This window comes from Carettochelys insculpta, chromosome 9 (genome assembly GCF_033958435.1).
Source record: "Carettochelys insculpta isolate YL-2023 chromosome 9, ASM3395843v1, whole genome shotgun sequence".
Taxonomy (NCBI): domain Eukaryota; kingdom Metazoa; phylum Chordata; order Testudines; family Carettochelyidae; genus Carettochelys; species Carettochelys insculpta.
This window is the reverse complement of record NC_134145.1, coordinates 21,284,549-21,356,637: the sequence shown is the minus strand read 5'-3', so window position 1 is coordinate 21,356,637 and position 72,089 is coordinate 21,284,549. Positions and strand designations below refer to the sequence as shown.

The following is a 72,089-nucleotide window of genomic DNA, read 5'->3' as shown; positions in this document are numbered from 1 at the left end:
ACCATTAAGACACCTTTCTTTAATTATGTTTCCTTTCCTCCATCATGTGAGCATTTGTTACAGAGTACTTGACTATGAAGTGGCATCCATGATAAATTGTCTGTGCAGTTAGGCTATATATAGGCAAGGTGAATGTAAGCTCTTAGCACATGAAACGTTAGGGTTGCCATCCTACCAGGATTGTCCTGGAGTCTCCAGAACTTAAAGCTTAAGATAATGTCACGTGAAAATATCTTCAGGAATATATCCCACCAAAACTGACAACTCTATAAGAAAATGAGACTAAGGAATTCTCTCTCTCCACTGGAAATCACCTCGCACATTTTGGACAGTTTAAAAAAATCATTTGCAAGTGCTGCACTTATTTTTAAAGAACTTTTACCATAATGCATGTGGGGGCACACATTGTTTGTATTTTGACTAGACAGTCTAAAAGTCTGTCCTTCAAATAAGTTACAAATGTTTTCGCATGTAGGTAGTTCTCCAAGAGAGTGAAAATATTCCCTTGTTAAATGCTGTACAATTTTTTAAAAACCCTCTGAAGACCCCCCAAAGTGTGTTAGAGAAAGTCCAATGAACACCTTTACAAGCAGCGGTCATGTCTAGTGTTGTGGAAGATGATGGCATCGTTCCTAATATGCCATTTGGCACCAAAAGTGAACTTCTGCTTACCCACTTAATAATATAGATTAATGTGTCAGGGAGACAGAGCTAGATGAAAATGTAATCATTCTGCTATTTAGTCACTTGAAAAATTGTAAGTCATTTAGATTTTCTCTTCAGACTAGCACTATTGTCTTAGTCTTGAAATCTATTAGTAAACTGCATCTTTACATTGTTACTACAGATGGATTATTATATTTGTTATCCCTCCCCAGTCATAACTTCTAATAAAGTAATCATTTACTCTCTGTTCTTTAGGACCCTGAGACTGATCAGATTTGATAGCCAAGCCCCTGCAGCCAAATGAAATCCTCTTACAGGACTTCAAATAGGCATAAGGTCCTGTGCTAATGGATCAGAGTGCACAATCATAGCTTAATGTATCAACTTCTCTTTACTCAACGAAATGCCAGAAAGGCATGTTGTATGCAATCATTGTGGCTGTACTGGTACCAAGATATTTGAGAGACAATGTGGGTGAGGTAATATCCTTCTATTGGACCTACTTCTGTTGATAAGGAAGACAAGAGCTCTGTATCAGCTCAAAAGATGGCCTCTCACAAGCAGAAAGTGGTCCAATAAATTACTACTCACCTTGTATCTCTTCTACTACGTGGAATGCAGAGTATGTCTGCACTACATTTAGACATCTATGGCTGGGATATGCTAGCTGACTGGCACTCATGTGATTCATGGGACGTTTAACAGGGTCTTAAATACCCAGTCCAAATGGCTACATATAATTAAACAGTCCCTTAGCTCTAGAAGCCCCAGTCAGCTGCACATGCCAGCTATAAGTTTTTAATTGAACACTAAACATACCCACAATGTTCCAACTAATTTTACTCATGCCTCTGTGGAATGAATTTTGTTAAGTGCATCAATATGGAGGTGATGCAACTCACAGCAAAATTAATGCATCAGTGATGGGGCCAAGGGGTTCAGAATGTGGGCAGGTACTTGGAGACTCAGGGCTAGGGCAAAGGGGTGGAGTACGAGGATAGAGAAGGATGAGGGCTTTGACTGGGGGAGAGGTGCCTCTTCCCAAAACAGCCGTGAGTGCCTGCCTGGCCCTTAATAGACTGCTGTGTGGCTTCAAGGCAACTTAGACCCATATATTATATTTGGCATTTGTCACCTCAAAATCAGAGCCTCTCTATCTTATGAGCAAACAAAGAAAAGCAGCTGGGAAGAGGAACAAACCATCAGCTCCAGTGCTCCTACTGTTGTCAGTAAGAAAAAGGAGAACAAGCAAGCGGCATCTGTGCAGTCAAAGAAAAAACAGAGAGAGTGTGCAGACAGATAGGAAGCCCAGACAGACAGACAGATGTGCTAACTCAACTGAAGATAGTAAGCTAAAAATAAGAGCAATTATTCATGCTACTGTGGTAAAGAAAAATTGGGTAAGAAGTCTGCTAGATGGTTAAGAAATCTGACATCTTCCCCTCCCTGAACAAAGAAGGAGCTAATATACACCAAAGAGAATATGCAAGATAATATTCTAGTCCTGTGTATGTCTTGCTTTCTCTCCTTGAAGTACTCCCCCCACTTCAGTTTAAGTGAGCCATCACAGCTCGAAGAAGAAATTCGGAATATCCAAAGGAGTATTTCCTACAAGCAAGTTTACAAAAATCATATAGATCCAAATACATGTTTATAGAAGCCACTGATCAAGTGTTCGACTGTGGCCAGATGTTCTGCAGGGAGGGCATAAAAAGCTAAACATATATCTTATACTCCCAACGTAGTAACTGCAAGACTGCTTTCCCCATGTATTACCATCCTCCTTCAGCACAAGATATCCAACAGGCGAGGGAGGGCAGTGCACAAGGTTGAGGGTATTCTATTCCATTGAAGAAACAGGGAGACTGATCTACTCCCTCTTCATGCCAGCAGCCTTTGTGAAGTATTAGAAGTCTTCACATGGCATGATTGAGCCCACAAATCTGCAATAAAAACTACTGTATCTGAGACTGCCACATATAATTCCACATGACATTTAAAAAACCTCAGACCTCCACCACAACATTCACTCCCTCTTATGGAGACGGCATGTACGGTGGTGTACTGAAGTACTACAATAATGTGAGTTTTATTCTTGCATTCTGCTTCCTCTTTGCAATACTACCACAAGGAAGCTTTTCCTTGAAGTCCTCCGGTGCGTCCCAGATTCCAGGAGCCCAGACTTCAGATGATAATGCTCGTCGTCTTTACAAAGAGATTACCAGCTTTATTGAATATATACATCTGCATGGGAGATCTACATTGCAATAACTAAACCTCTCAAAAGCCTCTGCCAGAATGTACTAGGAAACTTATAAACCTCAAAAGAGAGCCCATGGTTTTTCAAGAACTGTTGCAGAACGTGGCACCTTTCAGAGCTGGCATACTCAAAGATACGGGCAGGCAAATGATTCTAATAATATTCGTCATTTACTTGACCTGTGTCACGAAATAGAGCAATTTGTTTAGGGAATATTTTCTAACCAGCCTTGCAGACGTATATGCACTCCTCTGTTTGGTAGATCTGAACTGTGGCCCTGCGCAAGATCAGAGTCTGGGGGATTCTACAAGGGCTGATCTCATTTCAGGACTAAAGCCTAACAATATTCATGTTTGTAAACATCTCTTATTCCATACTACCCCATGCTCTGGCCGTCCCTATGCTTCTTACTGCCATATGCTTGGAGATGGAGAGGGATCCCTTGAAATCGCCCTGCTCTAGTCATTCCCTTTGAAGCATCTGGCACAGGCACTATCAGACAACAAGATACTGGGCTAGATCAGTCATCAGCCAGATCATTCTTCTGTTGTTATACAGCAAAAAAGATAAACCTTTTATTTTCCCCCATCAAAAGAGAGGAAAGGTGCTGTCAGGCTGCATGCATTATTTATGATTGATATATTTGATGAACTGAGTATTTAAAAAAAAGGCTCCATGATATAGGAGCACATTGTGTCAACCATGCTGAACTGAAACATATGAAGAACACTACAAGCTCATTTTACTTTTAGTCCTTATATACACTAGGATTTGGAAGTGCTAGCTAATATATGTTACCAGCCTCATGCAAGGCATTGTGCCTTTAACACGTGCTGCAGTGTTGCCTTATGGGGAGCCTGGGTTTGAATTTAACCAGTTTAATGTGTGCTACAGACACCCTGCTACCACCTGCCAAATTCTGGTCTAGACAAGGCCATGACGCTTCAATATATAGAAGACCACAGTACCCCAGGGAGAAAATACAATTCAGTTGTTGCCAACCAGCTTTTAATTCACAGAACCGGTTATTCAATGAATGAGGGGAAGAGGCACTGGGGATGGGAGAGAGGCACCAAGGCTCATGTCTTACCCCCATTAATTCTTCTGGGGGACTGGGACTAGTAGGCTCTTAGGTTGGGCCAAATCATGGCGGGGGCTGCCAGGCTAAGGTTTGGGATCTGGGCAGGAGGTAGCATGTGGGAATGCGGAGCAGGTGTGGGGTCTAGGCAGGAGGGAGGGTGCATGAGCAGGGCAGGAGATTGGGGCATCTACCTGGCACAGCTCCCGGGGCATTGCAGCTCCACATGGCTCTGCGCACGGCTGAGAAGTGCTCCCTGAAGCAGCTTCTCCCTGACACTCCCACTGGCCAGGAAATGGGGCTGGTGCCTGCAGGAAGCATTTCCCTGCAGCACTGAGCTGATTTCCCCTCCTGGCCAGGCCCAGGAGGCTCAGGACTCCCCTGTCCCACAGAAGGGAGCCACTGCTCATGTACCACCCACAGTGCCCCCTCCCCACCCTACGTGGCTGGAGCAGCAGTGCCGGCTCACTCCTCTGCAGGGGGCAGAGCATGGAGCCTCCTGGTCCCAATCAAGGCATGCCTCAAGAGCTTGGTCCAAATCTAGACATCCACAGACTCTCAAGCTATTTGAACTCAGAGCCCTCCCTAACTGGAATGATACATAGAAAGAAGATTGGTTGTGTGTGTTTGTTGAGAAACGATCATTCTTTCCAAATGTATTTAAAAAAAACCACCTTAACAATATACTCTGGACACTGTCCGAATCCCCTTATGCTGGCAGAAAGTGCAGTATTTAGTCTGGTTGCTTGTCTCCATTTTTTGCACATAGTGAGGCTCCGCAGTAACAATCCATCAGAAGCAATGACAACATCTGGTTCATTTAACAGTGATTTCTGTATGCATGAAAAAGAGGAACCAACGGCACTGCCTTAAACAAGACTTGATATATCAGAGTCATGCAAATGTTCAGCGGAGCTCAACACTGGCACTATCTTGGCCTGTGGTTTCAACACCTCTGCTGTGCTAGTTTTGGACAGACGTTCAAGATGTAATTTATACTGCACTGTGCAGTGGGTTTATAACGTACATAAACAGAGGACTAGCGCCCAGTCTTTCAAGGTCCCAAGCTTCCTCACCACCGAGTTCAGTCCAGCTCAGAATAAAACTGAAGGCTGGTCAGTGGAAGCTTTCCTAAGTGAAGGCTAAAGGCCTGGATCTGCATGAGAGAGTTATACCCGTTATGGAAGAAGGTTCCTCGTGATTTGTGGCTTATGTCCATTTCATATTAGGTGTGTGTTTGTGTCTGCCATATGCACTGGTGGCAGAACATTTTCCCTCAGCTGTGTCTGTAGAGGACATGTTTTGGTGCTCTTGGGAGTGGTACAAGGTGAGCCACTGGCTCCCCCTACCCTCAGTTCCTTCTTTCCTGAAACTCTGACAGTAGGGAAGGCGTGCAGGTCATGGAACGGACATGAGCAGGTGAGTTGAGAGCCTTGCTAGGCCCCTGGGAAAGGTGGGGAGAGGCCAAACTCCACACACACACACACCCGGGACCTTGGCAGCAATTTAAAGGGCCTGTGGCACCAGTCGCTGCAGAACCAGCAGCACTATCTGGGAAACTCAGGCCCCTTTAAGTCGCCAAACCCCAGGAAAGTTGTCTACTACAGTCAGGAGGCCTGGACATTAGCAAACATCTCAGAGAGCACCAATTATACAAAAAAGTAACTTCTTCACATTCTTTCCCATCTCCATTCCATATTAGGGACTTCAAAGCAGTACCAATAGAGGCAGGTAGGAACTCATGGACATATAGATTGCAACACAGCTCTGCCAAATCGAGTGTCATCTCTGGCTTGCTGAGTGATGATACAACATGCCATGAACATGTGGACAGAGGACCACAACACAGTCCTCTTGGTCATGTCTTTCAGAGTCAGGTCAAGTAAAGCTAGGGTGAATTTTATTCTTTGAACTCAAACTAATGTTGACTTTTGGTCTGCTGGTGAATGACACAGAGCAGCACACAGCTTGCAGCATCGTTTTAGATATGAGACTTGGAGCTGACATTGACCAACCAGTCATCCAGGTATGGCTAGATCTGGCATTGGAGAAAAGCTGCCACCATCAAACTGCACTTAGGAAAACACCCTCAGAGGTGTTGCTGAGCCAAGATGGAGAGATGCAAGTCGGTAGCAGTCAGGTCCCACCATGAATCAGAGAAAAAGTCTGCCTGTAGAAAAATCGCTATGTGGAGATGTGTCTTTTAGGTCAAGGGCAGCATACCAGCTTCCTGCACACAGGGAGGGGATGAGAAGGGTGAGGAAGACCATATGGAATTTTAGCTTTTTTAGATACTTGTTGAGGTCTTGCAGCACCAGAGTGGACTATGGACCAACCTCAGCCTTGGGATTAAAAAGTATGAGGAATAAAACCCACTGTTCCTGTACTGAACAGGAACCTCCTCCATTGCTCCCATTTGCAGTAGCCCTGGAATTTCCCTCATGAGAAGATGCATGAGGAGTGTCCCTGGAGAGAAAGAGGGGTCAGAAAAAACTGAGCCAACCTGTTTAGGGCCCAGCAAGCTTAGGTTATAGCAGTCCATGCAGAGAGAAAAAAGGAAAAACTGTTGGAAACACCTGGGAAAGATGGATCCAGGATATAGTCTGGTAGATTGTGCTCAGGTGCAGCCTCAGAACGATTGGGTGGCCCCTGTTTATTTCAGCTGGAGCCCAACTGAAAAGAGGATGGAGAGGGGTGCCTTGGGTGGTGATTTTAGGCCTTAGCTTTCTTGCGAGGTGAGTCCTGCTGAGGCAGGCTCCCTTTCTGTTCAGGAGGGGGATACAGTGAAAATGTATGTAAGTGCCAAGAATAATCTGTCCCCTTGCGGCGCAAAAATGGCATATGGCAAGATAACGTTGCCCTAGACAGGAAATGCCAGCCTCACTCAAAAATCTGAGACAGCCTCGCTCACAGTAAGGAAATAAACACTGATGTACCAGTCAGTCCAAACACCCTAGGCAAACATGTAATATTCAGAAGTAAGAGCTGCTTGATGTAACACTACAGTGGGGTTTGCATACCTGGATCAGTTCCAGGGCTCCCGGTATGGAGTAGTAATAGTCTTACAGCACAATAGGAACCTTCTAAAATCTGCAAGTTTAGAAGAGGTTTAAACTCTTAACCAGCTTTTTCCAGCTCCAGGTCAAGTAACATTAAGTTCTTATGTAGTGTGAACTTGCCAAAGCAAGTTCTAATCCAAGCCAATCACCCTGGAACTCAGTGCTCTCCTGAAGCTACAGTCAGCATTTCTAGGGATCAAAACAGGGCACAGGGAGTCTGAGTCCTAGTGCCAACTCACCCACTGCCTGCAAGACCTTGAGCTTCTTAGCTCTGTACCTTAGTTTCTTCACCTCATACATCTCCAGCTTTGATCTCTTTGGATGAAATGTGCTATTTCAGTGCCTGGTATTGATTTATTTATTATCTTACTGGACAGAAGCCAAGAAAGGAAACCCTAACTATACATTTTACTCTGTTCTTGTCATTAATTGTGGACATTAATGGAGATTTATGTTCTACATTAGACTTCCAAAAAGAGCTTGTCTGCACATGGCATGCTGGACAATTTACAGTAAATTCCCATTGACCAATCCAATTAAATAGCAGCAGGAAATGGTCTTGGATCATTTATAATGGCTGGAAGACTGTGGACATCTATATTCATTAAATCTGGTTCTCCCTCTAAACCACGTACTTATCTAGCAGAAAATGAACTTTGATTGTTCTGCAGATCGGTTCTTTTGATGAATAAGAGCTGCTAATTCTTTGAAGAAAAATAAATCCAGTTTATACAGCACCTTTAGTTTTGCAGCATACAAACTGTTTGCAAATATGAGATTTGGCTACTTATGCATGAATGGAGGAAGAGTTTTTTGTGGACTACAGACAGAGTATAACCCAACCAAAATGACACCAAGACACACTTGCTAATAGTACTCAAGTTCTTTAAAACACTGTCTCATACATAACACATGACATGAAAAGTATTTCACTTAAAGGTGCCTGGTTTGTGGGTTTAAAAGGCCTGTGATGCACCAGCCATCTTCCTGTGCAGGACTTTTGCAGTTCATACACAGACAGGGAGCAGCCAAAATCTTGAGGCACTCATGTTTAAGTAAGATTAATTCAAACTTGAATACGTGCAGAAAAGGGGTACTAGCATGATCTGAAAAACAGGGAGAAAATTCAAGCTTGTGAGAGGAGACCCCAAGAACTTGGCTTGTTAAAACTAGCCACAATAAATCTTAGGGGAGATATGATTGCTCTTCCTAAATACATCAAAGGCATAAATACCATGGAGAGAGAGAGTTATTTAAGGTAAGCACCAATGTGGACACAAGATAAAAGGGAAAAACTGGCCATCAACAAGTTTAGACTCAAAATTAGGCAAAGGTTTCTAATCCTCTGAGGAATCATCTGCCTTTTTAAGGAACCATGGGGGCACAAAACCCAACTGGATTCAAGATTGAGCTTGCTAAGTTTATGGAAGGGATTGTATGATGGGACTGCCTACAGTGACATGTGGCCCACTGGTGACTGCCAGGAAAAAAAATTCTCAACACTCCGAGAGGGGACACTGGATAGAACATCCAGACCTGCTCGTGGGGGCTTAGAGCTGGGGGCTAAGGTGGGCAACTGCCCCTGACTCCAGCATTTCAAAGGGGCCCAGAGCTCTGGCTGCTGCCATGGCCAAAGCTCTGGGCCCCTTTGTTCACTGCTCTGTGGGTGGCTCAGAGGAAGAGTGGGGGAACCGGGGCTGATTGCCACATACCCTGTCCCTTCCACTCTGAGCCCCACCTCTTCTGGAGCAAGAGCTGGGCCCCCTCCTACCTCGTCCCCCAGGTCTGCAATCCTTGTCATTACCCCTGGGAACAGCCCTGGGTTACTATAGAGAATTCTTTCCCAGATCTCTGTCCAGTGGTCCTGGCCCCGGCCCCATGCTCCAGGTGTAAATAATCACAATACCTGGGGAGAAATCCCTTCTCAACCCCAAACCAGATTGGCAGAGACATTGGAAGGTCTTTTGTCTTCCTCGGCAGCACGGGACACAGGTCGCTTGTAGGCATAAGCTAGTGCAAGTGGCAGATTCTCCAGAACTTGAAGTCTTCAAAACAATGATTTGACATCATCAGTAACTCAGCCAGAAATTGGGGATCTATTACAGGAATGGATGGGTGAGGGTCTGTGGCCTGCAACATGCAAGAGGTCAGACTAGATGATAATAATGGCCCATCCCAACTTTCAAGTCCATGAATCTTGGTGGAGGGGAACCCATGTCCCTCTAACCAGGGATCATCAATGTTTTTGGGCTTTGCCCTACGTCCCTATCCCCCCTTCAAAAAAAACCACTTCTGCTTTGTCCTCTCACTACCTGAAGGAAGTACCTACCAACCAACCAACCAGCAAGTCAGTGCTCTAGATAGAGCTGCTGAGACTAGTGAACCTCCCACCGTGTTCAAGCAGCTACTGATCCAGTCAAAACATTTTATGTACAAGGGCACTGGAAAGGATGGAAAGGAAAAGGACTAAAGCAAGCAAAGGGGGGAATGGAGAAAAGGAAGAAAAAGCAGGATTCACAGCAGCAGATTTTAAATGCATCTAAGCCTGCAGATATAAATGGGATGGAACTGGAAAGCAGCATATGAAAGAGTAGATACAGTGGTCTTCCACTGTGTCCTTCACAGTAATGACATTGCCCCATTCTGCTTGAAAAAGAAAGGGTACTTGAATGAGGAGGAAAAGTAGGGTGAGCTGTGACTATTGTTTCCTTCAGACCCCAGTGCCTAATCTTGTCCCTACACACCCCTGTGAACTCCACCAAAACTACATAAATTATTTTAAGGTCCTACAAAATCCAGGGCTCATTTTGGTCAATTTCAGGGTCATGGGATTTTTAAAGTGGTAAATTTCATCATTTCAGCTATTTAAATCTGAAATGTCATGGTCTTGCAATTATCGGTGTCCTGACCCTAACAGGCGTTGTTGGGGGCGGGGGACCTTGGGTACCGCTACTTTTACTTCTTCATAGCTGCTGGTAGTGCTGCCTTCAGAGCTGGGCAAGTGAAGATTGAACCACCACCAGCAGCAGCACAGAAGGAAGGAGGGCATGCAGTGTATTGCCACTTTTACATCTGTGTTGCTGCCTGCAGAGCTGGACCCTCAACGAGCAGCTGCTGTTCTCTGACTGCCCAGCTCTAAAGGCTAGAACAAGGGCAGCAATACCACACCCCGATAAATCATACGCTGAACTTATAACAGAAACAGGAATCTCAGCCAGCCCTCCAGCCTGTGTTTTTTGGGGGGTCAACGCATGAAGATAGGAAATGTTAGGGAAAAGATTTTATAACAGAAATATCAAAGCAGCAGGTGTTTGCAGTGGACTGAGAACTCCCAAAAATATCTGAGTGTTGTGAGCTGTGGTCTGCAGCTGCAGAGATGATTGGAATGTTGAAGTAGCTGAAGCAGTCCCCTCGAATATCTTTGCTGATGAGAGAGACTTCCCTCTAGCAACAGCAAACCTCACTGGTCTCTTGCTAGGGGCATGGGGAGTTCAAAGGGGCCCAGTTCAAGTGGTCCCCCACCCCCCAACTATCTTAGCCACTGGGGGTGACTTCCCCCCAGCAGCTGCAAATCCCCAAAATTCTTTCCCACCCTCAGAGCCCTAAACATGCACAAACTGAGACACGGTGCTGCCTGGCAGCATGGTCAGCACCGAATGGCAGGCACATCCTTTTATTGGGTATGGGGCTACCCACATGATGTGGCTGAGCACAGGAAAGACCCTGACTGCGTGGTGCCTGTAAGGAAGGGAAGGGAAGAGGAGTTCGCACACAAATGTAAACAGTTGCGGAGAGGTTTCTCAGCATCTTATGCGAGCACGACCCCAACCACAGCCTTGTTGCCATGTGGTGCAGTAGGTCAGTGGCTGGTGCCAGGCAGTGCAGAACAAAATAAGTGTAGAGAGAGAACCATGAACTCCCTGCAGGGGCTATTTGTAATGGGTAGATGCACTCACAGCGCTAACAGCAAGAGACAGACAGACAGACAGACAGACATTTCTTAGGCTCTCATACAAATAGGAAGCCACAGCCACAGGCTTCCTGGTCCCGCTTTGTAATTCAGTGTTCCTGTTACCTAATTCCAGCACACCTAGGCTGTGTCTACACGTGCCCCAAACTTCGAAATGGCCATGCAAATGGCCATTTCGAAGTTTACTAATGAAGCGCTGAAATGCATATTCAGCGCTTCATTAGCATGCGGGCGGCAGCCGCGCTTCGAAATTGACGCTCCTTGCCGCCGCGCGGCGCGTCCAGACGGAGCTCCTTTTCGAAAGGACGCCGCCTACTTCGAAGTCCCCTTATTCCCATGAGCTCATGGGAATAAGGGGACTTCGAAGTAGGCGGCGTCCTTTCGAAAAGGAGCTCCGTCTGGACGCGCCGCGCGGCGGCAAGGAGCGTCAATTTCGAAGCGCGGCTGCCGCCCGCATGCTAATGAAGCGCTGAATATGCATTTCAGCGCTTCATTAGTAAACTTCGAAATGGCCATTTGCATGGCCATTTCGAAGTTTGGGGCACGTGTAGACACAGCCCTAGAGAGCAGCGGCCAGAGTGGACAACTGTGGGGCATTGTGGGTTACAGATGAGACCCCTCTGCAGACTCAGATTAGATTTTAAGATGTGGTGCTTCCACACTGGCCTTTAATTAAACTTTTGAATTCGAGCTTGACACTATAACCGTCAGGTATCGACCATACCGTAATCTTGATAATAGTGCTCCTTAAATAGAGCTAATGCTATTTAAAGTGAAGAGTGTCACATGGTAATACCAAGTTAACTGCCTTAAATTAAAATTTACCTCATAGCATAGACATAGCCATAGCTTTTCGATGTCTCAGTTCACCCATCTGTACACTACTTCCCTCATGATCATGGTGGTGACTGATACCACTGCTCTGAGCTTCTTGAATGAAAGAAAAATACTGAAAGTATGACAACTGCCTAAAATAGATTTTTAAGCTGAATGGTTGCATTATTGGCAGCGTTCAGTACATTTTTGGTAGCTTATTCAAGTAAAACTGACAAATTAAGAGGCATAGCTGGATTATTATTTTATTACATACATTTGCACTTTCCAGAGTCATGGGGACGATGAGTTTTCTAATAGAGGATACCAGGAAAGAATGAAAACAGCTTGTTAAACAGGATGTTGCAGACAAAGGGAAAGGTACAGCACTGAGTAAGTCAAGTCTGTGAAACACAAATTTCTTGGTCATAACTCTAGTAGTGATCATACTGCACAACAATGGACTGGCGTCTGCTGAATCAGAGCTAATATTTTTATGTCAAGATATTTAGAATGATAGATATGCTGGATACCTGAACAGCCATTTCCAAAATGGCACACTGATGAAGACTTTAATAGGGGAGTAAAGTATCTGTTTTCTTTTTTTAACTTCAGATTACTGAAAGATTTAGGCAAAGATTTCCATGGAGAGGAACATTTCTATTGCAATGCCCAGTGGCGATAGAAGTTGTAGGTTGGCCATTGACTAAGTAGCGGATGTTTCTGTTGCAATGGAAATTCTGTACTGTAGCATTTGCCAGCACTGATGTAAACAACTTCTGCTCAATTATGACAAATTGTCTTTGTATTTCTAGAATAGAAACTTTCCTGTGAGTAAAGCTGGAAGTGTCAAAGAACTATCTGCCTAATATAGTAGAATACTTGGCTGCAGGAAGGCTTAAAAATTAAAGCATACTTTTTAAAAGGTTACTATTGTGACACCAGCTGGTAAAAGCCAAAATGTTAAAGAGAAGCTGAGGAGGAGGTAAGAAGGGGGTGAGGGGAGAGTACTGACTTGCTGCCTCTTAACCCACTTCTCATGTGGTCATCCCGGAGTAGGTTTTGTATTTGTTTGAAAGTGGGGAAACAAACTAAGCCACTACTTCCCTTCTTTGTGCCATACAATGTCGCTCTGAGCTCGCAGTTTTGTGACCAGTCCTTGTGGAGCCTCACCTTCCCCTCCACGTACCCTGCAAAAGGGCTGGTTTCTACCTTCAGGCAAACAGAGAAACTAGAGGATGTGGATCACCCCCAAGGGCTGGGCCTACACTTTTTGCAGAGGGAAAAAAGTATGGCGCATTCCTTCCCCAAATCCCTTCTGGGAGGCTACTGTCCTGAATTGAACTGTCCTCTGCTCTGGTATCTGTCTGTAAAACACACTGATTAATGAGGTGAATGGCACCAGTAAGCATGTAAAAAAGAGCCAGCCAAACTGAGCAAATGTGCTCAAGCAAAGTGAAACCAGCATTTCTGGGTGGGGAAGATTCTTTCCCCTTTGCCCACAGACTGGTAGATGTTTCTTTCTTAAGCCAAAGACCTTCAGCCTAAAGCAGTCAGTTTCGGGCAACAGCGGATGTCGATTCTTCTACTTTGAGAAGAGACAGCAGTTTGAAAGTGACTTGATTAGGTCTTACTCAGCTATGATTGTAAATTTTTGTCTTTAATCTCACTCCATTGCCAGTTATATAAAAGGCAGTCTACTTGGCATGCAATCTAACTTTTATAGTTCAGTTATGTTTCTACATTTTGTGTCTCACATTGTAACCTTGCTATTACTTCTGTCTGAGGAACCAAGAAACCTATCCTTTATAGGCTATCAACCTTAACCTGAAATTTCAGGGGCTTGATTCTTTCTACTTTGGGCATTACATTTCTGGCTCAAGCTTTTTGTAATGGGATGGCAAACATTGATCATAGTTTGAACAAGGCTACCTGAGTCCCAGCTGGTGTGGAGTTGAGCAATTTCCCCTTGCAGTGGTTCTTTGTAGAGTTGCTACAAGGGGAAATCCCAATTCTGTAGGAGACCATTCACGCCATCAAGTAGTTGAACTGCTGCTTCCTGGCCTGAAAGGGGTGGCAAGGAAGGAGGGAGGGCAGGAGACTGCTGAAGCTGGGACACAGTTTAAATGCTACATCCAGCTCCAATGGGTTAGCGCCCTGCTCTCTAGAGCTGACCCCTTACCCCCCATGAGTAATCAAGTAACTGCTAAAATTATCATCAGTTACTCAACAGCTGTAGTGTGGCCCACCTTTTCTCTTTTTCCAACTGGTTGAAGATGGTGTTTTCTGTGGTGGATTTGAAATGTTAACACATTTGATCCTTGTTTAGCTTGTTGAATGCACCACTGTATTGCAAACCTCTCTAGTAAGACTGTAACTATTAGTAAATGTCAGCAACTGATTGAGCTGAAAAAAGTGAGTGTGCTGCGCATTTGTTTGACTCATTGAAGTGTGCTGCGTTACTGAAAAGGTTGGGAACCACTGGTTTAAGCAACAGTACCCACCCTCCTCAAGCTTCCCCCATCTCACAGAAAGCACAAGAAAGGCCTGTAAGGCCCTCAGGACATTCCCCACTTGGCAGGGTTCCACCAACACTGAGGAAGAACGCATTAGTGCTGTGTGAACAAAAACATTAACACCCATATTAAGAGCATTTCCTTTTTTTGTTGTTGTTGCCTGATTAGAAGCTCCTTGGGTCTCACGACTGAAGAGTTAGACACTTATTGTTCCTTCCTTGGTGTCAGCTGGAGCAGAGAGAGACTCAGATTTCAGGGAGAGGCATGGGGGGAAAACCAAGAACTACTTGTATTAAATTTGTCACCAAGGAACCCCACATTGGGAGCAAAACCCCACTGGGCAATGTAGGCTACCTACCAGCCACTAGGCTTTCAAGGCCACCTAGATAGAAATAAGCATCTGAATATGCACGTACATTTTTCTTAGCTAGACAACACTGTGTGCTTGGAAATGAATCTGAATGCATTCATGAACCACAAGGCAGCTTTCTGGAGGAACACAGCTAGAGAACCAAGTTTTACCAGCTGCACCACAGCAGGTTTATTTATACCAATGGAGACAGGCAAGTTTAATTAAGAGCGTGCATGGCCCATCCAAAAAAGTGACCATACATTTCCCAGAAAGAAATCAGAATGCAACAGCTAATGCATATTTCAGCCAGTGGGGCTATGTCTACACTAGCCCAAAACTTCAAAATGGCCATGCAAATGGCCATTTTGAAGTTTACTAATGAAGCGCTGAAATACATATTCAGCGCCTCATTAGGATGCTGGCAGCCGCAGCACTTCAAAATTGATGTGGCTTGCCGCCTCGCGGTTCGTCCAGATGGGGCTCCTTTTCGAAAGGACCCCACCAACTTCAAAATCCCTTTAGTGCTATCTGCTGTTAGGAATAAGGGGATTTCGAAGTAGCTGGGGTCCTTTCAAAAAGGAGCCCTGTCTGGACGAGCCGCATCAATTTCGAAGTGCTGTGGCTGCTGGCATTCTAATGAGGCTCTGAATATGTATTTCAGTGCTTCATTAGTAAACTCCAAAATGGACATTTACATGACCATTTCAAAGTTTTGGGCTTGTGTAGACACAGCCTGGTGCTGAATAACTAGCTAAGACCTTTTGCAGGAATAGTCAAATTTTGTCAATACCACTCTACCTCCAGTGTTGTTAGGATATTGTTTAATGTTTGTTTCCTTAAAGTAAAATGACTTTAAGTTAGTTTTTTTGCAAGATCAGCCATACACGACTATTTTCATGGGACTAAATGTAGTCCTTATTTAATTCAGTCATTATCAGGGACTCCTCATACCAGAAAACTGCTCCATTAAGTGTGGCAGCCTGTGAATCTAGATGTGAAAGATGCTCTTAAAAAATAAAATTTAACAGAGTTCTGAAGTTGAAGCAAATGTTAAATTCACATTTTATCTACTGAACCACCTCCGGAAGGAATTTAGCACAGATGATTTAAAGGAAAAAAAAAACAACCTCCTCCTTATGCTTCCTGCTTCACTGTTGCTATCACAGAATACATCATTATGAACGTAATATCACACATGACAACTCATTGCAAGCAGCACTGTGCGCCAATATTTTGGGATAAGTTCATCAAACCAGGAAATAGCAAAGGGATTTTTCTAAAAGTGGGGGAGAGGCAGGAGGGGAGGAGTTATGTTGAATTCAGATTAAGTTCTCTGCTTAATATCCCCTACAGGCCAAGTGTCATTTTAGCTTTGCAGTTCACATTAGAGGAAAAGTTTCCATTTCATGTACCTTGGACCATTGAAAATCTGTGTCAGTCTTCAGGGGACAATGAGATTATTTCTAACTAATTCAGCTGAAATACTGTACTTTAAAGGTTCCACCGCTAAATGGGAAACCGTGGCATTTGAAATAGCTATGTCTGCACTTGCTATGGATGGCATTAGTGGAATATAACTGATGGAGCAATACCAGTGAGCTCTCCCAGAGCAGATCAAGATTTCTCCCACTATTTTAAGCTATACAGAGTTTCAAGAAATTTTGATGAGAGAAGTTTCATTACCACTTTTCTTGTGTTAGTTGCCTGGCAAATTAGGCCATTAAAATCTGTTTAAATTCTACTATAAAAATAATTTCTTTCAATGGCTCTGTACACAGCTTCTGCAAAATATTTCCTTATTTATTAAAACAATTAAAATTCCCAGTAATTTTTTCCATAAAGATGAACTCTGGTCCCACTGAAACCAATGGAGTTTACTTTTCATTGCAACGGAAACGGGCTCAGGTCCAACAGTAGACAAGTATTTCATGTGTTGTTAATTATTGACCAGCTCGAGAACACAGATAGTAGGTGCTACTTTTTCCCCCAATATAAGCAGTGCATAAAGAAAGCCACAACTGGGGGGACGAGGGCGGGGGAGATAGCTGCCAAAGTTCTGAGAAACACACTGTCCATTTCATAACACAGATCCTGTTGGTAAAAACAGAAATTCATTCCAAACTCAACCAGTTTGTCTTTGTCAAATATACGTAGATGGAGAGGAGGAAGTTCCAAGAATCTTCATTCTTTCATAATAAAGGAAGAGAACATCGCCTACTAGTAAATCAACAGAATGTTGACTCTAGGTTAGCGCTACAACTCCTGTGGATTAACTCAGAATTCACACAGGTCCTTGTTTTGCTGGCAGGGGGCTAGGAAACAGACAGTGGTCACTATCACTCACTTAGAAACCAGCAGTGCATTTTTTGTTTTGTTTTGTTTTTGTTTTTAAAAAAAAAAAAAAAAAAAAAGAGAGGTGCCAGTACTCAGCACTCAGCCAGCTCCCTGCCCCACCCACCAGCCAGTCCCAAGTCTGGGGCTGCCAAGGTGCACCGAAAAAAAAAAAAAAAAAAGCAGCACTGGAAACCATTAATGAATTTCAACACTTCAGCTACGTCTAGATTTTTGCTGAGAGCTGTCAGCAAAAGATACTCAAATTGAGCAATGCATTTGCATATCTTTTGCCAACAATTCTGTCGGGAGAGGCTTTTCCAACATTTGGCCTGTCTACATGGGGTCAAATGTTAGAAAAAAAACCTCTGCTGTGACATCCCTTCTTCCTCATGGAACAAGGTGTACAAGGATACTCACAGAAGGCTCCTAACCAACAGATCTCTCCCAAAAGATCTGCAGTCTGGACGCGTAAACAAAACTTGCATCAACAGAAGCCTGCAGTCCAGATACATCCTTTACTGCTAAGCAATAATTCCCAATTGCTCCCTAATAATTCTATGTAACCAAAACTCTAGGCAGAAGTGTAAGAGTGCCCATGAGCAGGGCTATGTGGAGGTAAGAAATCATAATACCTAGATAGGGGTATATTTTGTATTTGGTTTTCACCTTTATAACGTAGCATGGAACCAAAGCAATCTATAAGGTTATTCACAGGCTTAGAGTGGAGCCCAGGCTTTGCTGGATCACAGCTCATATGCTTACCTATTTGACAATCTTCAAGTGAAAAGAAAGTGAAAGCATATTTTGATCTATACAAGATTAGGTCTGAGTTTGTAGCTGACAGATTTTTTCCACTGCCACCACATTAGTTATCTGCAATATTCTGGCCATTTTCCTGCCACCTGTGTTTATAAAAGGCTTGAAATCTAAGTCTTAGGTACTATATACAACTAATGCAAGCACTCACTCATTGTCAGACCAGTGAGTCTGTAGCACCCCACCCCCACCAGCAAACTTCCCTCCATAGCTACAGGCCTTGTCTTCAGATTTGTCATAATATTTTGCAATATGGTCACTAATTGCTGGGAGTTATTTGTATACATGTGTAACATAAATAATAGCCTGTTAAAAAAAGAGAGAGAAATTGATGAGGTTCATTGGTGACCACATCTCAAGTTTAGTAGTGAGCCACGGGGCAGCTCACTCATGGAGGTGGGGGATGAAAACAATATCGTAACATCTGCCAATTTCATAATCTCAGAAACCTTTACAGCAATGATAGATAAAGCTTCAGATCCATGCAAAGAATGTACATTTTTTATTCAAAATTCATTTTCAGCAAACAGTGAATTTCAGTTAGCTTTGGTAGTTACAAAAATAGTAAGAAAAGAGGTGAATAAAGGCAAAATCATCTCAAAAGGAACCTTAAAGCACAGAGCTGTACTCTGTAGTCTGCATTCATTGATTTATTTTCACATTAGCTTGGGCTTTCATTGGCACCTAATAACCCAAACCCTTCAACTCTCCAAAGCTTCTTTAGAAACCGCAGACTTATAGACCTGTGCCAAAAGCAGCACTAGAGACGTACTATAGTGCCATTAACTCCTGCAACATCCCCATAGTGCTAATGCGCCAGCTAATACCATGGACCATCTTGGGCCCTAGGCTTGCTTCACCCCTTTGATAACAGCAGTGAGCCCTAGCAGCAGTAGGGAGAGGGTCTCAGATGGGGGCAGCAGCCTTCCAACCCTGAACTCAGGAGTCCATATTACAAGCTGGAAAACTCAAAAGGTTTTTAACCCCCAAAGAGTTAGGGCTGCCCCAGTGCAAGAGATTTCCGAGAAGTTGGTAGACTAGGTCAGGCATTGAGGGCTAGACAACAGGGTGCACAGCACATGAACAAAACCATGTGATACAATCCATTCTCCATAACTATTGCGCTGTAGTTCTGTATTCTCAGAGACTTCACAGGAAGATGCCTACTCTGTAGCCCCCCCTGCTAGCCTGAGGTCACTTCACAAGCACCCCACCACCATTTTCCTTCTCCCAGGGCTCCCCAGTTAACTCCATATATCATTATCTTTCTGTGCAAACACTGCTTTGGGCCAGGGTTTAGCCAAAACTGCAAGAGAATTCCAATCCAACAAAGTCCAACTCGGTTCTCTGTTTTTAACATGTAATTTTAGCCCTACCTGGCTCACATCTTGTTTCACTGCTGTTGCAGCATCTTCTACAATAATATGTTAAGGCTCCCAAACTGGGCTATCAAAACTCCCTGTAACACCACTTTGCCACCTGTTCCAGGTGGCTTTCCTTAAGTCTAATGAGGCAGCAGGAAATGAGTCACAGGTGCCCTGCCTTTTAAGGGAAGCCACTTTTAAGGGAAGTCACTGTGCTGATAGCCAAACAGCAGTTTATAGTTCCCATATCAGGAGCGCACTCACCTTGTGCTTATATGGCCCCTTGAGTCGAGTTAAGCTCCTGCATAAGTGCTTCTGTGAGTAGGAATAATTCACTAAACTAGTTCAAGGTTTCCTGCAGCCCCTGTGGGTATATCAATGCTGTCAATAAACGCCCAGGGTTGGCCTGCATCTGCTGCCTTGCAGGCTGTGGCTACACTATGCCTTTTGAAAGGGGTATGCTAATAAGCCACTTTGGCAGATGCTAATGAGGTACCTCCATGAATATGCAGTGCCTCATTAGCATAATGACAGCCACACACTTTTTGTAAGTGCCACTTTCAAAATGCACGCTGCTTGTGTAGACAAGAGCCTTCCAAAAGGACCCCCCGGGACTCTGGAAGCCCCTTCTGCCCATTTGGTTTTGGGAAGGTCCTTTCAAGAGGCCTCCGTCTACCTGAGCGTGTTTCAAAAGCAGCACTTTCAAAACTCACAGCCACCATTATACTAACGAGGTGCTGCATATCACTGTTGAAAAGCAGGGGCTCGTGTAGCCATGACCATAGGGTTTGGACTCGAGGGTATAAAACTTGTGTGTAGCTACCCAGACTTGTGCTGGAACCTTGGCTGTAGGGTTCCCCCGAGAGGGAATGATCCCAGAGTGGACAGCTGCTCTGTAATTCATAGTCCTGTGGCCCAGTCAGGGAACACAGGCCAGTTATGTGAGTTTAACTGCAGTGTAGACATACCTCTGAGACTATGTCTGAATTCCCCCATCCTGCCTGGAGGCTTAGCTCTCACGCCTGTGAGAAGCCTCAGCAAGTGACTAGCCATTAGAAGGCAAAGCTAGAGCCATTTGATATTGTAACTGCCCCTTCTTTTCTGCACTGTTTTTTCCTTGCCACTTCTGCCTTTGCCACTGTGGTGGAGGCTGTTCAACCTCTCAGACCCTGCTGAGATGACCCTCTTACAGTGCATGCTGCCAGCACTGACCTTACCCTCCGGCACCCTCCTTCGCCCATTTCACCACCACAGGTGAGTGTGTTTGTTTTGGGTCTGTCCTTCTAATGCAGAGATTAAACTGGTCTTTTTTCAACTCCAGCAAGGTATACGACCCACAAGACCAGCAACTACGAAATAACCCAGCGTAGTTCCTGATATATACCCACAATAAACCCTGGATATAACGGATTAATGTGGGGAAGGGGTGTCTGTTAATGCCAAAAGTCCATTATAGCCGAATGGCTGTACTGTATGATGATGCACTGACCTGCGCAGTCCATCGCTCACTCCTGTCCTCTGCCCCTCCCTTCTCTTTCCTGCTCCTGCCCTGTTCTTCTCCTCACACCCCATCTCCCTCTCCCCATTACCAGGACAGGAGCTGAATGCCAGCCTGGCTCCTTCCACCTCCTGCAGCTCACAGTGCTGTGGCTCCTCCAGCCCCCAGCTCTGAGCCGCCCACGCAAAGGTAGAGTGCAGCCGCCCCCAGCCTGCCAGTGGGCAGCAGCCTCTGACACCGTGGCTGCTGTTCAGCGCCATTGCAGGCAGTGGCAGCCAGGTGCTGACATGCTCCATGCACATGGGACTGTGGGAGGAGAGCACCTGTGCCCTGCCACAGCCCCACCCCTGCTCCTCTGGCCCCAGCTGCTGCAGTGGCCCCTACAACTCCATGGCCCCAGCCACTCTGGCAGCTCCTCCAGCCGCGGCGTCAGCTCTGGTGAGTCTCTGGCATTTAGTGGGGGCGGGGGGAGGCTGGCAGACAATGTTATTTCTGATGTCCATTATAATGGGGTCTGTTAAGTCAAGGGTTTACTGTACTTTGCAGTGTATATTTTAACTGAGTAGATACTATTTCACTAGTGCACTCTACTCACTCCAGGCACACCTGGTTATAGCTGAGTGTGGTATAGTAATGCTCCTCCTCCTTTGGGTCTATCCACTGCCACCTTGGTTGTGCAGCAACCAAGGTGGCAGTGGATAGACCCAAAGGAGGAGTATTATTTTTCCTTTGATTTGGACCTCTTGCCAGCTCACTTTTAGTCCAGCACCTTCCAGAAGAACCTGAGTCCAGCACGTCATGGGTCTGCTAACTTCACATCAGACACATTCAGGCCAACCTGAAGCTTCTGGGGCCTAGCAGGGTACCTTGGGTCCAGGCTCTCCACACCTCAGATTTTAGGCAGAGGAACCTAGGCCTGAATGCCATCCTGGGAAATGAACCAGAGAATGTGACTATGTCTAGATTACAGTGATTTGTCGACAGAAGGTTTTGTCAGAAGATAGCTAGGGACATGTGAAATTGACCTCTTAGGGGTCCCAGTCATGTGGAATAAGGCAGGTCAATGGGAGCAATTCTCCCATCAACCTTATTCAGTAGGGACAGCCCAGTAAGCTGAGTGCAGATAGGTTGATTCTAGCTATGCAATTACCATAGCTAGAATTGCGTATCTGTGGTCAGCTTACCTCGCTGGCTGTAGACATAGCCTAAGATGATCTATAGAGGTTCCTTCCAGTCCTATATTTCTTTATTTCTGTGCAACGTGCATGTTTAGATTACTGATATGCACAAAATAGGATGCCATTCAAAACCAAGTCAGCATATACTGCACCAACTGACATGATTGTGATATTTATATTCCGTATTTTTACAGCAGCAACTAAATGTAAGCTACCTGGACAGTCAACAGTCACTTTAAAGTGCCCGCTCTATTGCTCCTTTGAATATATTCATGTGTTTACTGCACAAGCATGCACAACACACACATATTATAGAAAGATGAATAGTGGAGGAAACGTGCACTAACTGTTTCAGAAACGTTTGCTGCTACTATGGGAACATTTTCCCTAGTCACTGCTCTTTTCTAAGGGATCTATCAGAGTTAACAGCAAGTCCCATTTCCTCTCCATTGTGAAACAAGGGTAGTTATAAAACCATTACATTTATCTCGCATTCTTTCCACATACTGGAAAACAACATGTTATGGTACTAGATAGAAAATACAAAATATAAAAGTTGCTTTGATAATAAGCTGCTAAATGCCTTGGAAAGTGTGAATTCAGGTGAACCATTTATGCATATAATGTGAGCATAGTTTAGGGGAAAAGCTGCATTTTCTGTTAAGGCTTCCTTAATCCTCATATGCCTCACCAAGCAGTTCAAAAATAGAGCTATTTGCATTGCTCGGAACCAGAAAATATGTAACTAAAAAGACAGAAAACAACTTAACTGCAAAATAATGTCCCACCCTGCCCAACATAAGCCAGTTATGTAAATTTGCATGTTTTTATTCACTTACTCCAACCCTGATGAGATGCCTAACAGTACCCTTCCCCATCCCAAATTCTGATAGTCAGATTGTTTTCCAGATGTCACTGCAACACACTCGATGCAGCAGCCGACCTGTTGAAACCTCTTGCTAGGCACTTCATGGGAAATGTTTCATTAGAAAGAAAGAAGAATGGGAAGTCGCCTCAGTCAGGCCAGAAGCACTATGATTAACACCTATGATGCTATTATTCAAGGAACTGAACACACTGGCCCCAACCCCATAAATCCCATTGAGACTAAACTTAAAACACATGAACAAACCCACTGAAGTCAAAGCTAAGCATGTGATTAAGTGGTTTTCTGGACCAAAGACAGAGTTCCCCACATCTTGCAGGCTTGAATTTTATCTTCACAAACTCACTTCCAGAACTGTAATTCAGACTCCTTTATTTTTAATTCCTTATCACAGAAGTTACAGATAGAAAGGCAAGCAGTCCTGTAGCACCTTAAAGACTAACACATTTACTTATCAGGCAATGAGTTGTTGCAAGACCCAAGAAGTGGGTCTTACCCACCAAAGCTCATTACTTATTACATTTGTCTTCAAAGTGCTACAGGACCACTTGTTTTTTGTGAAGCTACAGACTAACATTATCCCTCTGAGATGGAAAGACCAACTAGAAGTGCCCCACCCAGGCAGGCTTGTGTGCATTTGCTAGTACTCTTTTTTCCTGTCTTAATTTTAAATGTGGGGCTTCTACTAGTTCCCAGGAGTACCTGTATCACAGCCTTTTCCTTATTCAGTTTTAATAATCCCACTTCATCCCATTGTTCCTGTAATTACATATTTTTCCATTTTGGGATTTGCACCTTCTAAATAAGTAGATTCATCCACTCTCTCCTGAGTTATCGCTTAGTCAAGCACAAGTTTTTGCTCTTCCAGGGCCTGCTCCCAGGGAAGTTAATGATAATTTCCCCATCCACTTCTAAACTGGGGATAGGAAGGGCCAGATCCTTAATCTTCTTTCAGGCGTCATTTCCTCTACACTCTAGTCATCCTGTGTCTCTTCTCTGATCTGCATACAGTCCTTGGGATCTTGCAAAACAAGGGGAGTAAGGGCAGCATATTGCTGCACTGCCCCCTGAATAGAGCAGGGCCCGGGCTGTGATTGTGAGAGTATGCATCTCAAAACACTGAAGGGACAGGAAGAAATATGGCTGGCTGCATGCTCACTTGAATTATGCTTTGGACTGCTGTGACTTTATTGTATTATTATGTCTAGAGCCTTGCATAAGCTTCTTTATTCATTATTAAATTTGCCTGCAAAAATTAATTAAATAGCTCCATTCATAGTCACAAATCAGCCCCAGCAAGAGGGAAGTAATGTATGCCAATCCCTCTCCCCGACAGTTTATTTCCCTTGCCCTGCCAGCAAGGAGTGGTGAAGTATCAAACTAAGGCTTTGCCCACTACCACCCCGACTGAGGAGGCAGATTAGCAACCCAGCAACAACTGATTATCCCATACAGAGCCTTGTGATGTGAGTAAGGAGAAAGGGACTTCTTGCACCCCTGCACAGGCACTTAGGCTCACCACCCAGGCTAGGGCTTAGCAGTACAGGTGTGAGCTTTGAATCGTGAAATACCTCTCCTTAGTGCTCCTTTAAGAGAGAAAGGTTTCTTCTCTACTGCATCTCTTTTCTAAGAAGTACTTTAGCTTGCAACGGGGCTACATCTAGATTACAGGGATTTGTCAACAAAAGTTTTTGTCAGACGATATCTTCCAGCAAAACTGTTGACAGATCGCAGCCAAATTACCAAGTGGATCACAAGACGGCCTAGCTGCTCTCTCGACAAACCAGCCAACTGGAAGCACAGCAGACAGGGCTGCCCTATATCTTGGAAGCCCTGTCTGTCGACAAAGGATCCCCCGCAGCATCCACGCTGGCTTTCCGTCAATAGAGGCATTGTGCTTTGTGGGGAAGAGGATAAGACCGCTGACAAAAGCGCTGCATTCTGTTCTTTTACTGTTAACAGAATGCCCTGGGAATCTAGACATTCCCTGTGTTTTGTCAACAAAACCCTTTAATGTAGACATAGCCTAGGATATTTCTGTTAGCTACTTTAGCTGGCCCTAACTTCATCTAATTACTTTAAGAGTACATAATATTTGTAGGTAGTAAGCGTATACCTGTGCTTTTAGGAAAGGACATTCTGTATCAACATATATATTAATCATTCCTTATAGCTGCTTAGAAAATAGAAATTAGGACCAATACAACTTTAGTTGCATCTTGTCAACTTCTGGTATCCTATGTTAGCACAAGCCCTTCCTCACGCTATCATGACCAAGTAGCCATTAGTTCTGTCCTTTGTTAGAAACTTCACATGGAAAGACAGCAGTTTTTGAGAAAGTTAATCTACTGCTTGGATAATAACTTGGCAAAATGTAACACCAGGAAATAAACTTCCTGAAAATAAATAAAACAGCTGCTCAAATGAAAAAAATGAAATTAGCATGCTTGCTAACACAAGGAACATATTCTATTATTCTAGTCCTTTGTTCTTTTCCCTGTCTTACTACTTTCCCTACTTCATCCTCTATTCTTTCACTCTGTTCTCATTTTGTATGGGTGTATGAAAACATAAAATATGTGCATCTTCAGACTCGATGTTCATCGTGGTTCCTTTTACCTTGGAATCTATGTTATGCTGATCTTATGGTATTTGAAAATGGGGAAGCCCAGAGGCTTTTTGTGCATTTTACTGTATATTTGTTTTGGTTTCTTTGTTAACATTCCTTTAAAGTACTACAGTAAACCCTCAATTTAATGGAGTAAGGGGTGTCCATTACCGCCAGAAGTCTGTTAAATCAGAGGGTTTTCTTGCACTGTCCTCCATAGAGCACTCTCCACCAGGCTCCCCCAGCCCTCCCCATAAATGCCAGTGACTCACCAGAGCCACTGGAGCCAGAGCTGCGGGAGGAGCCGCTGCCACCATGTGCTCCTTCCACTCTGCACTCCTCCCATACGTGCCCCACCCCTGGTGGGAGGAGCACATGATGGCTCCAGCAGCAGCCCCAGCCCCAGCTGCTCCTCCAGTTGGGGTGGCCTCTGCTAGTGTGGTGGCAGCCCAAGCCACAGCAACTCCTGCAGCTGTGCCAGCAGCCCCAGCCACCACAGCTCCTGCAGCCGTTCCACCTGTGCCAGCTGCGGTAGCTCCGGCAGTCCCAGTGAGTTGCTGCATTCGCTTTCTTGGGGACTGGCAGATGTCTGTTGCTCCTGATGTCCACTAAATTGGGGTCCACTGAGTCGAGGGTTTACTGTATCCATATCCTCCACAACTAAATGCTTTTAAATTTTTTTCAGTACCATACTTTGTACTATATTCATTTGAGCTATTTACTTTTACACACACACACACACACACACACACACACACACACAGAGAGAGAGAGAGAGAGAGAGAGAGAGAGAGAGAGAGAGAGTGTGAGTCCCTGTTTGGAGGAAAAGCTAAAGAACTATTCAAATAAAAGTAATCAAAACCAGAAGTAGACCACAGGAACCAGAAAAGATGGTTTAACATGGAAAAAAAGACTTGTAAAAATGAAGTGATAAAAATTCAATGGATTAACTCTGTTGTTTCCTCTGGCTTTCTGACAAATGTACTTTGTACTCATATTAGCTTCCCAAAGTCATTGCAGGCATGGAAGTGACCTGGACTTTATTCCTGAGAGTTCATCAGAACTGTTTACTATGTTCCAGTCCATTTCCCCTGTTGAAGAAAATAAGACTATACAGATGTTGTTGAAGGCACAGTTTGAAGACAATTGGGTTGCAGAATTTGGCCTGCAGAGCTTTTTTACTAGTAATGCTGGAGAAGGAAAAACTCCACTTGTCCAGCAAAATTCTGCTGGGATTGGAAAGTCAATTATCAAAATAATTCTTTACTTCTCAGTGTTTGATCTGTTAAGATACAATAGAATACTATGTCTTGCAGTAACTTTTCAAAGTTGACCCCTACTATAAGTTGTTATATAATTTAGATATTTGCTTACTTTTACCAAAGGCTAGACAAAAAACACTAGTAAAGTCAGTATAATCTAAAAGTTCATTTAGACTATGATTTGCTTCTACTGTTTCATATGCCTTACATGAAAATGTAACAGAAAGGTAGTGGTGTTAGTCTGTACTCTACACAACAAAACAGCAGAAATGTAGAACTTTAAAAACTAACAAAATGATTTATTCAGTGATGAGCTTTTGTGGGACAGACCCACTTCATCAGACTAATCTCATTTCAAATACAGACTGACATTTATAACTTCAGAGGACCAAAAAAAAATTTTTTTTTTCGCAATAAAAAGTGACAAATTAAATTGGATTTGTTCTACTTTCCTTCAATCCTATTTGATTTGTAAGAATCTAAAGAATCTGTTGTCTGGACAATTAAAACCAGCTTACTATTGTGATAAAAGACTAAGATGAGCGGCATTAGTATGTGAGTAGCAGAAAAGCACTCTACTTTGGCCACATGGTTTGGAGGATCTTTATAAAGAATTTACTAGATGCTTTGCTACAGAACACCTGGCATAAATTCTCACTGTTTGTACACATTTCTCACACTTCAATACTGTATATTCTAGAAATAAGTATTTTATTATGTTATGAAAAGTTCTAAAACACAGAATAGCTTCATTGCAGCACTAGATGTTTATATATCAAGTCATTAAAGGTTCCCAAATTGCTAAAAACAACCAAACAACAGGATGTTTAAGCCTTTGCCTTTTTTTACATCCCAGTGGCCGTGTCTACACTAGCCAAAAACTTCGAAATGGCCATGCAAATTCATTCCTATGAGCAGATGGGAATAAGGGGACTTCGAAGTAGGCAGGACCCTTTTGAAAAGGAGCCCCATCTGCACAAGCCACGTGGCGGCGAGCCGCGTCAATTTCGAAGTGCCACAGCCGCCCGCATGCTAATGAGGCGCTGGATATGTATTTCAGCACTTCATTAGTAAACTGCAGGCCAACTTCTGCAACCCAACTGTCTTCAAACTGTGCCTTCAAACAACATCTGTATAGTCTTATTTTCTTCAACAGGGGAAATGGACTGCAAATGGCCATTTCGAAGTTTTTGGCTAGTGTAGACGTAGCCAGTGTGCGGCAAAACACTCTACTCTCACTTTGCTACAGCCATTGTTATTTCAGACAATGTCTTCTTTGTCTCCCCTACAAACTGCAGTTTAAAATTTGCCTTCTCTTCAGTTGTAGATGGGCTCATATGTGCTCTAGGTACACTTATGACTTAACCCAGGACTGTGCAAAGTGGGAGGCACCCCTCCCTTGGGCGGGCATGACATTTCATAAGGGGGGATGCGACATGATTGGCTGCTCGGTCTAAGGCTTATCCACCTCATTAAAAATACTGAAATGTTACTGTTTTATATATGTGCGTTCGCATTTACATACTGAGAAGTTTTAACACTCTACAGACTTATTTTTTTCCAAGTGGTGAATGGGGTTTTTTTCATATGAACATAAGCAAAATGTCCATCAGTTTGGATTACATTAGACAAGTTGGGGGAGCCCTGCTAATTGCAGGGATGCAGAATGGGTCCGGACACAAAAAGTTTAAACTTACCTCAGTTACTTCCCTATAGATGCTGTATTTCAATAACTATTTGCCTTAAGGATGGAGGTTTCCAGAATTTCTAGACACACACCAGCTGAAAACATGCTAAATGTTTTCCTTCATACTTTATTCAAAAGGGATATTTTAGTGGAGGAAAACAGGACGATATGTATTCTTATATAGACATCCATAGGCTCCAATCCTACAAACATCTGCGCACGTGTTTAATTACAGTGACTAGTCCTATCGAAATCAATGAAAAATACTCACAGGAATAAAATTAATCTTGTGCGTAGGAGTTTGCAGGATTGGGGTATTCAGCTGTAAGCTCCTTGGGACAAAAGGGAGCCTTTTGTTCTGTTTGTGTATGGCCTGGCACAGTAGGGGCCAGCTCCACGATTGGAGCTTTTAGACCAGTGGTGGACAACCTGCAGCCTATGGGCTACATGCAGCACATTAGGGTGCCACATCTGGCCCTCAAGATGTTTTGTTTGCCATTGCCCATGCACACAGTTGCCAGATTCTGCTGGTTTCCATCCATGTAGTTTTTTCCTACCAGCATTACAAAAAGTGACACGCACATAAAGCAAGGCCATGTGACGTGAGGTACAAGCTGATTGCACACAACATTGACTGAGAGAGCTATGCGCTCCCTCTGCATCCAATCAAAACATTGCTGTGATTCAATCAGCACACTCTCTGCATAATCTTGGCACACAAGTGAAGTTAGCCAATCTACCCTACCACAGGAAAATATCTTGGTGATGACAGTCTTGCAGCCTACTGAGATAAAGGAGGCCCACTCGTGGGCTGATTGCTAGTCTAGGTTGCCCATTGCTGTCTTAGCTACACAATGCAATAATTTGTATTACAATTTGCCACAGCTGCTGATGGAGTCATGATTTAAACCGAGTCACCTAACAGAATGCAGGAAACCACTGCGCTAGACTCCTTTTAATAATGACAATTCAAATTATAAAATTTCAGAGTTAAATCATCTGGCTTGACTTCTCGTATATTGTGGTCCCTTCAATTTTGCCCAGTTACTGCTGTCTGCAGCCCAGTAATTTGGGACTATAACATTTCTTCCAGAAAGGCATCCAGTATTGATGTGAAGAAATCTAAAAGTGGTGAATGCACCACTTCCCTTGGTAGTTTTGTCCAATGGCTCATCATTAGTGATGAACATTTTTGCCTTGTTTCCAGTTTGAGTTTCTCTGGCTTCAGCTTCTTGTTATGCCTTTCTCCAGAGACCCTCATTGTACCAAGCAAGTTCTTCCTCAATCTTCTTTTTCATGAGCTAGAAGTATTTTGCTGTAAAGCAATGTCTCCTTCCCTCAAATCATTTTTCTGGCTCATCATGGAGCAAGTCAGGCTTTGAACATATCACATCATAAGCAGTCCTGTACTCCAAAACCTCTTCAATTACCACTTATTCCCTTTCAGTGGCAGAGTATATAACCCAGCGCCGTCATTTATGCTGCACGGATGAACCCTACACAGACCCCCATTTAATTTTACAGAACTGTGTGCGGGTAAATTGAAGGTCTGGGACCTATGATAGAAACTGCCTTAATTTATTTATTCTGTGCTTAAACATAGTATTCCTGATAGGAAAACCAATGAAATTATGGACAAATAGAGGAAGCAAAATTTCTGGACAGGAAAAGGAAGTTAGGGTTAGATTTTTATACATTTTAAACAAATTAAATTAACAAGGTGTGTGTCAAAGAAGTGTTGCTTATATATGGATTCCTTTCCCTTAATTTTTGTATCTCTGTGTTTTTAATAGCGTAAATTCTTTGGGGGAAAAGGACTGTTTTCTTGTACATCTGTGTACTGTCTGGTCCGTTAGAGATTACTGTGATGTAAGTAATGTAGTCTAGAGAAATTAGCAGAACAATAATTTATTGGCAAGGACCTGCTAGGTTCCTCCTACACATCCAGAGGAGCAATATACAGGAAGGCCTTAAATTGTGACCTAAATGCTACACCCTCAAAATACTTAAATCATAAATGATGATGAACAGAATGATGAGAGATGGTTTGTACTGGTTCTAGCAGATCAGCTGAAAGTAAGTTTCTTGCCTTTCTGTGCAGAATCTAGCCCAGGCTCTGACAGCAGGGCTTTGCATCTTGGAAAGCAAAGGTCTTCACTTTTGTTGTGCACATTTTCTCCATGAATGTGTGTGATCCAGCTTCCAATGTATTTAAAATGCCAGCACCTCAAAAGGAAACTGGCTCTTTCCTTAACTATGCTGCCAAAGTGTGCACTCATCTCTTGGAGTTGATGGTAACCAAAATGTACGTATTCCCTAACCATCTTCATCTCTGTACTCCACAATGGTTATCTTATGTAAGGGAAGCAAATTTTTGTACCAATCAGCTATAGTTCTTCTCATTAGATGTGGACGAATTAACTAGTTTCCCTCCCTTTCATTACTCCCAAACACCAGGGAACTCTTCCCTGTGCACCTCAAGGAAATGCTGAATAACCCACCCATGTTTGTATTTTCTTAAGCTTTAGGCCACTTCAGGGACACTGCATAATAAAGTATGCCAGTAAAGAAACTTTGCAATTTCAAAACCTTTTGCTTAAAGTAGCTTTGCTGCTTTCTGCTAATTGCAAGCTTTTGTTTGAAAAGAGTTTCCAGCTAACTTCTAAAAGGCAAATGTTAATGTCAATGAAATCTATCCACAATGTGGGGATGCCTCAGAATAAACCCTTCTATCTCAGAAATCTATTAACTTCTAATAGCCAACATTTTTGTCAAGCCCTAGTGAGGACTCAGGTGCAAGATGTCAATGAGAATAAATGTGAAAAAAGAGAATGACAACATGTAAAATATTAATGGTAACAGCTTACCTCAACAGAAAGGCCACACCACTCAAAGAATGCCAGCTTTGTCCATTCATCTTTTTCACTAATATATTCCATTTGCAGTTCATGCACAATATTCTGAACCAATTTAAGAATGGCAGATAAAAATAGTAGGTTTTGAAAGGCCAGAGAACTAGTACTAGCAGTTCTTTTAAAAAGAAGCCCAGCTTTCATTTGCTTCATGAACACTGTTTTTAAAATAATCATTGTGGTCAGTGTTATGACAAATGTTCCATTTAAGTTTCCCTTTCAAAAAATTACCCACTTTTGAAATTCAAGCATACAGAAACAAATTCTATATTGCCATAACTGGAGTTATGATTGAAATTGTTCACAAGAATAACACATATTCCACTAAAAATTTCTAGAGTAAATCCGGCTTATCTTACCTGTCAAATCATCTTCAGAAAATTATAGTATAGGCTCCAGTAAGATTTTTTTTAAAAATTTTCATTAGTGCACAAAAATCTAACTGCATTTGATATTCTGACGAACAAAGTTTGAGTTTCATCCTACATAATTCAATCTACATTTTCAGTGTTAGATGTAAACTTGATAAATAAATCCTGCAGTATGGATGCTGATGAAAGAAACAGGTTGTACCTACATACCTGCAGCATGCACTCACCATTGTCAAGCATTAACAAACCCCAATTTAAAATATATATTGGAAGATCTTGAGTATTCATCACAGGTGCTCTCAGATCAACAAGCTCCTATCAGAAAGGACCCTAGTCTTTCAAGGCATGAGAGCAAAACAACAAGAGGGTGACCCATCTGAAAGCCTAAGTTTATGACTCATGTTGAGTCAATGGAGAGTGAAGTTCAAAGCACAAAATAAAGACTGCTTTGGTACCTAAAGTTTGATTGAACATAAGTTTACATTTTTAAAGGCATATCTGAAGAAATCATCAGTGGTTGGGCTTTTCATTTCATCTTCTCTGGATGTTTTAGTTTTGTAGTGATCAGTTTCCAATTTCAGGTTGCAGATTCCTAGTTGTAAACCATATGGTCTGGGAGCTGCAATAACAAAAGACAAATAATGGATAATTACATTGCGTTGCTCTCTAATATTGCAGAGCTGTTTATTTTAGCACAAATTGAAGCTGGCCCTATATTAGCAATAGGTATTTCCATGCTCCTAGAAGGTCTGTGCAGATTAGTTTGGTTGCTTGCCATTTCTGAAAAGTATTCAGAAAAATGTCCTCTTGGGATGATTGTGCAACTCAGCAAACAAAGCATGTTATTTTACAGAGGCTGTGTCTATACTAGCTCCCAACTTTGAAAGGAGCATGGTACATAGGGTATCAGGAGATCACTAATGAAGTGCTGCAGTGCATATACAGCACTTCATTAAGCTAATTTTCCCCCACAGCAAGTTTGAACTGGCAAACTTCGAAGTGCTGGCTTGCATGTAGCCACGGCTCACCCACCAGTAGTTTGAAGAGCCTTTAGCCACGGCTATACGCAAGCCGGAACTTCAAAGTTTGCTGCTACAAAGTTGCTGCAGGGGAGAATTAGCTTAATGAAGTGCTGCATATGCACCGCAGCACTTCATTAGTAATCTTCCGACACCCTACTTACCACCCTCCCTTCGAAGGTAGGAGCTAGCGTAGACACAGCCAGAGAGTATTTTCGGTGTATGGTGAAGTAATTCAAGCTATTTTAAAACAATTATATCTACTGCAGAGCTCGGGTATCTGTGTCATCATTATATCCTGTCATGCTGCACATAAGAGTGACCCTATCTCTAGCCCAAGTCTGTTATTTTTGATGCTCTTTTTTACTATGACAGCAGCATGATGTTGTGGGCGGGGCACAGGAATGTACATCAGGGCAGAAGTCTAGTCTTTGTTCTGCCAACGACTTGCTGTACTAATTTAATCAATTTGCTTAACAACTCCATTGGCCTGTTCCAAAGTCTATTAAAGGCAAAGAGAATCTTTCCATTTATTTTAACAAGCTTTGGATCAGTTTGACAAGGACTATTATTCTTGGCCTGATTCTAGCAATTAGTGAGAATGTACAACTCTCCATGAGGTCATGCAGAGAGGTAGGTAGAAACACAGTGAGTTTTTTTGATTTGTTTTGTTTTTGTGAATAGTATTTGTGTCTCCTTAAGCTGCCCCCCCATCCAAAAAAATGCATTTTTAGGACATCAGCAAATAATTTTGATCAAAAAAAGCCTGCACGTTTTCTTCCAAAAATGTCTAGTCCTTTTATTTTGATGTGGCTGAAACACAGAATTTCCAAACAAAACATTCTGACTATTAATTTACATATAACAAAACAGCAGAAATGTAGCACTTTAAAGACTAATAAAATGATTTATCCAGTGATGAGCTTTTGTGGGACAGACTGATGAAGTGGGTCTGTCCCACGAAAGCTCATCACCAAATAAATCATTTTGTTAGACTTTAAAGTGCTACATTTCTGTTGTTTTGTTTTGTTGGAATTTAGACATGTTATTTCATTTTCAAACACAGCCAATTTTTAAAAAAGGTGAATCTTCCACATATGAATGAAAATAGTTTCAAAATTAAACAATATTTTTCAGCTCAGACCCAAAACAAAAAACAAAAAGCAAAGACAAAAACAAAAACAAAAAACAAAAAGATTATTCAATCAGCTCTAGTTGTGGGTACTCGGCTCCCTTCAAAATCAGGTCCTTCACTGATAACTGGAAGGTGCAACACTTCAGTGCCATTAGTAAGTTATAAACCTTTGCTCAATCACAGCTTCTGACTGATGCTCCAGTCTAGCAAAAAAAGTACATACATTTTGTTAGACTGGGATGGGATTATCCATACGATTAACGTTAAGCACCTGTGTTATGTAGTGTGCCTGTCTCATAGCATCTCCTGCTGCCATGTATGGGACTACCTGCAGTCCCTTCCTCAGTCTCCTTCCCCATTGCTTTTCACATGCAGGTCAATGTTGCATGGGAGCTTTGGCTTTCTGGCCAAGTCACAAACATACTTACCTCCTTCCAGGGTAACAAAATTCCAATCTGAAATTTTCAAACTTAACACGTTCGTCTCACCTTTGTAGGCTCCTTTAGCCTGCACAGTAGGCCCTATTCTCAGTCCCTTTCTGGGACCTCCTTGAATTCTTCTCCTGTTTCAGTAAAAAACCCACGGAACATAACCTTCCTAAGCACAGGACACAGTCAGCCACAAGCAGTATCCTCTTCCCCTCCTCCCATCATACTCAGCCCTTTTATAAGGCCCCATCGTCCATTAAAGTATTGTCTTATCCCCACAGTCACACTTTCTAAGGCTGAGACGCAGTTACGTAATTACGGCACAAGTGGCACTGGCCCCGTGTCCCCTCACAGGGGCCAACCACCTCATAACAACAGGTTTTTGTGATTTGCTGAATGAGGGTCTGAGTCCACAGGTTTAATTAGGACTCCTCTGCCCATACTACACAGGATGAGGCAGGCAGTCTCCAGAGTATACAGGAGCTCTGAGCTCCAGAGGAGGGTCACAGGCAGATCAGTAGAAAGTTTCTGGATGAAGATAAAATCAATGTGTTTGTGTAAGGCCAATACTATGGTAGGGGGTCTACTACAGACCCTCAGGTCAGAGGCATGAGGCATTTCTAGATCAGAAATATCCAAAACAAAAGGCCTGATTATAACAGAGGTGTTTAATGATCAAGGCATCCATTAGAAAAGGAATACAGTAAAACGCAAAATTTCCAGTACGTTTTTGGAATGTGTTGGCGACAACTCCTCAAATTAGTCAAATTAGCCTGCCTTCTGGCTAACAGAGCAACTGACTGAGAATCTGAAAATGGAATGCAATTTGGGTGGAAGGGATCATGAAATCCCAGACTTTATGCTACTTTCACGCCTTCCTTTTCTTAGGATCATGCAATTTCAGCATTAAGTCAATGAATCAAAAAAAAAAGACTAAGAAATTTAGAAAACTAAGTTCCCAAGGAAAAGAACTGAGGGGAAATGGAGTTCAGGAGAGCTGGCAATGTTGCAAAGAGACAGTTTAAAGTTGTAACAACAAACTATCCTGATACATAGGGAAGATAAGAAGAGTAGCATGAGAACTACATGAGGAACACTTTCATTACCTGAAATTCATAAAGAAAGTCTACAAAAGGTAGAAAGTAGGTATATTGCTAAAGATGAATACAAAAGAATAGTAGAAGTATGCAGGGAGAAAAACAAAGTCTAAAGCACAAAATGAATTGCACTTAACAAGAGACACTGAAAGCTAGTAAGAAGGGGTTCTATTAATACATCAAGAACAAAAGACAAACTCCATGGGAAAAGGCAGCTCAAAATGCAGGACACAAAGAAAGTAAAGGGGAATTTTATTGCCTATTTGCTTCAGTCTTCCCTAAACAAATGCTTAATAAAAGTTATCATTAACAACATGGTGGAAGGAAAATAAGCCAACGGCCATGTCTACACTAACCAAAAACTTCAAAATGGCCATGCAAATGGCCATTTCGAAGTTTACTAATGAAGCGCTGAAAGTCAATTTTGAAGTGCTGTGGCTGCCCGCATGCTAACGAGGCACTGAATATGTATTTCAGCACTTCATTAATCAACTCTGAAATGGCCATTTGCATGGCAATTTTGACGTTTTTGGCTAGTGTAGACATAGCCAAAATAGGGGAAGAACAGGCTAAAGAATATTTAGGTAAGTTAGGTCTATTACGCTCATCAGAGCCTGGAGAAAGTCAGTCTAGGATGCTTAAGGAACTAGCTGATACAATCTCAGAATCAGTAGTGGTTATCTTTGAGAACTCATGCATGATGGATGAGGCCCCAGAGGGCAGGAGAGCAAATAAAATACCTATCTTTAAAAAAAAAGGAATAGAGAGGAGCAAAGCAATTTTAGATCAGTCACCGTAACTTTGAATCCTGAAAAAACATTAACAAATTATTAAGCAATCAATTTTTAATTAGGATGACTACAGGATTTAAATAATAGCCAATATGATTTGTCAAAAACAGATCATGCTTAATCAAGCTCATTACCTTCTTTGATAGGATTCCTGGCCTACTGGAGAGAGGGAAAGCAGTAGGAGTGATATTTTGATTTTAGTAAGGTTTTTGAAACGGTCCAACATAAGTAAACTAAGAAATGTATTTCATATTAAATTACTATAAACTGGGTACATAAATGGTTGAAAAGCCATACTCAAAGTCTACATGTTACACTGCCATGGAAGATTGACTCTTCCAGGATTTTGTGTAGGCATGCGCGAAATGGTGCTTTCAAGGGATCAAAGTCAATCCTTGAACTCCTCATGAGTGAGTTTCTCCCATCGACCTTCTTCCCGTATAGACAGCCACTGAAGTTGACTGCTGATAAGTCAATTTTAATCAGTGGTCGACAGCTATGACTAATGTAGACATAGGCCAAAGAGTAGCTCTCAATCGAATTCAAAACAAGCCTGACAAATTGAACAAATGTTACGAAGCGAAGAAGAAATTCAATAAAGGCAAGTGCAAAGCACTACGTTTAGAAAGGAAAAAATCAAACGTGCAACTACAAAATGGGGTCCTGGCTCTAATAAAAAGATGTGGGAGCTGAAGTGAATCTCAAATTGAATTAGAGCCATCAATGTGATGCAGTTGTGAGAAAAAGCTACCATTCCGGAGTTTATTAACAGGAAGGGCTGTATGTAGACACAGGACAGAACAGTCCCTCTCTACTTCACACTGGCAAGGCCTCAGTTAGAGTAATGGTTAATTTTGGGTGCATTGTTTTAAGAACAATGTAGACGAACTGGAGAAGTCTTTGGAGGAAACAACAAAACAAAACAAGAAAAACGTTATAAAGTTTAGAAAACCTGACCTACTAGGAAAGGTTAAGATGGACATGTTTTGTCTTGAGGAGACTGAAGGAGACCTGATAACAAGGCATCAAATATAATAAGGACTCATGGAGAAGACAGTGGTCAACTGTTTTCCTGGTCTACCAAGAGTAGGACAAGACATAATTGGCTTAATCTTAAGCAAATGACATTTAGATTGAATAGCAGGAAACACTTCCTAACTACAGGATAGTCAAGCACTGCAACAGGCTTTCAAGAGAGGCTATAGAGATTTTTATGAATAGATTAGACCCAGTCATTGTGCCATTTCTGTGTCATAGCAATGTGTGATAAAATAGACATGCTGAATCCAGCTTAAGCACCATGACATAAACACTAAGGCCACATCTACACTAGTCCCTTCCTTTTGGCATGGTAATGAGCAAGCTGGGAAGATGCTAATGAGGCACTTCGATGAATATGCAGTACCTCATTAGCATAATGAGAGCTGCACACAATTTGAAAGTGTCACTTTTGAATTGTGCGCCGCCCATGTAGATGGGGGCCTTTTGAAAGGACCCCCCAGACTTCAAAAGTCCCTTCTTTCTAAAGCCATCCTCCCAACTTGCTCATTACCATGCCCCTCCCGAAAGGAAGGGGATAGTGTAGCTTTAGCCTAAAATGAAGTACCAGGATTAGGGAGTTATTCCTGGTCTACTCTATTAGGAGAGCATGTGGAGCACACTACAATTGTTGACCACAGGTGTGAAGCACAGTGCCAACCCATGCCATGGAGAGTAAAATTTTGTGCAAGTTCATTGAAGCAGCAAGTAATATTTATCAATTCCTGTTGCTGTATTTCCTTGTGTGTTTTAGAGGACATATGTTAAAGGAAAGCCTGTGGCATCCTATTCTCCTCCTTATGCAAACAAACCCCACAATTCTAATATGTCTAAAAAAGAGACCTCTGAGGTGTGTAAGGTTTAAACTTTTCAAAGATCTTAATCTTCAAGAGTTAAGAATAAATTCACTAGTTTAAATAAAAAGAAAATGCTACCAGCTAATTATTTCCTACATTTGATTACTTTGCAGGGAATAGCTGTTCTCTTTATTTTAAATTTTAAGTGCATAAATTTGTTAATTTCTATCTAAATCTTACCAATCGTAAACCACTTTTATTACTGCCAACTTCTAACAGGCATATGCATTTGATTCATAATATAAGTATCTCCAATTTTCTAACAGGATGCTGCATCAAGGATTTGTAAACAGGATACTAATCATGGAAATTAAAAAATCCAAAATACAGTCAGATTTAAAATATTTTTAAAATGAATTGAGGTAAGAGATGTTATGTACTTAATAATGCACTTTTGTGTTAGTTATCTGATGAAATAAATATGTTTCACTGAGTCAAGATAAATGGTGAATAGGAGCTGTAAAAGTGTGAGTAAAATGCCAAAGGAAAATCATTTTGTAAACAAGCAGCACTAAAGTATTAAAATGACTTACTGCTGCCTTCAAAGCTTGCTCCAGATCTTCCAGTATATCTTGTGTGTCCTCCAAACCAACTGACAGTCGAATCATAGTATCACTGATCCCAAGAACCTCTCTCTCCTCTTCAGGAACTGAGGCATGAGTCATAATGGCCCTGAAAGAAAAAAAATAGTCTCTCTGTGCAGCCTTATCCATCAGGGGCTTTATTTAATAACTAATTTAGCTGGTCTTTACACTTATCTGCCAAGAATGGTGACTATTTTCTGAACAACATTTTTGTCAAAAGCTCAAATAATTCAGATTAGTATAGCTCAAATTAACTCAACTGGACATCAGCTAGGTAAATCTACACATTCCTACCGACTCCAGTAGGGCTCTAGTGGTTTGTGCTAGCTGAGACTCTGGTACAGTGTTGCCCGACTATAACTGCTAAGGCAAAACAGTGGGTATTTTGTTAGAGTAGCTCCAAATTTTTACCCAGAAAATGAAGCAAAATCTTGTATTTCTTTACTCTGACAACCTTTTCATTGTTATTTAGAAAAATATAAATACCTGTGGCAACTAAATGTCTTCCTCCTGGAAGCGGACACTGTTTTAAAGACCATGGTTTAAATGTAAACATACACAAAACTGAAATTATAAAACTAAGGAAGGTAGAAGAACTGTTTGAAATTTCAGTAGAGCTGAATAGGAAGAAATAATATGTATACTTGAGAAGAACATTTAGTGCCACGGAATAAAGATCTGGAGAACTAAAAAATAAGAAGCGAGTGTTCATGGATAGTAAGGAAAAAGATGGCAGAAATAAAAAGTGTATGCTGCATGTGTCTATTCCTGCCTGATCTATGGTTTGGAAACTGTGGGACTTACAGAGAAGGAAGAACTAGGAATATTAAATTGGGACTTGGTGACAGACTGCAGAGCACAAGTTTGAGGGTGGGATGGACATTTGGAAAAGAACGAGAGAAGAAAAACCAGCAAAGAAAGAATGGCAGGAACAAGAAAGTAGGTGGAAAAGAAAGGATATTATGGAGAGACTCCAAGACATATGAAACTGTACCATGGACCAAGAGGAATGGTAAAGAATTGTAGGCAACTCTGATTCCAAGCAAGCCAGAACAGAAATCAAGAAGGGAAGTGAGTTAAACAAACAAGTTTCTAGATATTCAAAAATGGACCACAAAAGAAATAATTCATGAGGGTTTCTTTTCAAGCAACTAATTAAAAGGTTTCTTCTTTCTTACGTAAGAGCTAATGGAGCTTTACAGGTATTAGATTTAATATTGCCATTACAGAATGATAGCTTCCACCAATTTCAGCAGGAGCTGGGCCCATATACAAGGGCAGAACAGGGGACACATCACACAGAGAGGCTACGTCTACACGTGAAGCCTACATCGAAGTAGCCTATTTCAATGTGGCGACATCGAAATAGGCTATTTCGATGAATAACGTCTACACGTCCTCCAGGGCTGGCAACATCGACGTTGCGCAGCGCCACATCAAAATAGGCGCTGCGAGGGAACATCTACACGCCAAAGTAGCACACATCGAAATAAGGGTGCCAGGCACAGCTGCAGACAGGGTCACAGGGCGGACTCAACAGCAAGCCGCTCCCTTAAAGGGCCCCTCCCAGACACAGTTGCACTAAACAACACAAGATCCACAGAGCCAACAACTGGTTGCAGACCCTGTGCATGCAGCATGGATCCCCAGCTGCAGCAGCAGCAGCCAGAAGCCCTGGGCTACGGGCTGCTGCACACGGTGACCATAGAGCCCCGCAGGGACGGGAGAGAGAGCGTCTCTCAACCCCTTAGCTGATGGCCGCCATGGCGGACCCCGCTATTTCAATGTTGCGGGATGCACAACGACTACATGGTCCCTACTTCGACGTTGCACGTCGAAGTAGGGCGCTATTCCCATCCCCTCATGGGGTTAGCGGCTTCGACGTCTCGCTGCCTAACGTCGATGTTAACATCGAAATAGCGCCCAACACGCGTAGCCGTGATGGGCACTATTTCGAAGTTAGTGCCGCTACTTCGAAGTAGCGTGCACGTGTAGACACGGCTAGAATGGCCAATTTTTCCTTTATGTTGTCCTTACCACAAACCGTCAGACAATATTAAATTAATTTTTACTGCTGGCTGCAGTAGTATCAAGTAATGAAGTATTGTTACAATCCCAATATTAAAAAACAGTTGTACTGGGCATGAAAAAGAGATGCCCTTAGTTTTGTGTGCTGAGCATGCCCTCTTGTGTAAGCAGTTAGAATAACAGATGTGTCTATAAGTACAGTAGAAGCTCAAAAGATTCGAACACCAGCACCTGCTCTGAGAGTGGAAGAATCATGGAATTCCACACTAGGGCTATGTCTACACTAGCCAAAAACTTCGAAATAGCCATGCAAATGGCCATTTTGAAGTTTACTAATGAAGCGCTGAAATACATATTCAGCACCTCATTAGCATGCGGGCTGCCGCGGCACTTCGAAATTGACGCAGCTCCTTTTCAAAAGGACCCCGCCTACTTCGAAGTCCCCTTATTCCCATCTGCTCATAGGAATAAGGGGACTTCGAAATAGGCAGGGTCCTTCCAAAAGGAGCCCCATCTGGACGAGCCACACGGCGGCAAGGCTGCTTCAATTTTGTAGTGCCATGGCTGCCGCATGCTAATGAGGCGCTGAATATGTATTTCAGCGCTTCATTAGTAAACTTCAAAATGGCCATTTCGAAGGTTGGGGCTAGTGTAGACACGGCGTAGAGAAGTAAAGACCTGAAACCTAAGACATGGGAGATGGTGATTGCACTAAGGAGTCCAAAAGAGGGGCAATCATGCAACTAACTTTGAGCCATAGCACTTCCTTCCTGCTCCATGTTCCACCCCAGCATACCACCTGCACCAGAACTTATGAGGGGGTGCTTAGAAAGCACCCTTAAGTCCATCTTCCACAACGCTTGCCTTTTTCCTCAGCCAAAGCCAGAACTTTTAGGGTCATTTTATGCTATTACAATCCTTTTACCAAGCATTTTACAGAACTAGAGATGTGAAGAGATCACTGGGAAGGTCTTGGTGATAGAATATTCTTCCATTCAAACCAAGAGTCTTCCACTGTTTAAACTTCTAAAATAAATCATATCACTGCTCATTTCTTGACCATGAATAAAATATTCACATGATATAAAAATTAACTCTATGGTGGTTGGTCAAAAAGTGAAACATCAAAATTTTAAACACTGCTTAGTTGCAAGCTGCAACAGAAGCTTTTCTTCCATAATATGTGCAATTTCAGGATTGTTTGCAGTAGAGATTGAAAATGAAGACTGACTTACGGATGTTCTGCGAGGCTTTCATATCCTCCCAGACTCTCAGCGAGTGCAAAAAGCTATAATAGGAAATACAAAAGTTCATTTTATACCAACAGGTAGTTTTTCATTTGAAACAAATGCAAGAGGATTTAATATAGTCATGTTGTAAAGAAAAAAGCAACTGCATCTTATGATCGTAATTTTGAAGTGGAATTCACTGGACTAAAAATGCACAAAAACCTCTCATACTATAAGAAAAAACAACTGGCATACAGTTTACTAGCAAAAAGTTATTAGGGTCTTAAATACATTAGCCCTAACTTTCCTAAAGAAAAGAAAAAAAGAAAGCAATTCAAGGGAGACGTTTTTTTTTCCTGACTAAGCAATGTGCCCTCCTGAGTTCTGAATATAATCAAAGTGGGCCTGAGGTGAATCTGACTAAAGACAGTAAGAACAGAATCAAAACTTTAAATTGAAATTACTCTCTCCCCATCATATCCTTCTCCTGATCTATTAATTCTTCTAATTTCATGAACCTCTCCACTTCCTTGGGCCAAATTAAGGGCATAACTGACAAAACACTGTTTCAGGGGCATTTTACTTGTGTTTGTAACCTTAATAGAAGCAGATCATAAGAGTCTTTTCTCACAAGATTAATCATTACTCTTTAGCAAACCCAATAATCTGGAGAAGAATACAAACTTCTGGGTACTTAACAAAACTGAATTGCAAATCCTTTGAAGAATGCCCACTATCTATTAGTCTTCACTAAACATTGATCTTTAATCACAGATATGCCCTAAATGACAAAAGGCCCTTTGATACTCTGCTGGATTCAAAAATACATTCTATAGGTGTGTTGGCTGACTGAGCCTTCAGCAACTGCTCTCAGGATCAGAATGCAAGCTATTGTTCCTCTTGCCTCTTTCCCATTCAGGGCAATCTGCTTGCCATATACCAAGCCAGTCTATTTTAGACAACACCCTTCCTAGTTAAGCAGCAGCCCAAGGCTGTGTCTCCACATGCAGCTTCTTCTGGAAGCAGCATGCTAATGAGCTAACTGGAAGATGATAATCAGGCACGGATGCAAATTTTCCACATCTCATTAGCATATCGGCATGTGGTTCGGAGTCCGGAAGTATATGTGGAGTCCAAAGTACATGTGGAGACACGTAGTCCGCAAGTATCTTCCAGAAGGAAACCCTCCTTCCAGAAGCCCCTTCTCCCCCAAAATTTTGGGGAACAAGGGGCTTCCAGAAGGGTTTCCTTCCAGAAGATCCAAGTGGGCCATGTGCCTCCACGTGTACTTCAGAGTCCAGAAGAGCTTTTTCCGGACTCCGAACCACGTGCCGATATGCTAATGAGGCATAGAAAATTTGCATCAGTGCCTGAATAGTAGCATCTTCCGGTTAGCTCGTTAGCGTGCCGCTTCCAGAAGAAGCGGCACGTGGAGACACAGCCCAACTGATTAGCCAGGACACTGGTGTGCTGGAGGTAAACCCCCTCAGAGGCAGGTGAGTCTTGTTTCCAGCAAAGATGTCTGACCATATTCAAACCTTTGCTTGTAGGATGTTATTTGATTATGTGAAATTTCAGTTGTGGTTTTATTTGGGGAGTAAGGGTCAGTGGTGGTGGGAGAAAGAGAACTCCTTCACTGGACTCTGTCAACTTAGATATTAATTGTTTCTGTTTTAAAATTTACACCACTGTGTCCAAAGAACAATAGCCATAAACAGCTTAAAAGATGAATTTAAGAGAAAGGGAGTTAAACAATGCTCTAAAGCTCATGTTACGAGCATACCTTTCAGGTGATCTGCCTGAAAGAGACAGTACTTCCTTTTGGAACATGGATCAAGAAACAGTCTTACAAGTCATTTTCTTTTGTCAAGGATTTTTAAATGTTCTAGCAGCGTTACATCAGCAACACCACCTCAGCTTTTAAACTGCATTAACAGTTGTTGGAATATACAAAACACTTCCAAAAGTTACATCTGGTTTAAACTAGCTGTAAGAGTCAGTTATGAGTGTAAAAACTTTAAATGGGATGACACGTCCTCTTCCTCTCTCTTAGTAGTGCCCCATCTCATAATCATCCATTATTATTTAGATTGAAGTACCATTCAAAATAGATTAAGAGCTTTCCAAACACATAGGAAGACAAACCCTGCTTTGAAGATGACTACTGCTTTGAAGATGACCACGTCCTCTTTCACCACCAGATCAGAGCCCTAACTGAGTCACAATCAGATTCTTTTAGAGAGTTTGCATACCATTTGAGCAGAAATTACCTTTAAATTCTTGAGAAAGATGTTAGCATGGTCAAGGTTTCCTTTAATGTAAAAGGTGATCATCCCAGGACAGCCAGAGCACTGGCGCTTCATTAGCTCATGCTGAGGATGTGAGGGCAGTCCTGAAATTAGTCACATATTGTATAAGTTCTTTTATTCAGACTACTAAAAGTGCACTGGAGAACAACAAGCGACACTAAAGCACATAAAAACAACCTTCAAGTGTTAAACATAATTCTACTGCAAGATAAATGCGTATGTCAAGTAATAATTTATATCCATGGAATTTTACTTCTATCAGCACCAGGAATGAAGCATCTTGTACCAAACAGAGCAGAACCAAAATATTTTCTCTTCAGAAATCTTGCAACTTACCAGGATAAATGACTTTTTCTACCCGGGGATTTGATTCAAGGTACTGAGCAACAACCAGTGCATTATGGAAATGCTGCTTCATTCGGATGTGTAGCGTCTTTAAACCCCGATTGCAAAGGTAACAGTCAAAAGGAGACGGAACTGCTCCAATGGCTAAAAAACAACACATTACAAATTTAAAAACTCTTCTACCTTATTAAAGAAATCTTAGTTTCCAAGCTGACCCCTGCGGTAAACAGATGCAATTCCCATTGATTTCTATGAGAATTTTGCCTGTTTATACCAGAATGGAATTCGGCCCTGCATTTGAAAAATCAAACATAGTACTTTGATACCACACTAAAAATACTCTAAAACAGGACAAGGGAGAGAGGGGAAAACATAGATGTGCTTTTATCTTCCCACTTCCCAGATAAGAGTCAGGCAGCAGCTAAACCACAGAAAACTTTGAGATGAATCTTATCAAACATAAGACACTCCCTCAGATTGCTCTGTTTAGATTTACACGAGGCAGGGTGAAAACAAAGTGCTTTTCAATAAAAAAAACACAGATAACAGAAAAAATGCAGCTGCCAAAACATACAATTTCCAGCTCATGTAAAAATCATGTGGGCAGTCTGAGTGACTTGGTCATGGGTTTAAAGGAAAATGGATTAGCAAACGGACACCAGATACATCAAGTAGATTATTAATTATATATTTCCTTATATAAATGTATTCTGAAGGGTGTTAACAGGGAGAAAATTAAAAACAACCAGAGAGAAGGGTGCTTTCGAAAGCAGGGCTTCCTTTCGAAGGAACCCCATCTACATGGCTATTTTGCATTTTGAAAGCAGCACTTCTGACGCAGTGAGTGATCGTTATTATGCAACCATTATGAACAACCATTATGTTCATACCAGTGCCTCACTGACATTTTTGATCCACTGCATTTACATGCACCTTCCAAAAAAGAGGGGCAATGTAGACATAGCCAAGGTGAAATCCTGCCCCACTGAACTCAATGCAAGTTTTGTCAATGGAGGATCTCACCCATAATGTAAGGAACAGAGGCTTGTACAGATGATATTACTAATCCCCTGGGCTATGCACATCCTCTTAATTAAGGGACAACAGATCACTTTCTTTGTTTCCTCTGTTTTTCTGTTCTGAAACTCAAAAACTAATAAATTTTCCATGTATAAGCAAACAGTGAATTATACTGATCAGTGCTTTGTTGTCAACCAATTTCAAAACACTTTCCAAAAGGAAATCAATAGCATTTATCCTCAATTTTACTGTTTGGGAAACTGAGGCACAGTAAAAGCAACATGAGTTGTTCAAGTTTACCCAGCAGTCCGATAGCAGAGATAAGATTAGAACCCAGATCTTGTGAATACTAAACTAGGGGGTGACTCACTAAGCCACAGTCTCACCTGTGTAAGTTTTTGGGTCATATTTGTAGCCTAGATATACAAATTTCACATACACAAATATCCCACATATCTGATGTGTACCACCATACCTGGAACCAATACATTTTAAAGAATTTCCTGTGTTGGCTACTTACCATTTTGTAAGAACTTGAGCCTTTCATACAGATTATCACAGTTTACTGAAACCAATCCCATTACAACGTCACTATGGCCTGAAGATAAAAGAAGAGCATTACATCATTAACTTGTTTGTATTCAGGAAGCTTTAACTATATAAAGAGTTGGGCAGGTGGTTGCTTCCTTGGTCCCCTATGATTTATCTCCTTCTCTGTTTTTGCAGTTCAAGACATCACATATTTCTCCTCATAGCTACTCTTATCTGCACACAGACATTCCAGGCAAAATCCAGGTTAACCTCCTCCAAGATCACGATTAGTGCTCTGCTCTGTAGCCACTGGCAAGTCCTGCTTGTACAGTGGACAGTTGTCATCTCACCTTTTCAAGGAGGATCCCCACTCTGACACTTTGAGGCTGTGTCTACACTATGAGATAAATTTGAATTTAAGGTAGTTAGTGCGATATTACCACATGACTGTCTTCACTTTAAATTCCATTAGTTTGATTTAGGGAGCACTAATATTGAGATTACAATATTGCCGGTACCTGACGGGTATAGCGTCAAGCTCGAATTCAAAAGTTCGATTAAAGGCCAGCGTGGAAGTTGCATGCCTTAAAATCGAATTTATTAGCCTCCAGAGGTGTCCCCTACGTAACCCACAGTGCCCCTCAGTGCTCCGCTGTGGACGCTGCTCTCCAGGTGAGCAGGAATTAGGTATCAGGAACACTGTGAATGTCAAAGCGGGAGCAGCAATCCTGTGTCTGTGGGCTCATGTTTGCATAAGAGCCTGAGAAATGTGTTTCTTTTCTTTCCTTTTTCTTTTTTTTTTTTTTTGCTATTAGTGCTGTGAGCACATCTACCCATTACAAATAGCCCCTGCAGGGAGTTCATAGTTCTCTCTCTACACTTGGTATATTTTTCTGCACTGCCTGGAGCCAGCTGCTGCCCTGCCACACCACATGACAAGGCTGCGGTAGGGGTTGTGCTTGCATAAGACGCCAAGAAACTTCTCAGTGGTTTACAGTTGTGTGCGAATTCCCCTCTCCCCCACACAGGTACCATGCAATTGGGGTCTTTCCCATGCTCAGGCACATCACGTGGGTAGCCACGGACCCAATAAAAGGATGTGCCTGACATTCAGTGCTCACCATGCTTCCAGCAGCACCATGTCCTAGCTTGCGCAGTTAGGGCTCCAAGGGTGGGAAAGAATTTCAGGGGCTTGCAGCCGCCAGGGGGGAGTCTCCCCGGTGGCTAAAATAGTTTGAGGGGAACCACTTCAGCTGCCTCGCCACTGAACCCTCCTGTGCCCCAGCAAGGCATCAGTGATGCTTGCAGCCGCCGGGGGGAAGTCTACCCCGGTGGCTAAGATACTCGGGGGCTTGCTGCCGCCAGGGCAGAACCCTCCCCAAGTGGCTAAGATAGTGGGGGGATCACTTCAGCTGGCCCCCCACTGCATCCCCATGCCCCTAGCAAGGGACCAGTGGTGCTTGCAGCCAGCGGGGGGAGGGGGAAGTCTCCCGCAGCAGCTAAGATAGTTGGGGAATCACGTCAACTAGCTGCCCCACACCACTAGCAAGGGACTTGGTGGGGAATACTTCAGCTACTTCGACATTCCAACGTGCTCTACAGCCACAGACCACAGTGCCACCCAGCCACAGCCAAAAATATTTTTTGGGAGCTTGCTGTCCATTGCAGAAACCTACAAAATCTTTCTCCTATAATTTCCTATCTGTCTTCATGCTTTGATCCCCTCAGAAACATAAGGGGGTAGGAGGGCTAGTTGAGATTCCTGTTTCCGTTATAAGTTCTGTGTATGATATTTCACTGCCATCACCCGTGCTGGCAATGTTTGCGTAGTGAAGAGGAAAGTGAAAAATCTGTTTTCCTAGGCTTTTCTATCCTCTTCCTTCTAACTTCAAGAACACAGTCCAGGTCCTTGTGTTATTTTCAGGGACTGGATACCATCATGGGAGTGGGGGGGGCACTCAGTGCATGGCCAGTTGAGAAGACAGCCTATGCACAGAAGTCGTATAGTGCACCAGAAAGCCAAAAACTCCTCCCCACAGCAACTCTGTTTTTTCAAAAACGTTCCTGTCTTCTCTTTCTTGAAGCTTTTCAGGGTCCTTCTATTATTTTCAGGGATCAGATGCAATCACGGGAGGGGGGACACTCAGTGGATGGCCAGTTGAGAATTCAGCTACAGAAGAAAGACGTTTTTGTAAACTTTTTTGCCATCTCTGTGGATGCCCTATTTTTCTTCCTTCCAACAGGAAAAATCAACGTTTGCTTATCATGTGAGGGGAATGAGGAAAATGCAATGTGAAAAGGTGATGTCAAAGATCAGTGAGCATACCCAGAATGGTACAGAGACGAGGGAACTGTGGGATAGGTTCCCACAATGCACTACTGCAACTGTCAATATTTGCCAACTAAGTGTGGCAGCAATAAGTTGACTTTGTGAGGAGCATGTGGGGAGGGGAGGATGGCTGAATTCGAACTTATAAATTCAGAATTACAAAATCGATATTAATAAATGCAAATTTATCTCATAGTGTAGACACAGCCTGAGTGCAGAATGTGGGGGCCTGCAAAAGACCTTAAAAACTTTGCCTCTATAGACTTCTGCTTACAGGCTTCCCAAGGTCACAGATTTCCTGACTCTGGGAGGTAGCTGCCACAACCCAAGTCAGAAAACCCCTCTTTAAAACCCAGGGAGACACACTTGGGATGTCTCCCTGTCAGGATGCCCCAACCTCTTAATTCTCCCTTAGGGTAGAGCTTGAAAACAAAGAGGAAGGAAGTAAGCTCTCAAGGTCCTTCCAGTTTTGAGAGATAGCTCTATATCTCTGTATTTAACACAGACAAAAGAGAAAGGCATATGGTCCTGGAAGAAGAAAGCTTAGTCAATCTGATCTGGAAAAAGCTTAGGCTTAGAAGTACATCCTTGCTTTAGGCCATTTTATTTTAATTAAAAAAAAGGCAAAACAACTGGACAACATATGTTCCGTGGTTAAGAGCTGGACAGAGACACCACCAATCTATAGATTTCTCCACAGCAGGAATCTCTCTGGGGGTACTTCAGACAGATACAGAGAACAAAAAACATCAACCAATATAATCAAGCCGGAATATAAGCTGATCTTTTACGTCATCTATTATTGGTATTAAAAACAAAGAGTATTTTGTGTTACGTAATATTCAGATGCTTACCATTCATGTATTTGGTTGCTGAATACATACAAATATCTGCCCCAAGAGACAAAGGACGCTAAAATGGAAATAAAATAAAAGATCTAATTTAACATTTTTTCCACCATTTTCAAATCACAAGTTATTCTCACATCATCCCACAGAAAAGCAGGAATTTGGTGATCAAAAACAGAAGGCTCAGGTGACAGACTCACCAACTGGGAGTTTCAAAAGCACTGTCTATCTCCTATCGACATCACCAGGAGAAGAGTTAAAGGTAACAAAGAGCACTTCTTAAAATCCTACCCCTAGTTTTTAAAATTTATTTTATTTCCATTTACAGAGTGGATCTACCAAACAGGCTGTAAGACTATACAAAATTTAAGCCTTTCCATACTGTTACAGTAAAATCAATGCTAACTGCACATACAAAATAACTTTTTTATGCCAAGCAAAAACCTCAGCATCTTCAAAGAAAGCCCAGACAACCAGTCCAATTTGCTGATTGCATTTTTACATAAGTGTCTGGATTCTTCTTTCACTTTAATGACACTGCCTCAGAAAAGTTGAAAAAAGTTAGAGTGGGAGCAACTGACAAACAGAATTCTTCACATTTGCTTAAGTTTTCAGTTGCTCGTCCAAGGAAAGAACAACTGGAAATGACAAGATAAACAGCTGCCTTCTCTATCAATGACCTGATTTTACATCAGACACTAAATTGCAGACTTTAAATGATTACATTTGAACACTCATACATTAAAACCCCGAGATAAAACACATCTGAGCTGCACATATCTTGGGTTAATGCAACAGCCACCCAACAGGTTTCCTGCTCCTGTCAGTGGCAGCAGCCGAGAGTCAGGCTGCCATCCCTGACAGAAGAGGGGAAACTGCTCCTATCAGGGAAATCAGCCTGACTCTTTGCTGCCACCTCAACAGGAGTGGTTTCCCCATCTTTGGGAACCAGCTCCCCTCCACTGGTGAGAGCTGGGAAACTGACCAGCACCAGCGCTGGTCAGTTTCCTGTCTCCTGTGAGCAGTGGGACTCCCCAAAATCAAATGGGAAGAAGAGGCTTTCAAAAATCAGTGTGTCGCTTTAAAAGGCCCCCCAGCTACACAGGCAGTGTACATTTCGAAACTAGCACTTTCGAAGAGCACGTGGCCACCATTATGCTAATGAGGCGCTGCATATTCACAGCAGTGCCTCAATAGATCTGCCAAAGTGGCTCATTACCATGCCCCCTCCCAACGTGGGGGTAGTGTGGCCACAGCCTATATGTCATGATTTTTTAAACTGAAAAAGTATCCTTACTGCATTTTCTACTGCATAAATGAAAAAAATATGGGAGCTTTCCGTGGCCAAAATAAAAGGCTCCAAATTACCACAAATAGTAACTAAAAGGCTGTGTAGCTGAGAGGCTAAAGGGTTTCTTCTATATTTCCAGCATGCAGCGTTCAAATACATGGAGTTTATAGTATTAAAATATTTTTCTCCAAAATCATGCAAGATTATAGATTTACTTTTAAAGAACACAATTAAAAACACAGCGTATGGCCCGAAAGGTGTCCTCAGTTAATACACAACAAACAAAGACTAAAGAAGTTTTTCATCCATATAAAGGAGGAGTTAATTATAAAAGCAACCAAATCAGAAAATCCATTTAAAAAGATCATGATAATTCACAGCTACAACTCCAGCCATTTATAAAACAAAAACAAACAAAAAAGCAATACAAATATCTTTGTATTGGAGAGACGCCTAAAAATTAGCTCACGACCATGTTATTGCTGTAGATAACTGCTTTGATTTAGTGTAATCATGAACTAATCAGCCCCTTTGTTTCAATAGATCTGATTTTAAATTGCTAGCTGGTTCTTTTTCCAATTAATTTTCTTTAAATGGCATACGTTTCTTTGGATCAGGTCTGTATTAGTTAATAAGCCAACTGTCTATCCACTTTTCAGTTTGAAAGCTTTAAAACAAATCAGAGGTCAAAAGCGCACAGTTCCTTTTTGGTCATCCCTCCTGCCATTAGAAGTCATTAAAAATAAATGCAACGCTGAATACCAATCTTGCCATTATTTCACATATCCAATCAGCTTACCTGGAAATATGCTGACATAAAGGTGTTGTCTACTACTAAAATAATATCTTTATGTTTATGGACAATATCCGCACAGCCTTGAATATCAATGACCTTCAGAATGGGATTTGTGGGAGTTTCAAGCCACACAAGCTGCAATTTTTCAACAAACAGCAATCATTAGTTTTAGACACATTGTGTATTTACAGGTACCATCACCTATAACTTTCTCTTTAAAAGGACACTTCTTCCTATCCCTCTTTTGCGTATATTCTGCAGACAGTACCAGACTGACAGCCTCAGATTCTTTCATCCAGGCCTCATGCCAGCACATGCATGCTCCTTTCTTAGAATTCCTTTGTCAATAACTTTACCAAGAAAAGAGTGAATTTTTCTTCATATTTTGAAGAAAAGCTCTTAAAATTCATGACCTGTATTTAATATGTTTGCCAAATTCCATGTTTCCATCCAACTGTGGAAAGTATAATTATTAGAACAGAACGACATGAAAAGCAGCCATTAACAGAACCAGCAGCAAAACTTTCACTCCTCATCCAAGAAGCCCCTTTATAACATTCACCTTTGAAAAAACCTTTATTACTATCCCAGTAAAAAATGTCCCTCTCGGCCTAGTCCCTGAAGTGTTCTGAATTTGCTACTCAAATATTAAATCTTGCACAAGTGTCCGAAGAAGAAACTTCTAAGAAACTTAAGATCTCTGATTTATGCTTTCTGCCATAAATAAATTTTTCTCCTAAGAACTGCTACTCTCCTATAGGAGAAAAAGAAACCAGCATCTGTAAAGGAATAAAAGAAAATCATTGAAGACATATTGTAAATGGAATTCAGGAGTATACTTCCATTACCTTGGTCTTTGGTGTGATTGCTGCCTCCAGGCATTCCAGTTTGCTACAGTCAACAAAAGTAAACTTCAAACCCATTTGAGAGGCTACCTTCCTGAAATACCTGTTTGTACCTAAGACAAGAGGAACACTGTATTATGAAAGATATGCTTCTGATTTACACTTATTTTCCAAGAGGGGAGAAACATTCCATGAACAGTTAAGCATATGGGGATCGTTTTCACTTTAAGGATAAAAAGTGTTGGCAGGATGGGTGAAGACAAAGGCAGGATGTACAGATTTATGAAAACAGAAGACTAATTTTGTATTCTTTAAAATACATTTCTCTAGACTTGCCATCAGCTGACACACACCAAAGCTGCATACAAACTTGTAGAAAACTGTTAATAATTCCAATGCCAGCCAAGAAATTATGTATAGAAACCCTGATTGTATAACTTATCCTCAGCTTGTCTTGACCTTCGACCAGTGAGCCATGCACTGTGAGCAGAACTGTGGGAGACAGAGCTGGAAGAAAGGAAACGACTGCGGAAGAAAATTTTCATTCATACTTAAATTGCGTTGTTCACAGATAAATTCAAAAAGACACTGAATAGTGCGAAGTCTAATGTTGTGGGTCAAATTAATTGAACCCTCACATTTAATGGACTATGGGGAAGAAAAGACATACCTTCCCCCGCATTAGCCCATTAAATGGAGGATTTACTGTACTAGAGGGAGCTGAGAAACTGACCAGGATTACTGAGCTTTCAGTTTCCCGCATCCTCCAATCTGCTGGACTCAGGAAACTGATAGCGCTGCTGCACCTGGCTCAGAATGCAGGACTGAGGGAACTATGGCATAGGCTCCCACTCAAAATCAAACAAAAAAAAAAAAACGGCATTATAAAATCTATTTTAACAAATTCAAATTTATCTCATAGTGTATATGTAGCCTCATTTATCTTTTTAAAGACAGAGGTCAGTCTCACCAAGGTAATTTTGTCTGGGCAACTTTGAGTCCCATGTAGAAAATGGGTTGTGTGTCAACTTGAGGTCGTGTAGGCATATGACATTTAACTCTTTGACTCCTTCTCACTCCATATATGTAAATAGGCTCTCTTTTAACCTTATTTCTGGGTTGGGAACATAAGAAAATGACAAGGGTGATGATCCTCATTATCTTTTCTAGTTGGAGATCAAGGTTCATTTTTATTCTCATTTCTTGTTTCCATTTATTCTGCTTGGGAATGTAATGGGTTGACTGCATACTCCTTCAGAGGAATACTCTTCAGCAAGCAACCTACTTTACTGTTGGCCTCGTAGGTCACTATGCCTATTTACTTTCTTCTATCGCTGACACAATGGTTGAATAGCGTCCCGTCTCTTTTAGGATATCCCCACAGGTTATCCTGCGATATGGATGACCTGTGTGATATGAAACACGAGGGGAGGTGGTTTGTCACAGCAGCCAACAATCAGGTTAGATTGCAGGGGTCAATATCCCTTTTCTCCAGTGGTCACTGGTGAAAAACTGAAACCTGAAAGATTGTAGCATTGAGCATTTAAGTTTTAGGCTCTGTTGGATTTGGAAGTACAGCAATAAATTCCACCATGTATTATGTAAATTCAAGCCAGCAGCACTGTTTCATGTACTGGATTGTAAATCTACATGGCTTAGAAAATAAGTCTTTTTTTTTTTAAACCAAAAGGCATTGCTTTGTGGATAATGCAGGACCAGGTGCTGAAATCCTGCAAACTGACCAGCTCTTGCTCAAGAAATCATCCTCTAGAAATTGGCTAGCCATTCCCTAACCTTTCCCTTATTAAAGAGGCTGGTCATTAACTCAGGCGGCATCTGACGCCTCTGCTTTCTTTCAGTCTGATTTAAGACCTGGTTCTGATATGGAGGCTATATTAGCTGTGTTGGCTGACTTGCTCCTTGTAGTGTTAAATGAAGGTTAGCTGTTGACCATACTGATTATTCTAGCCCTTTCTATAGATCATGAAACAGGACCCTGGAGTTGGTATTGACTTTTTTGCAGACTTTAGCAGAAATACACGTTGTACTCTCAATAAAATTTTCCTCTGCAAGTTCTGAGAGTAATATGAATAATTTGTTCTCTATCATGTAGAGGCTCAATAAGGAGATGTCACACTACCCCATGGAAGGCTCCACAAGGATATGTCACCACTCCTGCAAGACACGGAGAACTCACAGTGCTAACAGACTGAAACAAGGCTTTCACAATACCTGGTAAAGAGAATAAGCTTGGAATGAGTGCTGTCTGAAACTCAGTCCAGACAGGACCGAGGAGATGCTGGTGAGTAAAACTGGTAATCTAAAGGAAATGATAGAACTGTTTTGTTGTTTGGACCACTGGCAGTCTGGAGCTACTGAATTCCTTGGAAGAATCAACTGTTATTTCTGCACTGCTAGGAAGTTAGGCTTTTTCCTCTCATACCTCTTGCCATACCTTTTGAGTTCTCCAATTCACATCTCCACTTTTAGCCAATGAAGTCACAAAGGAATGGTGTGTTATTAAAACAGGCTTTTTATTGCACGATATAGTCCTTCCATTGAAAAATAAGGTCATAAATATGCAATTCAAACAAACAATAACTAGTGGAACTTCCTAAGTGCTTAGTTATCTGTGATCAATTTAATATATTTAAGGAGGCATACAGCTAACACAATTAAGATATAATATATATTGGTGCTCACTTACCTCCATAGACATCATCCACACAGATAATCCCATCTCCTGCCTTTAATAAGTGAGCAATATTCACTGTGGCTGCTAAGCCGGAAGCAAAAGCTAAACCTAAAATAGAGAAGAGAATCAACGTGGCAGAAAACCAAAGCATTTAAATTTTAATAGAAGATTTACCTGGCCTCACTTGGGTCCTTACCTCTATTTGTTTTCCTCAATTTAAATCATTGCTGTGGGGTGGGCCTGGGGATGAGGGTTCAGTAGGCAGGCTGACCTCGGGAGAGAGGACTGCCCCAGATGTCTTTTGCCACAACAGCCTGGGGCCAGGTGAGAAGTGCCCTTCCCAGCTGCTGCAACAGAACAGCTGGGAAGGGTGCATTCTGAGGCAGGTCCAGGTTCATCTGCCTCCAGTGCTCCCCAGCCAGACTGAGGAATACAGAAAACTGTGAACTTTCCTCATACTCCTGGATGAAGGGGAACAGCTGTACTGTTCCAGTATGAATGGGGGAGAGGGGTTTGAAGCCCCCATTTGCCCTGCACAGGGCACCTGGGGTTGAGAGGCTTGAAGCTGGTGCAGCAGAATGCACCCCCAGACAGACAGCCTCCTTTACTGGCCTAGTGCTTCTGTCTCTTTTCTGTATGGGTCTTACAGGAAGCAATCCCATACTGGGCACATGCCATTTGCCTTCTACAGCCCAACCCCGATCTTTTTCTTAAGATATGATAAGAGGAAACTGTCCTTTCCTGTAAGGTTTAGGAGAAGTCCTAGAACAAACAGACAGAGACACACACATAATCTTATATAGTAGATAGAGAGCTGTCTTTTCATTATGTTATAAACATAAAATTTCTGTCTCCCCCCAGTTTTCCTATTTAGTATCAAGGTTTTATAAAAGGCCAGGTTCTGCCACTCTTACTTATACTAAAAATAGTACATTACTGTATGAGTAGTTGCACTGAAATAAACAGAACCACATGGTGTAAGATGCTACTTAAGAGTAGCTGTGGTAGAATCTAGCCCTCAGTTACTGGTCTCAAGTCGAACTCATTGCACTGAGTTCAATTAATTTGACCCACAACATTAGACTTTGCACTATTCAGTGTCTTTTTGAATTTATCTGTGAACAACACAATTTAAGTAATTAATAAAGACAATTCACACCAGCAGAATGCAATAAGTACATAAAGAACAAAGGTGTGCACGCTGCTAGTATTTTGGTTAAAACATTAATTCAGGAATATTAAGAAAAAAATCAGACTAGTGAAGTAGTTGACACGATGTAAATGACGACAGCAAAAGCTGAGTTAAATTTGCTGATAGTGATCAAACTCCAGTGCGCCTATCTCCTTGGGATACTTCTACTGGAGTCCACTCTAAAGACATACATGCTGACATATTTCTTAATGAAAATACTTAGAGCTTACAGTACTTGGCTCCATCCAGTGCTGCTACAGCCTTTTCTAGGCAATTCCGAGTAGGATTTCCACTACGGCTATATTCAAAACCCTGTGATGAAAATAAGATACAAAAATAACAGTAAGCATATGGGATTTTGGAGGAGCTGCTATACAACAATACAGCTAAACTTTAGTACTGATAATTACCCATCTTAAATTTTGTAAAAAAAAAAATACTAGACCATCTAAGAAATCCATATTCCTAACTCTGAGTTAGGCATCCAAAAACGGTTATTTGTTATCACAAACTGTTGTACACTGGTCCACAGGGATCCAACATGCACAGCTTGTCAGAACAGGATAGTTTGTTTGCAGCGAGAGTGCTTAGCCTAAGTCATCTCTCTGAGACATTATCTAATTTGGCTGGCACAATTTTAATGTTTTGTTGTAATTTGCTGATAACTTGTCTCACACTGAAAGATTATATTTACTAAAAAGGTCTTACACAGGTCAATTCCAAGCATTATCTTCCATTTTTGGAACTGATGCTTAAATCCTCAGTTGTGCAATTTGTACAGCTCCATGAATTTCATGTAGCCATGCCAATTTTCAGTCAATCAACAATCTGTCCTGTATGCCTATATCGGATGCAACTTTGAAAACTCAGGAGTTAGCATGGAAAATCTGGATGCAGCCTGACCACACAGTCTGTATGATAATGAAGATAAAATTTTACAATAAAATAATTTGCCACCATTTGAAAAACTAACTCAGTTTTTGGTGCCAGCTGGTTTTAATTCTCTTGTTCTAGCATTAATGTTATGAGACTCCTAATAGACATTCCTAATGGGATATACTAATCTCTGTGGTACTTTGTTTGCACTATGCTGTTCAAAGTCTCCAAGCACCTTTAACCCCAGTTGATCTCAATGGGAAGGAATTAGTATTTCAGGATCAGCCTCAAATATCGTGTACTGGGGGCTTAATTCTGCAACCACCGAAGTTAATGGTAAAGCTCCCACTAATTTAAAATGGTCAAACACTTGGTCCTGAAACCTGTTCCACAAGTATGGGATGGTGACACTATTGCCCCAAGACTTCAGCAGTACACGACTCTCAAATGCGTAATGCCAACGTGTAACTGGCAGTCAAATGAGATCCCTCGGAACAAACATTTACAGAACCGCAATGACAAATGGAACCGAATCCAAAACTTCCATTCTCTTCTAACATACAAACCCGCCTGCCAGTGGCAAGGCGGGTGCTGTAGAAAGTCCATCAGTAGATTTTGAGAGCTGCCATGTCCGTCTGAAAAATTATGATCCTCGGAAGGACAAGTGTTTTCTTGGCAATAATCAACCCGAATTCCAACTGGCATGTTAGGAAGAGCTACACTGGTGCAATGAGCCCAATATCCCTCAACAGGGGGCTGGAACTCTGTCTAAAGAAACTCAACGGGGAAACAAAAGGGAGGGTGGCAGGAGAAAAGTCTGGTTACGTAGTTTATTTTTCTAGTTTCAAAATTCCTGTGCAAAGAGATTGTTCGTCATGTTCTGGATTCACATACAGGCCCACAGAAGATAAGAAAGTTACCTTTGAACCTGCAGTAAAAATGTCTGTCAGAACATTGGGTAAAAAGCATATTCTATTCACTCTCCTGTACGTCTGTTATCCAATGATCTCTAAGCATCTTTGCTACATCCATACTAGAGAGTTTTGTAGACAAGAGAGAGTCCAGGGGTCCTTTTGTCAATAGAGGGATAAAAAGATCAATCCCACATATCACACTTTGGAAGATACTGCTTACTGGCAGTAAGTGAGCCCTTGTGTACATTGAATAGTAACAGAAAGATAGCTGTGCTAGTCTATGTATTATCAAAATGAAAAAGCAGTCCAGTAGCACTTTAAAGACTAACAAAATAATTTATTAGGTGATGAGCTTTCGTGGGACAGACCCACTTCTTCAGATCATAGCCATACCAGAACAGACTCAATATTGAAGGCACAGAGAACCAAAAATAGTAATCAAGGTTGACAAACCAGAAAAATATTATCAAGATGAGCAAATCAGAAAGTAAAGTGGCAGTATGGGGCTGGGGGTGGGGGGTTCAAGAATCAGATAAAGCAAAGTATGTAAAAGAGCCCCTATAATTGTCAGGATTTTATAACACCTTGGGCATTATCGTCCCAGGGCATTATCGTCCCAGGGCCAGGGAATACATGCCTTTGGCTCTGTAAAATCAGTGCAGACACATGAAAAATCTAAACTGTCACAGGCTGCCATTTAGCAGCATTACCAATGGTCACTTTTTGTCAGTTAGTTCCCCCGGTAACCTGAACTCATGAATTATTCATGATGAGGTGTTTGAATTCTAGGCCTCTGATTGGGCGAAGGTACGAACATCTAGAACCTTCTACACCCTAGAGAACCTAACCGAAAACCACACCTGTATGTAAATCCAATCATGAATATTCATTTAGAATCATGCATGAACTCCCTGCATATAAGCAGGTGCCTCAGGCCATTCTGTGGCCCTGGAGGACACAGGCTAGACCCTGTTACTCCACATAGGGAGGTGTGGCTGCACCTGTGGCGTCCACCAAGCCCTCAGGTCAGCCCCAACCGGCGAAAAGAGCTGATTTGAAATCACTGTGAGCTGATCGCTCTAGAGCTGTGAAATCACCTAAGCGTCACCGCACACCTGCAGCGCTGACCGGGCTTGAGTGGTGCCAGCGCTCACAAGCAGCAACCCCCCAGCAGCACCAGCGGCAAGCGGCCTCTGTGGGGTGGTGGCTGAGTGTCGAACTGGCCCGCCGAAAGGCGGGTACTGTGCGCTCGGCTGCCAAACCCAGTGGCCGCCATCTTAACATCGTCTTCAACATCCTACCTGCGGCGCTGCCATTTCTTCTACCTGATGTGACTCATCTTCTTGATTGCGACTCTTCACTGGATTGGACTTCAACTTCAGGACACGTAACTCATTTACCGAAACTGACACCTCATATTTAATACAACTCTCACCTGGGACATCGGGGCCCCCAACATGGGAGTAGGGGTCGCACCCCTGCAGTGTGCCGGCCCGACGGGGTTGGTACAGAACCCGAGGGCCTGACCTTCAAGGCCGGGCCTGTGTGCCCAGGGTTATAATACAGCACATTTAATTATTAATTGTTTACTGTTTATATTATTAGTATTTTTATCATTATTACACTATAGGTTTAATATTGAATTCTTTATTGATAGTCCTGCTAGGAAGGTATTACCCCCTACCTTGTGATACCTATATTCTTCCACACACAGCCAGTGAAGGCCCAGTTTCCTCGCCTCCCGCAAACTACCAACATAGTGCTTCCTGAAGAAGAGCCGAGGCCTCCCAGGAGCACAGCATAAATAGTGCCCACAAAGAGGGTATCGGAGGGCCTCCTACAAATAGAGGAGCTACCCTCGACTGACCCCAGGGGCCTATCTTTGGGACAGGTGTAGTGCCCTGCCCCCGGCCAAGAGCGAGGGTTAGCACCCCTTGCTCCGCCTATAAAAGTTGGTAGCAGGGATAATAAATTTCCTTGCCCCTCTCACCTTTCCCTCACTAACAAACTGAATTTTTGCCTTCTGGAAAAATAAAAATTTATAACTACACCAAGGAATCTACAAATCAACAAAATGTTTATCATAAGTTTATAGATATAGTTAATTGTTTAGTTCAGTATAGTTAGTTTGTTATCTAGTAGTTTGTTTTAATAAACTAGTTACTTTGTTTCACCTACTTCTGCCTTGTCCTGGGTCTCGCTTTTCCATGCCAGCCGCTACCCGCTAGGAGGCTTGGGCGGGGTCGAGTGCACACTGGGGTGGGGCTCTCCTGCCTGGGTTTGTAGCAGGGAACTGATCGGATCCTCGGATCTGTGCTAAGGAGGCTTTGATCTCCTTGTAAGGGCTTCTCTAAATTACCATCTTCTAATCTGTCCAAGAAAAAAGCCCAGCAATAATAAGCTAGAAAAGTCCTGTCCCAGTTCAAACCACGTGTTAATGCGTCAAATTTGAATATAAGAGAGAGTTCAGCAGCCTCTCTTTCCAAACTGCTGTGAAAATTCCTCTTCAATAAAACACACATTTTCAGGTCATTAACAGAATGGCCCACTCCATTAAAGTGTTGGCTGACAGATTTGTGAAGCAGGACACTACAGTACAAATCAAGGATGGCCTGATAGCACCACACTCTATCGGAAACCCACTGATCGCTATACTTACCTACACACTTCTAGCTGCCAGCCTGCACGCACAGCTAGATCCATTGTTTACCATCAAACCCTTAGGTACAATCGCATTTGCTCTGATCCTACTGACACAGACCGAAAGCTACAAGATCTCTAACAAATATTCATAAACCTGAATTACCCAGTCTGAGTGGTGCTAAGGGCTGACTGCCTGAGGCCCTGCCCCTTTCAAGGGACCAGAATGGGGCCATCCTCCCACCTTGCCTGGGGCCCATGGTGGTTGTTGGCCCACTCATTCCAACTGACTTTTAGTTTGTGCATTTGAAAATTTTCTTTGGAAACTATGTTTTTTTCATTTAGGGGGAATCTTGGCTCTGGATCAAATGCATTTTCAGTCTCTGAATTTTGCTATCAGGTACTGTTTCCTTTACAGGAGAACCTTTTCTGTGCTATATTGCTGCACTCAGTGGCTGTGTACAGTTCCTTCTCTAGCACAGTTTGTAGTTTACGGAATATAGCATTTATTTATTTTGCTCAGCACTGCAGCATGGCCACTTTTAGTAGGTACCAGATATCTGTGCTACAAACCACCAAGGAACTTTTTTCTATTGCTCTTCCCTCATATACTGCTGGGGAATCAGGCTGAAAGGAGAAAGATTGCCTAGTGAGCTGATTCTGATCCACACTCAGCTAATTGTGAAAGAAACTGGGGCTGCAAGCTGATTAGTCTTGAAAGAAAACAAGTTGGCCTCCTGTTGACTCCTGCTACAATTCTGCACTAAAAGAGCAGAAACAATGGAGGGAATTATGTTTTTCTCTCAGCTTGCTCTGCATGTTCACTTAAGGCTTCTCTACACAGCAGGCAAGTCCACAGTAGTTGTGCACTACTTACTCCACATTAAACACCTCCCTCCCCCATGTGGCTATCCTTATTGGCAGTGTTCCCCGTAGCACAATCAACTGCTGAGTCTCAGGCTCATTCATCTCATTAAAATGTTGAAATAGGTCATGGTTTTTGTGTGTGTATTCACATTTATATACTGATTAATAACGTTTTTACATTCGACCTACTTGTTTCCTTACACATGCTGAAAAGGTGTTTCTTGTTTTTTCTTTCCACCCATAAGAACATAACCAAAATTTCCATCAGTTTGGATTACACCGGACAGGTTGGAGGGACCCTGATAATTGCACAGACAAAAAGTGGGGCCTGATGTAAAAACTTTGCTCACCCGCACTGTGCTAACTTACTGTGCTCCACCACCCACAGGCAGCCAAGATCCTCATGTCATCATTCTAACATTGCAAGATTGTCATATATTAAATGAATAATCAAAAACTTTATTAAGCATTATAAACACTGATTTTTAGATGCATAACATGTCTCTGCACAGAGCATTTTAGGGACTGATATGCTACTTTGGACAGGTAACTATCTGGGTGGCTACCATCTAGTTTATAAAACTTCCAAGTTGTTTTGTAACATTTAACATGCAGTAGCACAGAATTTCTGTGCTATGGTATCCAGCGGAATCTCTAGACCAGCAGTTCACAAAATGCATGTCAGAACCTAAACTAGGTTATGACCCTTTTTTAATGGGGTTACCAGGGCTGGCATTAGATTGGCTGAGGCTTGGGGCCAGAGATGCATGCTCATGTTTCAGCCTTAGGTGCTGAGGCTCAAGTTAAAGGCCCCCAACCCAGGAATGAAGACTTCGGCTTTCTCTCTGGCCCTCTGTCCAGGAAAGTGGAGCTTGGGCATGCTCAGGCTTTGGCTGCCCTCCTGGGGTCATGCAGTAATTTTTGCTATTCGAAGGGCGTCCCATGCAATAAAGTTTGAAACCCCCTGCTCTACAGTTAGAAGTGAGTTCCCCTTCCCCCTCTGGGAGGGCCATCGCTACCAATATGCAAAATATGCATCCATCCCAAACTGTCTGGTGCCCTAAGCAGTTGGGTGCTATATATGGGGAAGTGCTGGTTTGGACAGTGTAGGGTGCGAGAAGACTTTGTAACACTCAAAAGTGCAGTCCAACCCCTCTGTGAATCCTCAGGAGAATTCCAAACAAACCAGTCTGTGCAAGGTGAAGAGCTGCAAAACAACTAACCCTGCCATGGCAACAACCGCAAACACGGCTTGCTTGCCAAGACTTCAAGGCTACGCTGGCAGTAGGCCACAAGAGATATTAGTAAGGAATGCATAGGCAATTTTAGGCAATCTTATGTTAATGAGTTGAGCTTTATCAGCTTGTGTTAGAAGGCCTGTTACAGAGCCTCTCCCCGAGCGAAGCTCTGACGTGTCGGGTTTTCCCCCACTGGTGACTGCGGTGTCTCCGGGGCTCCCGTCGCGGGTGTCGCGCTTTCAATAAACCAAATATAGCACTCGCCTTCTGGGTGCAGCCTCGTTTCTGGGGAACCTGAGCCTGGTTGGCTACAATTGGCGCAGTGAGCAGGGTTCTCCAGGTACGATGCCTTTTTGGTCAAAAGCGGGGGAGGCAGGGAAGCCAGCGCTGTCCCTGCAGCGCATACCAGGATGGCCCTCAATGGAGCAATGGGAGCTGGTAGTGCAGATGGTGGCCTGTTGGGCAGCCGCGGCAAACTGGCTGGCGTTGCAGGAGGCAGCAGGCGTAACGCCGGTACAGGTAAAAGGGGCGTTGTGTCGGCTGTGGCTGAGCCGCCGGCCAGGGACAAAAAAAAGGGCGGTGGAAGAGGTAGCATAGCTTTTCCTAACTGCCCTCTGGGCCCTGGATGATGAGCTTCTCTGCTTGCAAAAGGTGCTGGCGGGGAAGGAGCAGGAATGTTGCGATATGGCGGATGCGCGGGCAATAGCGCAGGAGGTGGTCACCTCGCAGTCCAAAAGGACGCAAAAGTTAACCCATCGTTGTAAGGTGTTGGCGGCAAAAGTTGAGAATCGGCGGCGCATAAAACTAGGGAAAAAACAGGTGTCAACAGCCCAAGTGCGTGCGGTCCTTGCGCTAGCCACTTGGGACCCTGAGACCTGGGATGGGAACATTTGGAGCTCTTCCTCGTCTAAGGAGACGAAGAAGGTAAACGGGGAGGCTGTGCAAACCAACCCAAGACAGGCGCGCCCCATTCAGGAGTTGCGGGCAAAAGAAGGTCGCTGCAATAAGGTCTGGCAGACGTTTAAAACAAGTGAGATGCAAAAAATGGTAAAGAGTTTTAAGCAGGAGCCGGGGAAGGCCTTTCGGCCTGGCTGGTGCGTGTGTGGAACGTGGGCAACACTGTGTTGCTACTGCTTGCGGAACTCCGCCAGATGGGCGTGTTGTCTCAGGATTCACAGGTCAAACAGGCACTGCAAACTATGCCAGCTCTTACTGACACACAGGGAAACGCCATGAAAGCACCGTCCCTGTACTGCTGGTTGACTGCGGCGGTGAACCAGCTCTACCCCTCCCCGGGGGAACTGGAAGCACTGGTGAGGCCCTGGCGTACAATCCCAAAAGGGGTGGGTGCGCTGCAGCAGCTGGGCATAGCATGGGCTGTGGCTTTTATCAACATGGGACCGAACGAGATAGGGGTCCATAAACCCATCAAGGCCACTCTGTTATGCCTTGCCCGCCCCCAGGCTAAAGGCCTCCCTTATAGCCGTGGTCATGGCAGTGGGCGGGAACGTAGGTAACTTGGTTGAAACGTTAATGCAGTTAAAGGCTGTCATAGGTGCAAAAGCAGTCCGTGCCACAAAAGGAAAAGGTGGTCAGGCGGGAGCCCCTAAACAGGAGAAAGGGCACGCTCGGGTAACCCGGAGAACCATGTGAACAAACTTGCTAAAGGCAGGAGTCCCCCGTAAGAAAATCAATGGTTTGCCAACACCAAACTTGTACAAGCGTTGGTTACAACTGCCGCCTATCCAGCGGAGTAAGAATGTGGGTGCCTCCAAAAGGGCGGGCAAGACTCAGGCACCACAAAAATGTACAGGAGCTGGGGGGAGGACCAAGCCCAGTGCCCCGGTCAACTGGACCCTTCCCCCTAGGAAGTAACGGGGAGGCGGGTCCCCTGCGGTACGGGCTGTGGCGGTGCAACAGGTAGCAGGGGACCTGCGCCCATTCGTCCCGTTAACCATCAAGTGGCCCCGGGGAGGGGAGCAGCATGTGCTACCTCTGTTAGACACTGGAGCCAAGGTAATCATTCTGCATGCTACCCAGACTGCGGGTCATGCGGTGGTCGTGCAGGGCCTCGGAGGAGCAGAGACCACCGCTTATTCGGTGAAGGTCACCCTAACGCTGGGGAAAGCCCCTCCCTTTCGGGTGACAGTGCTGGCTGTACCTTTGGGTAAATATATCATTGGAATGAATGTCTTGCGTGGCCGGTATGTGGATACGCAGTATGGGCTGTTTGCCTTTGGGCAATCAGAACTGTGGAGCCCCTACTGCAGGAACATCCCATATGGAACCCTGTGTGCCTGCCGGTCCCCCAGACCCCGGTGTCAGTCAAGCAGTACCGCATTCCTGGTGAAGAGCACAAGATCAGCAATGCTATTGCTGCACTGCTATAGGCGGAGACTATTCGCCCCACGCTGAGCGCCTTCAACAGCCCCATCTGGCCAGTAAAGAAGCCAGATGAATCGTGGCGCATAACAGTGAACTACCAAAAACTCAACAAGGTAACCCCGGAGCTAACAGCCGTAGTTCCGGACATGGTTACGATCCTAAAGCGTATCACCGTGGTGGCCTTGCCGTGGCATGCCGTCATACACCTAGCCAATGCGTTTTTCTCTATTAACGTTCATCCCAAGAGTCAAGAGCAGTTTGCCTTCACGTGGCTAACAAAGCAGTACACGTTTACCATGTTGCCACAGGGCTTTAAGCACTCCCCAACGATCTGCCATCAGCTAGTCCAGGCCGATCTGGAGCGTCTGGACCTCCCTAACCAAACGGCCTGCTACCACTACATCAACAACGTTATAATCTCGGAACCAAATAAACCAACTGTTCCAGCTGCCCTAAACACGGTTGTAACAGGTTTGCAGAAACGGGGAGTGGGCTATTAACCCAAGAAAGTGCAGGGGCCAGCCACCAGTGTGGTCTGCTTGGGTGTACTGTAAATGGGTATGAACAAATGCATTCTGCCAAAAGTGTGGCATACCATCCAGGCATTCCCCACACCCTCATCTAAACAGCAGTTGCAAACCTTTCTGGGCCGTCTCGGTTTCTGGCGTGCTTTTATTCCGCACCTTGCTTTTCTTATGCATCCTTTTCAGGAGCTTGTGCGCAAAGCCACCCAGTGGAACCGAACAAAAAAGCACCAACAAGCCTTTAATCTCTGCAAAGAGGCAGGTGGCGGCACACGCCCGCCTAACCGCAACGCTGCAGGGCCAACCATTTAAACTGAAGGTAACAACTGTCTGCAACGCGGCATACTGGGGTCTGTGGCAGCAGGTAAAAACCCAGCGAAAAGAACCTATCGGCTTCTGGTCACAACCCCTCCGCGAAGCCAAAGGTGGGTACGCCCCCCTGGAAAAGCAAATCCTAGCAGTGGTGTGGGCTTTGCAAAACACTAAGCGGGTCACGGGCATCGCCCCTGTTACTGTACGGACCCCGATCCCCTTAATGGGGTGGGTCACGGGTACCTCTGGACTGCTGTAGCAACGGCCTCCAAGTGGGGCCCACGTATCAGTAACAGCTCCAACGTATGTGTAATGTTGGTGCAAACTGCCATCAATGCATCTGCCTTTTGTCTGCCCCACAATATGGCCGTGGAACAGCTCATGGACACCTGTTTCATAGGTGTCAGTGCTACTCCTGCTCTCTTGCAAAACTATACCCTTTTGCAAAACTTTGCTTTCACTGCTCTCATGTGCTGTTGTCAAGTCTGTTCCACAGATGCACGCGGTGTTGCCAAAAAAGCATCAACCACCTCACTTAATTCCTACTAGCCTCGGAATTCACAAAAGGGGTCACAGGGAGCAGTGTAGGGTGCAAGAAGACTTTGTAACAATCAAAAGTGCAATCCCACCCCTTTGTAAATCCTCAGAAGAATTCCAAACAAACCAGTCCGTGCAAGGTAAAAAGCTGCAAAACAACTAACCCTGCCATGGCAACAAATGCAAACAAGGCTTGCTTGCCAAAACTTCAAGGCTACTCCGGCAGTAGGCCACAAAAGATAGTAACAAGGAATGCATAGGCAATTTTAGGCAATCTCATGTAAATGAGTTAAGCTTTATCAGCTTGTGTTAGAAGGCCTGTTACAGAGCCTCTCCCCGAGCGAAGCTCCGACGCGTTGGGTTTTCCCCCACTGGTGACTGCGGCGTCTCCGGGGCTCCCGTCGCGGGTGTCACACGCTTTCAATAAACCAAAGATAACACTCGCCTTCTGGGTGCAGCCTCATTTCTGGGGAACCCGAGCCTGATTGGCTACAGACAGCTAGTCTCATTGCTGACTAGCCTCTCTTTCTCTCCCAGCATGGGCTGTGCCCAGCACCATGCCCCACACCCCCTCTTTCACCTTAAGCCCCTGCTCCAGCCCTTTTCACTATTTCCCCCCAAAGTTCCTTTCCCCTGCCAGCACTGGGTAGTGGAGCCCATTTCCAGGCAGACTGCTGTACTTTCTGACAGAGGTGAATGTAGGGATGATTTCATCACTCCCCTGAGCAAGGCAGCTGAGCCTGAATCCCCCCCACTTCTTGCTGCTGCCAGTGAGTGTGGTGGGAAGAGTTCTATGCTTTCCTGCGAACTCCCTTCCACAAGCAATGAGGCTCCACTGGAACACAATGAGTTGGGGCCGTATTGCTCCCCTTCCTGCTCCTGCCACCTGCAGATCTGAGCCTGCCCTCCCACAGCTGCATCCCTGGCAGCCCCTGAGCACAGCCCCACCATCATGCACACACTCCACACCCTCCTTGCTCAGGCTATGTAATTGCTAGGAACAGGCTGCTCTCAAATCCTTCTTATGATAGCTGGGAGAGTGTTTGCAATAGCAGAGAGTGTTTGCTTTTGGCTGAAGCAAACACGTAGAAGCCCTGTCTGGGAAAATAAACATTTTACAACTTTGCAAAATAGAAAACTAGTCAGACTTTAACAAATCCTCCCCGGCTGCACATAATTTGCTGGTTTTCATCCTTTTCTGCCCCCAAACTGGATTTTAAAACCCCAAACAAACCTAGTCTGAAAGGGATCGCAAGCCGGTTTCCCTTCCGGGTGTTTACACGTAGGTAATTTGTCCATCGTCCGAGCTGGACCTGCAGCCGTATTTCTTCCCCAGGGAGCAGTAAACCTCCTCCAGGCCCCACCGCACTACCTTACGAATTGCAAAAGCCTTTAGAACCGTTACGGGTTCAGTTCCTCAGACCTACAGCAAAGCACCGCGGACCAGCTAGGTCCCACCCCCGCCTTTTCCCGCTCAGTCCCCACGTGTCCCTTAGTTCCGCATCTCCCCGCGCCCGCTGGAGCCCCGCTCACGTAGTGCTGGCCGGGCGCTAGCTGCTTGAAGGTGGTGGAAAGGGAGATGGGGGGCACCACGGCCCTGGAACTCCATTGCTCCGGCTCTTGCCCCACGTGGATGGCCTGCGTGGCGAAGTGCGCGAAGTGCGGCAGGAAGCCCTGGGACCCGTCCTCCGTCTTCTCCATAGGGAGCCGCGCAAGGGTAGTCGAGCCGCTGATACCGGCGTCCGCAGAAACTGGATGCAGGGCCGATTCAGTATGTGGCTGCAGCCTGCCACGCTAATGCACTACACCGCGCTAGCGAGACGGCAGCAGCTCCTCCCTGCCCATTGCACAAGAGGGGGAGGAGACCTGGCAGGGCGCCGCCGACTGGGCCTGCCCCTCATTGGCCCAGCACAGCGGGCGTTGCGGTGTGCCGCCCCCCGGCTGCTGACCCTGGGAGACCCGGACCTTAGGCGTGGGTCAGTGGACACCGGAGGGGGCTGCGGTGCCTGTAACGCTGCCTGTTGCTGCATAATCTGAGAACCTGCCAAAGAAACAACGCGGCTGGATCTAGGTCGGGCCGGCCTGGGCCAGGCCACAGGCACAGACACGCCTCTGTAATAACAGGTGAATAGACGCTTTGGAGTTACAGCCTTTTACTGTGCTGTTGCACGGAAGGATCCCAAAGCACCTAACTAACACTGCAAGCAGGGCTAGAAAGGGGAGGAGAGCCCAGAACGCCCAGGGCTTTGCAAGCACGAAGTCTGGCTGTACCGGGCCCTGGTTTAGTGCAGTAGAACTCTGCCTCCCCCTCGTAGGGTGCTCGCCCCCGTTCTTTCAATTTAACTGCTCTGTACCAGCTGCACCCTTGAATGAGAGCAGCTGGCTATGGGGAAGGCAGCCATCCAACTAACCAAAGAAATCTGCAACACATTTCCCTCTGCATGTTTGATCAGCAGCCTTCCTAGCCATCTAGTTAAAATTCATGGCCGGGATGTCATCACTGTTTGTGGAGCAACGAAGGGTCCTGTGGCACCTTATAGACTAACAGAAAAGTTTAGAGCATGAGCTTTCGTGAGTTAACTCACTTCTTCAGATGCTGGTCCTGGAAATCTGCAAGGCCAGGTATAAATAGGCCAGAGCAAGGCTGGGGATAACGAGGTTAGCTCAGTCAGGCAGGCTGAGTTGTATTGTCATCAGTAGATCTGGAGGTGTGAACTCCAAGAGAGGGGAAGCTGCTTTTGTATTTAGCCAGCCATTCACAGTCTTTGTTTAATCCTGAGCTGAGGGTATTGAATTTGCAGATGAATTGTAGCTCAGCAATTTCTCTTTGGAGTCTGTTCTTGAAATTTCTTTGCTGCAGGATAGCTACTTTTAAATCTGCTACTGTGTCCTGGGAGATTGAAGTGCTCTCCTATGGGTTTTTGTATATTGCTATTTCTGATGTCTGATTTGTGTGCATTTATTCTTTTACGTAGGGACTGTCCAGTTTGTCCGATGTATATGGCAGAGGGGCATTGCTGGCACATGATGGCATAAATTACATTGGTAGATGTGCAGCTGAATGAGCCCACAATGGTGTGGCTGATCCAGTTAGGTCCTGTAATGATGTTGCTGGTGTGTATATGTGGGCAGAGCTGGCAACGAGGTTTGTTGCATGGATGGGTCCCTGAGATAGAGTGACTGTGGTGCGGTGTATTGTGGTGATTCCTACAGCGTTCTTTTCTGTGGCCTTGACAAATGCCATGTTGGTCCCCTTTTTTATGCCACATGCATGGTGCTGCCAAGTTGCTGTGAATACATATACATCTCCCCTCTCTTTGTATCTGTCCATTAGTTCCTACTCTTCTACATATCAAGCATAACCCACTAATGGAATCTGTCCATTAGTTCCTACTCTTCTACATATCAAGCATAACCCATGCTCCCCACTAACCAGGCCTGCTGATAGTGAGGGGTGCAAACAGGCCAATTGCCCTGGCATCAGGTAATTTAAAAGGGCCTGGCCGTGTAAATCACTGCCAGTCTTGCTACAGTGTGCTCTGGGTGGTTGTGAAGGCTGCTGGGGGAGGGCCAGGTGTGACACAGCACAATCCCAGTACTCATTCTGCACAAAGCCCCACCCCTTTTATGAGTTTGGAGCTGGCTTCCAAATAGGGCACAGAGAGGCTGTTAGGCCTGCTGCCACCACTCATCATCGCTCCTTCACTACTGAGATATCAACTCCTGCTTCCAACTGGCCAATCATGCCAGTGTCCATTGCTCACTTCTTACATTTTCTCAAGGGTGCCTTTCTGCTCTTCCCATGCTGCCACACTGAGGAGAAGCATTATGAATATCCATAAACCTCATTATTCTCCTCTCAATCCTTCCTTAAAAATCTTTTCTTTTCCATGATGCCTACAAAAATCTTGACAGAAGTTAGGCTGTTGGCATGTTGAGTCAACTGCCCAATACTTGGTCTTACTGTTTTCTCAAACATTTCCTATTTTTACCCAGCAGTTGTTTCTTCTTAAGTTTAAATTATGAGATTTTTTGGGCAGGATCTTTTTCTATTCCATGTTTGCATGGTGCCTAGCACATTGGAATCCTAGTCTACAACAGGGGTTGTAGGCACCCCGTATTTATTATATAAATAATAATAAGTGAGAGTGTCAAGGCTGATCCCTACTCTGGCATTTTGAATGCTGAAGACAGAGTCCGCAAAAACTTTTAAGTACCCTGCCACTGAAGACTTCTGCTTAAAAAAATTTAAGGTCCGAGATTCCCTGACCCTGGGGGGATATGCTGCAACCACCCAAGTGCAAAAACCCCTTTGAGAACTAAGGAAGACGCATTTGGGATGTCTCCCTGTGGGGTAACCCCACGCACCTGTGGAAACCATCTTGTATAAGAAACCATTTCACATCCCTTACTTCTGCTCGCACACAAGACCCTGTACTTTCCTTGACTTGTTTGGGAATAGCAGGAAGGATGAGCTCTATGGAATGCATTAATAAACTGTTTGGAGTTAAGGCTCCAGCTCCCCAGTACCTGTTTCTCTTTGCTGATAACGGTTTCTTTTGGAGAAGTGACTTACGATTCTGTAACTAATTGCCTCTGACACTGGGCTTTGTTTGTGTAAAGGTATAAAATACTAGAGTTAGCTGCATCAAGCAGCCTTGCCGGACCTGGTTTTACTAGTGTCCTGTTTGGCTCATCTGTTGGCTTATTGAATTTAATGAAGCTGAATGTTAGCCACCTAAACACAGAGAAGTCTTTTGCTTCAACACACAACTTCAGAGGAGAGCTTGAAAACAAACAACAATTTCTTAATAGCTGACCTTTCAGTTACAGACATGTGCACACAGAACCTCCTGCCTTCTATGATACAGGAATCAGATCATAGCCTTAAAAAGGTAATTTTATTAACAAAACAAGACATCATACTTGGTAATTATATCTAACTCAGGGGTCAGCAGTCTGTGGCTCCAGTGCTGTGTGGGACTCTTTAAGGAGCCACTTGTGGCTCCGGGTGCTGCCACCACTGACTCCTCTTGCGGCTCTGTGCCTTGCTGCACTGAAATGATGGAACTAAATTGAACTGGTTTAATGGACAGCAGGGCAGTGGGTGGGATCCAGCTGTTAAACTAATTCAATTTAGTTCCCTTACTTCAGCAGGGCAGGGAGCCACCCAGGCTGCATGTGGGGCAAGTGAGCGGTGGGACAGGGGTCTGAATCTGCCCCTACCAGAGCCACACAGCTGCACCAAGAAGGAGAAAGAGGCGAGGGAGGCCTCTTGGGAACCAAGTGCAGCTTCCCTTGAGGGACCAGTGCCTCCTCCCAGACAGCATGCCCCCTCCGGCTCCTCCTCGTTTCCACTGGCAGCTGCTGGAGCCTGGAGTTGTGTCCTGGTGCAAGCTCCGCTCCCCTAGGACCTGGCCCAGCTCCCCATCCGGCCCTGGGACTTGGTGAGTCTGGTGCCAGCACTGCTGGGTGAGGAGCAGCTGGGAAAGGTACAGGTACTTTCTGGCCTGAGAGTTTGGAGAGAGCAGGAAGACCCACAGCACATGGGGTGGGAGAGCAGCAGGTACACAAGTAAGCTCTGGGTTCACTGGGGAGGTTGGAGCAGAGCGGTTGAAATGGATTCAGCCTGGGCATGGGGGGTGGTTTGGAACTGAGAGGGATTAAACCTGGGGATGGGGGGGTAGGTTTGGGGCTGAGAGGTGTTAAACCTGTGGATGGGGGTTGGGTTTGTGGGACAGGAGGTAAATCTTGGGGAT

The 72,089-nt window shown here is 43.6% G+C and overlaps 1 protein-coding gene across 2 annotated transcripts; it reads right to left on the bottom strand.

Annotated features, from left to right (window-relative positions):
• Positions 1 to 25,825: 25,825 nt before the first annotated feature.
• On the bottom strand, positions 25,826 to 68,234 carry CTH (cystathionine gamma-lyase). 2 transcript variants are annotated; one of them, XM_075003514.1, is made up of 12 exons: positions 67,864 to 68,233; positions 56,268 to 56,349; positions 54,858 to 54,953; positions 52,154 to 52,263; positions 51,309 to 51,440; positions 49,225 to 49,282; positions 46,031 to 46,108; positions 44,482 to 44,634; positions 44,107 to 44,228; positions 41,843 to 41,895; positions 38,529 to 38,667; positions 25,826 to 32,249 (listed from the first exon to the last, which is right to left on the bottom strand). In XM_075003514.1, exons 1-12 carry the CDS (start codon positions 68,029 to 68,031, stop codon positions 32,223 to 32,225), a joined length of 1,218 nt encoding a protein of 405 aa, XP_074859615.1. In that variant the 5' UTR covers positions 68,032 to 68,233; the 3' UTR covers positions 25,826 to 32,222. The 2 variants fall into 2 exon arrangements, with proteins under 2 accessions (XP_074859615.1, XP_074859616.1); XM_075003515.1 differs by lacking the exon at positions 51,309 to 51,440 and having other exon boundaries at positions 67,864 to 68,234.
• Between the last annotated feature and the right edge of the window lie 3,855 nt (positions 68,235 to 72,089).

What these genes read in the sequence shown, in the direction of transcription:
- CTH (XM_075003514.1), bottom strand. Translation starts at nt 68,031, where the DNA reads ATGGAGAAGACGGAGGACGGGTCCCAGGGCTTCCTGCCGCACTTCGCG. An exon ending in CAATCACACCAAAGACCAAG is followed by an intron (nt 51,441 to 52,153) that starts GTAATGGAAGTA and finishes GAAAAATTGCAG; the next exon opens with CTTGTGTGGCTTGAAACTCC. An exon ending in AGCAAGCTTTGAAGGCAGCA is followed by an intron (nt 32,250 to 38,528) that starts GTAAGTCATTTT and finishes TTGTTATTGCAG; the next exon opens with CTCCCAGACCATATGGTTTA.